At 38.0% G+C, this 72,089-nt stretch overlaps 3 protein-coding genes across 7 annotated transcripts; 1 reads left to right on the plus strand and 2 right to left on the minus strand.

Annotated features, from left to right (window-relative positions):
• Positions 1-3,729: 3,729 nt before the first annotated feature.
• Positions 3,730-9,213, plus strand: LOC104114955 (TOM1-like protein 6). 2 transcript variants are annotated; one of them, XM_070181668.1, is made up of 10 exons: positions 3,730-3,875; positions 3,970-4,102; positions 5,288-5,366; positions 5,594-5,696; positions 6,026-6,135; positions 6,486-6,649; positions 6,764-6,845; positions 6,927-7,012; positions 7,157-7,438; positions 7,915-9,213. In XM_070181668.1, exons 1-10 carry the CDS (start codon positions 3,872-3,874, stop codon positions 8,981-8,983), a joined length of 2,112 nt encoding a protein of 703 aa, XP_070037769.1. In that variant the 5' UTR covers positions 3,730-3,871; the 3' UTR covers positions 8,984-9,213. The 2 variants fall into 2 exon arrangements, with proteins under 2 accessions (XP_070037769.1, XP_070037770.1); XM_070181669.1 differs by having other exon boundaries at positions 3,750-4,102.
• Positions 9,214-11,271: 2,058 nt separating this feature from the next.
• LOC104114954 (regulatory-associated protein of TOR 1) lies at positions 11,272-36,003 on the minus strand. 4 transcript variants are annotated; one of them, XM_070181670.1, is made up of 24 exons: positions 35,747-36,002; positions 35,278-35,624; positions 31,763-31,865; positions 29,739-29,821; positions 29,501-29,659; positions 29,307-29,423; positions 29,005-29,165; positions 28,237-28,391; positions 28,005-28,149; positions 27,849-27,927; positions 27,639-27,740; positions 26,578-26,661; positions 26,377-26,487; positions 24,136-24,489; positions 23,854-24,043; positions 22,678-23,274; positions 22,135-22,464; positions 21,857-21,980; positions 21,005-21,129; positions 20,779-20,924; positions 20,255-20,356; positions 13,007-13,092; positions 12,149-12,233; positions 11,272-12,020 (listed from the first exon to the last, which is right to left on the minus strand). In XM_070181670.1, exons 2-24 carry the CDS (start codon positions 35,611-35,613, stop codon positions 11,682-11,684), a joined length of 4,113 nt encoding a protein of 1,370 aa, XP_070037771.1. In that variant the 5' UTR covers positions 35,614-35,624; positions 35,747-36,002; the 3' UTR covers positions 11,272-11,681. The 4 variants fall into 4 exon arrangements, 3 of the variants coding, with proteins under 3 accessions (XP_070037771.1, XP_070037772.1, XP_070037773.1); XM_070181671.1 differs by having other exon boundaries at positions 21,857-21,977; positions 35,278-36,002; XM_070181672.1 differs by lacking the exons at positions 31,763-31,865; positions 35,278-35,624; positions 35,747-36,002 and adding an exon at positions 30,415-31,756.
• A 34,852-nt stretch (positions 36,004-70,855) lies between these two features.
• Positions 70,856-71,526, minus strand: LOC138895811 (uncharacterized). The gene is made up of 2 exons (XM_070180548.1): positions 71,434-71,526; positions 70,856-71,350 (listed from the first exon to the last, which is right to left on the minus strand). The coding sequence occupies exons 1-2, from the start codon at positions 71,524-71,526 to the stop codon at positions 70,856-70,858; spliced, it is 588 nt and encodes a 195-aa protein (XP_070036649.1).
• Between the last annotated feature and the right edge of the window lie 563 nt (positions 71,527-72,089).

Here is a 72,089-nt window from a genome sequence, read left to right on the forward strand (position 1 = left end):
GAAAACAAAAATATATTAATTACCCATATTATATTAATTTTAAATATTTAAATATTAAGACTTCATACATACGGTAATATTTTGTGAATAATTACAGTTGTTATATTCAACTGTAATTATAATTTACATACAACCAAAAATACTATTATTATGATTTTTTTTGTTGATTCAGATTGTTAATATTAGCTCATTATAAGTTTTAAATAAAGAAATAATTTAATATGCAATATTTTAGTTGAATTACATTGAATCACTAATTATCGAGATTTGATCAGCAAAATAAATTACATCGAACCTCAATTTTACAATAAATTATTATAATCATGTTCAATCTTTCTTTTTTTCTTTCTCTCGTGACCAAATTTTCAAGGAAAGGATTTGTAATATATAAAATTTTGGTTGACTTATAATTCTAAATTAAGGACTTCCTACCTTGTTGAATAAAGAGATATTTAATAACTAAAATCTTAATTGATTTCAAAATCCTAAATATTAGAAAAGTAAATTTAAATTATAATTTTGTCCAATGTAATATTTATTTTTAAAGGGTAAAAAAAAAAACGAACGACATTTCACTAAGGGCTTTCGTACTTTTAATATAGCTAGTTTTAGAGTACGTGCGTTGCACGTGTAAGACGCGTATGTTAGTAAAATAATTGTATATGACGAGAACGAACTATGTATAATAGTAATTAATGTCCAAATAAATTCAACATGCAATTGAAATAAAAATTGAGTGTAATTACATTAATATAATAGGTGAATTCAAATATGTTGGATATCTTCTTAACCTGCAAAAGTCAACACTTTGATTAGTTAAGGTAGTGATATAACATTTGTGATTATAAATAATATATTTTATGATTTAATAACAGTTATATTGTTATATCTTACCTAATATCTCTTTATAGACAATATTCAAAAAATTCAAAAAATTTATTTAAAAGAAATACTTAAACCACTAATAAGGATTTAACATAATAAAAATACTTATTTGCTAATGCACTGACGCATGTTAATCGAACCAGAATGCACGTACTACTAAACTATTAATTTTTATACTTTTTACCTTGTCACCCCCTCTAACCTAGTTAGGATCCTCTAATGTTACAATTTTATTTTTATGGAGAATTACAATCCATCAACACTAATATTGCCGAACATAAATTATTTCTTGGTGAGATAGGACTTTAATTTTTGAGTTCCTATATTTATGAATTTATTTGGAGACCATACATTGAGCAAGATTGTATCAAATTGAGGATTAATATGCTTTTGTTCACATATACAAGAACACACCTTATTGCACAGTAAAATTAATTTTTAATAGTAGCATAAATATCAAATAAAGTTAAAGCAGTTAACTTAGCATATAGTTTAAATAAACTGATAATAAAAATACTTCAATCTCAAAGCTCAATTGGTAAAAGAAATATCATAGCTAAACTGCAACAAAGCCATATACTTTTCAGAACGTAATAAATTAGACATCACAATATTGCTAATAAAATAAAATATTATTTAAGAGATCGAATAAGAAAAATTATTTATCTGAACCAGTAAAAACTGACAAAATTTTGGGTATATGCAAGGACACCAATTGCCAAGAGCTATTCTTTAAGAACACAATTATAATATTGTGATATATATAATATAGTCAATTAAAAGAAGTAATTAAATTTAATTTTTTCTTACAAAATATGAGCAACTTGAGCTGGCATAACAATTAGTAATTAAAACTATCAAATACAAAGTGAAAATAATCTTAAATTAATAAAATATTCAATTTATATGAGTTAGAATGTCTAGCCAATTTTATGTGACAAATGGAATGATCCAAAGAACCTGTACAACATTCGTATATGAGTCAATTTTAAACCGATGATCATATATAAGACATTGTAAATAAAATCACAATTGACAAACTTTCTATATGCAATTGTTTACGAGTAATGCATTAAAGATCATTATTACGTAAGTTCAAGAATATAGAACAAGGTAGAAAATTTACCTCAATTCACAAGCAAATTTACTTATACGAACGTTGATACTATAAACGATTTATAATAAAGAATGCAGGTTAATGGCTTATTTTATAAAGTGGTTAGCTTCTCCTTATTTTAACTGTTTTGGTTCTAAAATTCTAGAAACCTAAATTGAATCCTAAATATAAATAAAGTGAAGATACAACGTTACCATAAACTATGGTCGGTAAACTAATATTAAATTGAATCCTAAACCTACACACAAAAAGAAAACAATGAAAATTGCATCTTAAACCGATACAAAAGAAACAATGGAAAAAGACATACCATAATTAAAAAGAAAGAATCCTAAAAGTAAAGGAAACAAAAACGCAAGAATTCTAAAACTAAAGGAAACAAAACCAAAGGAAAAGAAATTGTAAGGCAAGAATCCCAAGTAGTGTAAATTCTAAAGAATTCTAAACCTAAAAGGAAGTACACGGTATTTTTTGATTTTGGGAAGAAAAAAAGAAATTAATGATTATAATTATAAATATATCTAACATAAAATGCACTTACGAATGGTAAAAAAGGCGAACGGTATTTTGATAGATCTTTCGTACTTTTAGTATAATATAGTATAGTATAGATTATGTGGGAGTGAATGAAATCCTCCCATTCTTCTAGATGTTTCGGGTTTGAACTTTGCAAATAAAAAAATCTTGAAAAAAACGCTTCCCCTTCAATTAGCATTTTGAGATGCAAATCCCAATTAATTTATAACCAAAAACGATTTCTTTTTTGTCTTTAAGTTACAATCTAACACAAAAGAAAGAAAATTAATTTATAATGCAAAACCATACGTGGAAACATTTTGCTCCTACAAAGAACTATCCTACAACACTAAGAACGTTGTAAAGTGAAGATAACTTTGGAAAAATATTCTTGAAGAGAAGATAATCGCGTGAGGAAAAGCAAAAATAGTAAAGTTACTCATTATCCAGCAAAAAAGGGAAAAAGAATAAAAGGATTACTCAATATCGCAAAAGGAACAAATAAAGGAGATATCATATACTATGTATTTATCTTATCACCAAAGTGCAGAGTTACGATTGCAACTTGTGATCATATCAAAATTCCTCCTTTATTTTACGTTTTTTCTCCCACTATCACAAACTTCTATCATCTAAAAATAGAAAAAATATAAAGACAAACATATTACTATTGGAGATGCAGTCTAACAAGTATAACTTCGACATGATCTAAACAAGAAAAAATATCCAAATATACCCCGTTATTCCCAGTGGATCTAGGGAGGGTAGTATATACGCGCACCTTACCTTACCTTGTAAAGGTAGAGAGTCTATTTCCGGAAGACCATTCGCTCAATAAAACATACTTTTTTTAACGATATTTCAGGATTATTATATTTGTGTCATCAGTAAATCATTTGCCTTGTTGATCGAAAGAGTTTCACATATTAAAATACTTAAGACATAAAATCCAAGTTTATATATTTATTTTTTATTATGATTTAAAGTTAATATCCATTATACTCTTAGTTGGAACTTATTTTTTGTATTATGAATAAAAGTTAATACAAAATGATTTGTTAACAATAAAATTAGGAATTACCCTAAAACACGAGAAAGAGTTCATTGTTTAATAGGACTCACGGGATTCGAATTGGGTTTAGTCCTAAGCTAAAAGTCGGCCGAGTGGAAAAACCCGAAAAAAAAAAAGCGCGAGTGGAGAACACACATAAAGGATCACGCGTGACTCGTTCCAAGAAAAGAAGAGACACCAAAGAAGCTGAGAGAACAAGAAGGGAAAGAAGGAAAAGAAGACGAAATTCCCGCAAAGAGAAAAAGGCAAATAAACCAAGAGAAAACGAGTTTTTCTCAAAAATGGGTATATAGAGAATTCAAGAACTCTGAAAAGAGAGTTTTCTGTAATTCTTTTTTTCAAGAAAGATTTAAAAAAATGATTTCATCATTGGGTGCAGCTTCATCTTCATCATCTTCATCTTCATCTTCATCAGCAGCAGTTCGTGTTGAAAAGGCAACAAGCGAGTTCTTGATTGGTCCTGATTGGACTATCAATATTGATATTTGTGATACCATCAATTCTAACCATTGGTAATTTTTCCTCCTTTTTTTTTTCACATATTAGCATACCCTTTTTTGTATATTTTTTGCTTTTTCTGGGAAGGGAGAAAGTTGGCTTTTTTTTTTTCTTTTTTTTTTTTTTTTATATATATGGGGTTTGCTTTTTAAATTTTTTTCTTGTAATTTTATTCATGTGTTTTGTTTCTGTATTTGTTTGATGGTTAATTTTGTGTAAATTTTTGCTTTTTCTTTGTTGTTGGATGGTGGGAGGGGAAAAAGTTGACTTTTCTCATATGGGGTTTGCTCTCCTTTTTTTTTTTTTATAAAAAAAATCTGTGTTTCTCGTAAGCTTCCTTCATGTGGGATTTTGGTTTTGTATTTGTTTGATGGTTAATTTTGGGTGTGTGTGTTTTGAAGTTAATGAAAAAAGGGTACTTTGCATTTCTGAATTATGATTATCTGAAGTACTCATGTGGGTTTTCATTTTAGTATGGGTAATTTTGTGTCGGTTTCTTTTAAGTCAACGGAAAAAAGTGTTCTTTTCATCTTGCTGTTTCCTTTCCATGTGGGTTTGCATTTTAGTTTGGGTAATTCTGATTTCTGAAAATTTGAAGTTTTGTTTGGGCTTTATACAGCCAAGAACTGAACTTTATGTTAGTAAATTTATACAGTATTCTTATTTGCCCTGTCGGAGCTTTTGATAGTTAGAGAACATGGATGAAGAAAGTAACTTTTTTCCAATAGTTGTTGAATTATCCAGCTTCACCTGTGTGTACCCAAGAATTTTTAAGGGGAGCATTTTCTTAATTGTTTCTTGTTGGTCTTGAATTATTATCTAAGAAAGGTGAATCGTCTGTATCTTGTCTTTAAGAAAGTCCTAAACTAGTTGGGATCGTCTATATGAAGAGTCTGTATCCATTCTGCTCGACTCGTGCCCATTTTATTAGTACTAAAATAAATTGCTTCTTCAAGGAAAATAGGAATTCTCAATAATTAGTTTTTTGAACATCAAACTTATCCCCCATATGGGTATACAAGTCTCTAACCGGAATTAAAGGACTCTGTCAAACACGGAACCCAATTATGTGTCGTATTATCATCCTTATTTCGTGCAATATTCTCCATTGCTTGAAGTTGATGTAAACTATATGCATATAGCTAGAATAAGTGAAGAACAAATTAAGGTCTGATTTAACTCTCGCTACACTATACCAGGTTAGCAAAAGATGTTGCCAAAGCCGTGAAGAAGAGGTTGCAGCACAAGAACCCCAAAGTTCAGCTACTTGCTTTAACGGTAAGTCTGTTGGAACCTCCCCCTTTATATAATTTACAGTCAGTTAAACTACGTTAGGGCCATATAAATAGAGCTCAGCAGAATAGTATTTCTTTTTCTTGCTATTTACATTCAATCTCTTTTAAGGCTGTTTAGCTGCGCTTAAATTTTGATGGTTTTTTAATGACTTTTTTTTTTTGGGGGGGGGATAAGGATTAATGACTATTCTTCTTGCACTTCCCTTACAGCTTTTGGAGACAATGGTGAAGAACTGTGGCGATAATGTGCACTTTCAAATAGCTGAAAGAAGCATATTGCAAGACATGGTCAAAATTGTAAAGAAGAAGGCAAGTTTCTGTTCAAAGTACTCGGGTTCTTTCTGATTAGATGCACAGAATGTCTCAAGCTGAATTTTCATATGGTATAGTAATATATGGATTATGGGATACTTTCTTGTTGTACTTTAGTTATCACATTTTTATAACGGAATTAGAATTATTACCAATGTAATACCTGTTTAAGCTAGAAATGTGTTCTCGTGCTGCTTGGGACCATTATTGAAGAATATTAGCTTTTTGGTCATTGTGATTTGTGCATTACTTGATCTCAGTTTTGAGTGTCCGCTTGACCCTTGCATTTTAACTTTTTTCCTGCCACTCTTTGTATGGTTTTGCAGACAGATATGCATGTTAGAGATAAAGTACTAGTACTACTGGACTCTTGGCAAGAGGCATTTGGTGGCCCTGGAGGAAAGTATCCCCAGTACTATTGGGCTTACGAAGAATTGAGGGTTAGTAACTCGATATAAAGTTTTAGTTCAAAATCTTCTTTTATGAGTTATAGGCTTGTAATTCCACTGAGATACTCGTATGACATTGATTTGTTGGCTTGAAACATTACTTTTGATATGTATAGTCTCTTTTTCCAATGATCAGTTGGGAAAGGGATTTATGCAATTCATTTCTGTGTTTTGATATTTTTAATGGAATTGTTGAGATGTTTTTGCCTTTGGTTCTTTCATTTGTTTTTCTTTCCTATGGGGAGGGGTGGAAAATTTGGCGAACAAGTGAATGTCATACTTAAACGCTTATTGGAGAAGTTCCTTTTCTAGTAACCATCTTTGTGTCACGATCATTGCAGCGTGCTGGCGTTGAATTTCCCAAGCGTTCATTTGATACAGCTCCAATTTTTACTCCACCTGTTACTCATCCTGCACCAAGACAACCTCAACCTGGTTATGGAATGCCAAGCAATTCCTCAACAAGACTTGATGAGGCCATGGCAGCAGAGATGGCAAACTTAAGGTAAGTTGACGTACGCCTTGTCAGACCTATTGATCCTATGTTGTTGCACTCTATAAATTGGTTTGTTATGATTTACTTTATCATATCCTTTGTCCTAACTGTTTTACCTTGCAGCTTGTCCAGCATAAATTCTATGAAGGAAGTTGCTGATCTGTTGGCTGATATGCTACAAGCCGTGATTCCAGGTGATCGCTTGGTAAGTAACTTCTCTCACTCTTCCTTCATTCACCTCATTAATGGAACTTCTTTAATCCTTTTCTATCTTTGTTTTGTATAGGCTGTACAAGATGAAGTTATAGTTGATCTTGTCGACCAGTGTCGCTCTAACCAGAAGAAGTTGATGCAAATGTTGACCACCACCGGGTAATTCTCCATCTTTTGTTTCTTATGGTGTTCATGGGAAAGATATTGACGCAAGTGTTAACTAGACTGGTATTTGCTATTTCTTTTCTTTCTTTTTCAGCATATTTTCATCACCTCTTAAAAGTTGCTCTGGTTTGTGATTAGGGATGAAGAACTTCTGGCTCAGGGTCTTGAATTAAATGATAACCTCCAAATGGTGCTGGCTAAACATGACGCAATAGCTTCTGGTTCTCCACTTCCAACTGAAGTCCCAAACAACAACATCTCAGCTAGAGAAATGCATGATCCAAGCCTCAAACCTGCTGAAGTTAAACCACCTACTCCAGCAGCAGATGCAAAACCTTCTGCACCAGTTCTTGCACCAACAGCTGGTCAAATTGATGAAGAGGAAGATGAAGAAGATGACTTTGCCCAGTTAGCTCGAAGGTAAATATCGAAATTACAAAACCTGCATTTACTTCCAATATAAAACAATTCATTGCTCTTATGCAGAGCTGTGGATGCATGACGGAGATCAAGATTTTCAGGCTAATACTTTCATAGGAAGGAAATTTTTTATATAGTCGTGACCGTTATTGTACTTCTTAATTGTCGTTTTGGTTTTCCAAAAGGTTCAGATGGTTGAAGAAAGGAAAGGGGGTGGGTGGTTCTCAATATAAAGGCTAGTGACTTTTATTTGGATTTAATCACGGCAATAGCCTCTTGCAGAAATGCATGGTAAGGCTGCATACATAAGATCCAATGTGGTCCGGTCCTTCCCTGGACCCCGCACATAGCGGGAGCTTAGTGCACTATGTCTCCCTTAAATGTTATTGGAAGTCAAAAGTACTTTCTGTGATTTATGATGTATTTATAGCTTTGGTCTGTCCTCTCTAATGAAGTTGTCGCTTGTGCTGATGCAGACATTCAAAAACAAGTCCAGCAGCGCAAACAAGTGAAGGTATGGTCTCTGCCAATAATAGCAATTCTACGGGAGAATCACTGGATCCTGTCACAAGCAATGCATTGATTCTTCGAGATCCACCTCCAACTGCTATGCCCACGAAAGAACAAGATATAATTGATCTCTTGAGCCTGACCTTGTCATCAAGTATATATCCCGAGACCCCACAAAATTCTGCTTCAGCCAATCATAGCACGCATCAGGAGCCTGTTGCCTCAACCACGCAAGGGAATCCATATGCATCTCAAGCTTATCTTGGATATCAAGATCAGAGCTTTAACAGTTATGTAGCTCCTTGGGCTCAGGCTCAGCCCCAACCCCAACCTCAATCTCAGTCACAACCTCAGTTTCGTCCTCAATTTCAATCCGCAGCCCAACCTCAATATCATCACCAATTTCAAACCCCAACCCAAGCCCAGTTCCAGGCCCAGGCCCAGGCCCAACCTCAGGCCCAGTCTCTGCATCAACCTCAATCGCAACCTCATCCTCGGCCTCAACCACAGTATCCCCAAGAATCATCATTACAATCTCAGCATACCTCGCAACAGCTTCCACAATCTCCTTTACAACCTGAACTGAACCAACAACCTAGAACTCAGCTAGAACTTCATTCTCAGCCTCAACAATTACCGCCACGTGCTCAGACTCAATTCCCACAGTACTCTGCTTATCCGCCTCCACCTTGGGCATCAACTCCCGGATATTTTAGCAATCCGAATCATTCAACTAGACCTTCCTACATGTACTCAACTCCACAAAACACATCCATGCCTTTGCAAGGTCCTAGACCTGTACAGAATGTTAACTCAATTCCTACTATGGGAAGCAATGGTGTAGCTATCAATGGGGATGCACAGATTCGGTCTAGCCCCAAGACGACATCCTCTGCTGCTGGACAAAAACCCTTCATTCCATCTTATAGGTTATTTGAAGATCTTAATGTTTTTGGTAACGGGGATCAAAGACACAACTCATCTTCTGGTGTATCAGGAACTAGCAGCCAAAGTATGGTTGGCGGACGAAAATGACAAGTATTTGTGGCACATCTTCTATACCATGCTGCCAATATGATGTACATGAGTGGACCTTCCCTCCCCCGCCCCTCACTTCTTTTCGGTTTTTTTGAAGTTTGCAGATGGAATAGTTTATAAGATTGATTTGATTCTAGCCATTGGCATTTTACATATTTGATGCTTATGTTATGCCACAGTTATTTTAACCCCTTTAGGGTGATGAGGTTTGATATTTGTTTCTGCAATTTCCATGGAGTTATGTTTTCCCCTTCCTTCATTGTGGATTAACTTGTGTTGGTTTTACTTGAATTCACAAGGGGGAACACGAAAGAAGGGCTATTCCGGGGCATCAAGTGTATGTAGGCCTATCAGCCGAAAATAGTCTAAAAGGGACGGTTATAAGGCATCATCTAGGGGGCCTGTTTTCGGCTGGTCATAACTAGAACTCTTAGGGTTTGTTTGGAAAGTCGTGTTACCTACCCGTGTAATTACTAGGGTAGTAATTACACACCCTGTAATTACATAGTATAATAATTATAATGACTTTTTTGTTTACCAAAGCGTAATTACAGTATAATTTTCACCATTATGTTTGGTTGAACAAGTTTAATTACATAGCTAAATAAATTTTTGTTCAGATTAACTTATCAAATATATTAAGAGCATGTTTGGAAAGTAACATAAGAATTGAATTTGGGTGTAAATGGATGTAATTACACAGTTTGACATGTTTGTCTGGCCAAGTAATTATTTGGTCAGCATGGAATTTGGAGTAATTTAGAGGGTATAATTGCACTTTCCAATTCTCAAGGAGGAGGTAAAAATTGGTGGTAACTACACTGTGCAATTACAAGGTATTGTAAATTTTCTAATTTCTTTTATTTTTCTTTTTCATTTTCAAATATAGTAAGTACTATTCTTTTTCCAAAATTTCTTTTGTATCTCTTATTCTCATTTTTACCCTTCCAACATGTTGCTTATGATATGCTTCCATATAATTTTGCAACTTCTCACATTTTGCTTCTTCTTTTTCTATTTTCTTCATTTTTCTTTGTTATTAAATACAATTTCGTGTTTCACTAGCTTCATTTTCTATTCTTTACTATAAAATAATTATCAAGAAAAAAATACCTTTTAAACTCCTATTTATCTTTTTGTTATTTAAAAAGTACAACAAATCATAAATTTCATTTTACTCATATGAGTTGGTAAAATTTTTAATTTATAATTTTATTAATTATTTTAAGTTAAAATATTATTTATTTGAAAGATAGTCAAGATACCGATAATTTTTTCTGATATAAGTTACCAATTTATAATTATTTAATTTTTCTTAAATATAGTTGAAATACCTGATTATAAATAATATCCAACATTTATTATATAAACATGTATTTATCACACATTAATGAGTTAGTAAAGACATTAAATTGTTATTGCAATTTTGATTAATTCATCTAAGTAATGATTTATTTATTTGGAAGCTACTTACTACTTTAAAGATATTATTTATCAATTTATAATTATTTAATATATTTCGATTGGTTAATTTGAAAAAAATATTTATTTAATTATGTAATTACACTTGTCCAACCAAATATGATAGTGAGAATTATAATATAATTACGTTTGGCAAACAAACAAGTCATTGTGATTACTATATAATTACCAATTTTGTGTAATTAACAAGCTTGGTAATTACACTTGGCTTTCCAAACTGACCTAAGTCACAGTGGTAGTTTATTCTAATAGTGTGAAAACTGTCGTATTTTTGTACCTGAGCAACAAAAACCAGCTGATTCGAGGAACAGATTTCAACTATTCTTAGGAAAATATAAGGAAATATTGTCATTAACTTGGGAATCTTCTTAGTAAGTTGTACTTCAAGGTGTGTGATAGCTGAAGGGCAAGTTTGACTTCTCAATTTCATTTTGTATCTTTCTAGCATCTATTTTCAGTATCTCAATTATGTATGCTTCCAAAGATGATTTTCCACTGCCAAACATTTGATTTGCTTTTGGATAAGATTACTATGAGAGTATGCATATTATTTTCTAAGGATTAGGAATTCTCATCGTCAAATGCCTATTATTTTCTAAGGATTAGGAATTCTCATCGTCAGCTCCCTCATCAAAGTTAAGTGCAATCAGTAGACAATCTGTTTGACCAAAGTGATATTTTTGTCCTGCAATCTTTGCTTTAATGTTATCCATTATTATCCAATTTCCAACAAAATTTGCTCCATTAATACAATTAATTAGCAAGTCAGCTTCGTTTAAAGATTGTAACTGAAACCATGGAAGTCAAGGAATACTGCTTGCCAACATTATATAAATAAAGAGTAGTTCATCTGTACAAATTGAACCAAGGGATAAGATGAGGAAAAAAAAAAGTAGAGAGGGGATTGAACTAAAGAAGCACACCGAGAGAAAAAAAAAGGGAGAAAATTACAAAATAGAAAAAATGAATAACGGATATTTACACCTTTCTTTACCTATTTATCAAATTATTTGCTAAAGCCTCCTCCAATATGTTGAACTTTTCCAAACATGGCACCACTCGTTGCTGCAGAGGCTCAATGAATAAGTAGCACAAGACCTCAATGAGCTGATCAGTGTTTCACAGATGTTAACCGTCCCTTTTTTTTGCAGCTGACCACCTCAACTTAAGTCTGTAAGCACTTTGTTTCTCAATCTTGAATGTTATCATTGAATTATCTTGTCGGGGCGATTTCATCAGCATAGATTGAAACACAAGCATCTGCTGCTCCAGCAGCAAGCAGCACTTGATAGGGGTGGAAGGTAAGACATCTTACAGAACCTATCTTCTGAGCCATGAAGGTGGACAAATATCTTATGGTGCCTAATTGCTCACCTTCCAGGTTGAAGACTTTTATTAGCTGCTTAGCCGAACCACTTGCTATAAGGGGTGCATGACGATGAACAGCTAGAGCTGTTAGCGATCCCCTATGAGCATCAATTGTTAAGTATGCTTCCTTAAGATTTCTCATATCAAGGAACTGAATATCACCAGCTTGAGAGGCACTGACGATCTAAGAAAAAAGAAAAAACTATCACAAGGATAAAATATTTATCTTTTATTAAGAGTGATTAATGGTATGCCAAAAACAAAGAGAAAAGAAGTTGAAAGAGTAAATGTGACGAAGATAACAGTGATCACCTTTGCTGGTTCAAGTCCGGGTTGAAAGCCGATCCCCACAACTCTTTCCACTCTTTGGGTGTGAGGCCGTGATGCACAAACAAGCCTAAACAAATATAATTTTAGCATTAAATGGAAACTGAGACTGGTGTTTCACGCAAGGGTGGCAAAATGGTTAAAAAAACACAGTTAACCACCCATATTATCCACTAAAAAATGGGTTGGATAATGAACATTTTAAAAACGGGTCAAATATGGATAAGAACCATATTATCCATTTAGAAAATGAATAACCAATGGATAACTAATGGGTTTAACTTTTACATTTGTAAAGCCTCAAATTGAAGAACTGTAAAAGCCTCAAATTGAGGGTTACTAAAAATTCTCCTAAAAGTGTTCATATTCAAGAAGTCATGGATAATATGGTTACCTATATTATCCGTCGGTTAACCCGTTTTTTATCCGTATTAAATATGGATCGGGTCGGATAATTTATCCGTTTTTTCATTACCCGTTTTCGACCCAAACCATATCCAACTCGACCTGCCCGTTTGCCACTCCTAAATACATGCATGTAAATCCGCCTGCTAACATACAAAATGAAACTAGAATGGTTACCCATCTTGGAGTACTGAATTTGGACTTAGGACACACCGCCTAATAAAATTAATGAGAAGGTGGATATCTTCTAAAAAAACCCAAAAATCACACTCCAAAAGACATGGTTCTCCTACACTACCCACTCTCTCCAAATGAGACAAAACAAAGCTAAAATTTGGATAATACAATCTCCATGACATCGCATCAATTATCCGATAGAACCTGTGTAGCAAGAAAGCAGAAAAGAAAATCACACCATTTAGTAAGCTTCATACTTACAGTTCAGGCATTCGAATATCAAATAGTTTGACACATCCATCCATAAAGCCAGCAGCAAAGTGTCCCGTGTGAACTTGAGAAGCAGACTTCACAACATCAGAGAGATACAAAATGTAAGCATCCATCAGATTAGAATCTATACACTATTCAAATTCTAAGCAACATATGCCGTCTCTCGTCCAAAAGTGCAAAACACTCCCAAGCGCTGCGGAATAGAACCCGTGGATAACTGAAAAAGCGGAAAAAAGGAAAAGGCTAGAATAGAAGAAAAAGTTATGCGTGTATATAGTGCCACGGCCACCTCCTTTCAGGAGACTAGCCATGCCTATTTACCTAAATCAGGAGCATCCTAACCTCCCTTTCATTCAAGTCTAAGTATTACAAATTGTTAGATAGTTATGTACATAATATGAATTAGTCCTAGTCCCACATAAAATAGGAGTATGATATGTATTGTATAAATATGGTTCATTGTATTATATAATACAATTAAACAAAATATCAATAATAGATTTTTCTCCCGTGCATTCTCACATGGTATCAGTGCAATCGTGAGAAATTTATCGCTGTGCATAAATTCCAGCGACTCCGGGAAGAAAAAATCAGTCAACCGGAAGTCTTTTTCCGGCAGCCACTTTTCGTCAGTGTTGTGCAAAAACCAACACGAAGTAGATCGGCCTCCGGCGACCAACCCATAAAAAAATCTCTATCTGAAGACCCTCCACGCGCCGCCAGAAAACAAATTCCGGCGAAGTTCCGACGTCACGCGCTTTTTGGCGACGACTCTTCAGGACAGATTGTTCCTCTTGCAATTCCTAGCCTACCCATCCAATTTAAATCAAATTCCGACCACTTTCATATTTTTCCGGCGTGAACAGTAATTTTCAGAAAAAATCTCTGTTTTTTTTCCGGCGTAAACATTATAATGGCATTCGTATTAGAAGCCTTTGACTCACAATCCGTTAGATCCAATGCATTGAATCCAATCAAGATGGTTTCTTTACCGGATTATATTGAGTTCCTTCAGTACAAAACATGTAAACAGACATCTTCAGGGATAGCTTCCGTTGTTCAAATAGATAGTAGCGTGACTTGTGTCTCCCAATCTTCAACCTCTGAGTCTTGGGTCATTGATTCGGATGTATCTGATCATATTTCTGGTAACAAATCTCTTTTCACTACTATTTCATGTTCTCAATCTCTCCCAACAGTCACAATGACCAACGGGTCTCAAACCATGGCAACTGGAATAGGTCAAGCAAGCCCCCTTCCTTCCTTACCTTTAGATTCAGTTCTTTATGTTCCCGGTAGTCCTTTTAATCTCATAGCCGTTAGTCGCTTAGCCAAATCACTTAAATGCTCTGTTTTATTTCTTGATGACCTTGTTTTTATATAGGAATGCAGTACAGGACGGATCATCGATACCGGGCATGAATTAGATGGACTTTATTACCTTATCCTTGCAAAATCACATGGACTCACATCTTGTCTTCCTTCAACAACTTGTCCTGTCACTGATTCACCGGATTTATTACATAAACGGTTGGGACATCCCAGTTTGTCAAAACTTCAGAAAATGATACCTGGTTTATCTCACTTGTCCACTCTAGAGTGTGAGTCATGTCAGCTCGGTAAGCATACCCGCTCCCATTTCCCTCGGCGTCTTAATAATCGAGCAGAATCACCTTTTACTTTAGTCCATTCAGGTGTTTGGGGTCCTAGTCGGGTCAGTTCTACCTTGGGATTCCGCTACTTTGTCAGTTTCATCGTAGTGATAATGCCCTAGAGTATTTGTCTTCCCCATTTCAGCAGTTTATGAACTCTCATGGGATTATTCATCAAACATCTTGTCCGTACACATCCCAACAAAATGGGGTAGCTGAAAGAAAGAATAGACATCTTATTGAAACTCCTCGTACCCTACTCATACAATCTCATGTTCCGTTGCGTTTTTTGGGATGCAGTTCTTACACCTTGCTATCTTATTAATCGTATGCCTGCCATCTTTAGCTATCCAGAATCAAGTTCCATTCTCTGTCTTATTTCCCCACTTACCTTTGTTCTCTTCCACCCCATGTCTTTGGGAACACGTGTTTTGTTCATAACCTTACTCCAGGAAAAGATAAGTTAGCTCCTCGTGTGCTCTTAAGTGCGTATTTTTGGGTTACTCGAGAACGCAAAAGGGATATCGATGCTATTCTCCTGACCTCAGGCGGTACCTTATGTTTGCTGATGTTACCTTCTTTGAAACCCAATCATACTTCACATGTCCAGGTAATCACTTAAATATTTCTGAGGTGCTGCCAGTTCCATCTTTTGGAGATTCAGTCACTATCTCCCATTCATCTTCACCTACAGCTCCAGCTCCACCGCCTAATCCAGTTCCACCGCCTACAACTCCACTACTCCTGACTTACCATCGTCGTTCGCGCCCAGCATCAGGCCCAGTTGATTCACGTCCTGCACCTGACCCTGCTAATACTGCGGGCGTGTCTCCTTTTAGTCAACCGATTGCACTCAGGAAAGGTATACAGTCCACACTTAATCTTAATCCCCATTATGTCGGTTTAAGTTACCATCGTTTGTCATCACTCCATTATGCATTTGTATCATCTTTGTCCTCTATTTCTATCCTTAAGTCTACAGGTGAAGCATTGTCTCATCCGGGGTGGCGACAGGCTATAATTGACGAAATGTCTGCTTTACATACGAGTGGTACTTGGGAGCTTGTTCCTCTTCCTTCGAGTAAATCTACTGTTGGTCGTCGTTGGGTGTATGCAATCAAAGTTGGTCTAGATGGCCAAGTTGATCGACTTAAGACTCGTCTTGTTGCGAAAGGGTATACTCAGATATTTGGGCTCGATTACAGTGATACTTTCTCTCCTGTGGCTAAAATAGCATCAGTCCGCCTTTTTCTATCCATGGTTGTTGTTCGCCATTGGCCTCTCTATCAGTTGGACATTAAGAATGTCTTTCTTCACGATGACCTTAAGGATGAGGTTTACATGGAGAAGCTCAGGGGGAGTCTAGTGGCATTGTATGTCGGTTGCGTCGGTCCCTCTATGGTCTAAAGCAGTCTCCTCGAGCCTGATTTGGTAAGTTCAACATAGTTATTCAGGAGTTTGGCATGACTCGTAGTGAAGCCGATCACTCTGTGTTTTATCGGCATTCTAATTCAAATCTCAGTATTTATCTAGTGGTTTATGTTGATATTGTTATTACCGGCAATGCTCAGGATGGTATTGTGGGCCGCAGATCCCATCGCAGAATCAACATGAGAAATTTCGGAAGGAGGTTCTGCGATCCATTATGCGATCGTAGAATTGGTCTGCGGACCGCTCACGGAATGAGGCATAATCGCCCGGTTCCGGAGGGCAATTGTGCGGTCCATTTTGCGGACCGCAGAAGCATTATGCGGTCGCATATGCGACTGCAGATCTGCGCCAGGACTTCAATTTTTCTAATTTTTGACCCGACCCTATTTCGATATATTGAAGTAGAGGGACTCTTTTGAAGCAAAAATCTGATATGTAAGGGTGAAGTGAGCATTCTAGAGAGAGAGGAAACCCTAGGCTAATTGTTCATCAATCCTTGCTCAAGACTTGGAGAATTCACAAGTTAAACTCACAAGGTCTTCATCCAAGAGGTAAGGTTCAAACCCTAGTCTTCAATTTCGAGTTTGGGTATAAGATGGGTAATTTGGGAGTATGATTTTTGGGTATGGGAGTTGTAATTTATGCATGCATGTAGCTATGAGGATGGTGGGGAGGAAATTTAACTAGTATGAGTAAACTCTTGGGGTTGAATTAGTTGTAGAGTGAAGGAAATCTTGTGGAAGAACTTTGTAATCAAATTTTCACACCTAGTGTTTGATAAAATACTCCAATGAGCTGATACCATGAATATCTTCCTAATTTGTGTTCAATTTTGCTATGTCTCTAAATAGATCGAAGTTGCTAGGATTTTCGAAACTGTGTAGTGAATTAAGGGAGGCTCAAAGCGAGGTATGAAGGCTAAACTCTTTTTCTGGTATTGGAATTCCCGTGTTATTACAAAACTCCATCGTGTAAAGTTCGGACATGTCTATTGATGTGGAGTATTCAAACTAGTAGAATTGATGCCCGATTGACATAACTTGTTAGAACCCTCGTGTGTTAATGATTCTCTATTTTTGACTTAATCATGTTATACCCCTTTGGGAAGAAGATCTTGTATGAAATCAATGTGATTAAACACTTATTTCTCATATGATGAAACTTTATGAATTTACACTTGCTAAGGCCAAAGTTGCCAAACAGTTGATTAAAAGGGAACTCTTTTGTACATATTATTATCATTTTGGGAACTCGAGCTGGGTCATTGTGGTTACACCTCCACCCGCATACGTTGGGGTGAGGCGGCAAGGCCGCTTTGTGTAGAGCTGTGGTATTGTGATTACACCTCCACCCGCATACGTTGGGGTGAGGCGACGTGGCCGCTTTGTGTATAGTTGTGGTATTGTGAATACACCTCCACCCGCATATATTAGGGTGAGGCGGCGGGACCGCTTTGTGTAGAGTTTCTGGTATTGTGATTGCACCTCCACCCGCATACATTGGGGTGAGGCGGCAAGGCCGCTCTGTGTAAAGGTAGTTGTAGAGAATTCCCGACTTGAAATTTAGAGGTGTTATTGGAAGTTCTTAATAAATTTGTTGACTTTTATGGCTACATAAGCCCTATGATTGTTACCCTGATTCATCATATTCATGTTGTATTTCCAAGTCCTTGAATAGGTGTTTTGGTTTTCATACTAGTACTATTCGACATGTACTAACGTCCCTATTGCCGGGGACGCTGCATCTTTAATGGATGCAGGTGGTTCCACAGCGGGAGGCATTGATCGGTGATAGCGGTACACTTTTTCCCAACTGACTCGGTGAGCCCCACTTCATTCCGGGATTGTGCATCTTTTGTTCCGTGTGTATTATGTTTTGAGGTATAGCCGGAACCTTGTTGCCGACACCATCATTGTACTCTTGTATATCTATTAGAGGCTCCGTAGACATAGTGTGGGTTGTGTATTAGTGTGGAAAAGTTAAACTAAAGATGTCGTAATTGTATCTCATGCTTCCACTGTAAAACTATGGTTGTAAAATGTATTGTTTTGGAGACTTATAAATGAAGTAACTAATGGTGATGGAACTAGTGTTGTTCATGAACCCTCGTGGTATTAAATAATGAAGTTTATATTCTCTTTATTTATGGGTGAGTTGGGTAGAAGGAAATCCAACAGGCTTGCTCGGCCGGGTTATCTCGGTTGAGCGTCGATCGCTCTCCCCGAAGTCGGGACGTGACACTTAGTCTAGCTCGGGTATTGTTATCTCACAAAGGAAGTATGCCTTAAACTTTCTTGAGGAGACAGGAATGACAGGCTGTAGACCTGTTGACACTCCTATGGATCTGAATTCTAAACTTCTACCAGGACAGTGGGAGCCACTTAGCGATCTTGCAAGATATAAGCGGCTGATTGGCAAATTAAATTACCTCACAGTGACTAGACCTGACATTTCCTTTACAGTGAGTGTGGTAAGTCAGTTCCTGAATTCTCCCTGTGATAGTCATTGGGATGCAGTTGTCCACATTCTTCAATATATAAAATCAGCTCCAGGCAAAGTATTATTGTTTAAAGATCGAGGCCATGAGCAAATTGTTGGGTATTCAGATGCTGACTGGGCAGGATCACCTTCTAATAGACGTTCTACGTCTGGATATTGTGTATTAGTAGAAGGTAATTTGGTGTCTTGGAAGAGCAAGAAACAGAATGTGGTTGCTCGGTCTAGTGCAGAAGTAGAATATCGAGCAATGGTTGTGGCAACATGTGAGCTAGTTTGGATAAAACATTTGCTTGATAAGTTGAAATTTGGTGAGGTCAGCAAGATGGAACTTGTGTGTGATAACCAAGCTACCCTTCATATTGCATTAAATTCGGTGTTCCATGAGAGAACTAAACACATTGAGATTGATTGTCACTTCGTCAGAGAAAAGATACTCTCAGGAGATATTGCTACAAAGTTTGTGAAGTCGAATGATCAGCTTGCAGATATTTTCACCAAGTCCCTTACTGGTCCTCGTATTAGTTACATATGTAACAAGCTCGGTACATATGATTCGTATGCACCGGCTTGAGGGGGAGTGTTAGATAGTTATGTACATAATATGAATTAGTCCTAGTCCCACATAGAATAGGAGTATGATATGTATTGTATAAATAGGGTTCATTGTATTATAATTAAACAGAATATCAATAATAGATTTTTCTCCCATGCATTCTCACACAAATAAAGCTGGATGAGTTCTTCATTTCTAGCCTTATAAGTTTATTTATCTAACCATATTATAAGACAGTTCAAAATTCAAGAGACATACACCTCTGGCCAAAACTGAATCGCCGTGTATTCATGCTATGCCTTTTAGAGGCAGTATCACCTCTAGATGCTCATCTCTATCAAACTTAGCTGATAACATCAAACTAAATTAAGCATGAACTTAGAAGAAAAGTCAATGTCATTCCCTGGTCCAATGTATTGCCATGGATTAGACCACTCTTTTTTCCACATACCAGCTTCCAATACAACACAGACCTTCCTACATAGGTATACTGTTTATATTAACTATAATAGTTAATGATGTTATCATAACATCCTGCTTCAAAGTATTGTCCTTGGGCCCAAAATATTTCTGTTGAACACATAACACTAAATATCTTTGGGAAAAAGTTTCTGCAAAAAAATATATATACTGGAAAAAAAGTTTGTGCATAAAGAAAACATGTTGGATAGTCTATAGTTTTTTGAAGTCTGGAGTGCTTTGCGAGTGAGAAAAGAACCTTTGTTTGGAAACACCATCAAAATACTTCTTCAGATAACAGCTTTTTAAAAAAGTTTCCGGTATACTTCTTAACAAACTTAACCAAACACATTTGGAAAACATTCAGCAAGATTATCTTTATCCAGTACAGGTGTTGCATATCAAGTGGCACATACAACTTGCCGGAGACATTTGCGCCACCAAAAAAGTCTAAATAGCAATTGAAGAAACAAGGGTTTTTTGGTATCTCATGCTGCATCACTATGAGCAGATGCTGGGCAATCTATCCTAATGTTTTATCTATTACTTAAATTAGTGTGCACATAGAGCATTAGAATCCTAAAGGTAATTGATCATATATATTAGTTCCATAAAATCTTACGAGAAATGCCGAAAACTCACCAATGCTGAGATGCTGCAATCTGAGGATGTTGGAATTGTATTAACAAGCTGTTCTTTATCAAGATCCCAAGCCATGATTGACGAAACTTCACCAGAAGAAAACTGGTAACAAATTGAAAAGGTTGTATCAGAGCATAATAGCACAAATGTGCGAGCCAAGGATAGTGCAGAATAAGAATCAATATACATCGATGAACTATGATAAGTATGTTACATCCAAATATATGGGAAACAGAGCAATTGTAACACAAAAGAGTATGCTGCGCCCAAACAAATGGAAAAATTGCAATTACAAACAATAGGCCTTTTTAAGAAATATATCTTGTTCAGACTTTGAAGGGGATGTTTCTTTGAGTTTCTTGCTCAGGTCTTCTATACATGATTGTACAATGGACCCCCCTTGGATGTTATTTCTTCTAATAAACTATTTACCTATCAAAAGATCACATCTAACCAAATGGAACTGAAGGTACTTGTGCATTCATATATTAATATCTGAAATGGCTAATATTACATGGTATTACCAAATATCCAGACTGCTGCTGCCAATCCACAACAGCGTTCACACTACGCACACCAGGTCGGTGACCTTGAATGGAAGAGAATGCAGAAACTAGTCTTTGTCGCCCTCTTACAGTATAATCTTTCCAAATCCGTATGTTCCCATCACCTTTTATGAATGAAAGTTTGTTAAGATTTTAGGCATCAATGATAAATATAAATTAAATATCTGTCGCAGCAAATCATTACTTGAAGCAACAAGGAGCAGACTCTCATCTAGCTCATTCACAAGGCAAAGCTTTGAAATTCCTTTATCAGGGTAACCATGGTTGTCAAAGCTATTAAGAAGGGTAGCCTCCTCGTAATTCCATATCCTGTTCATAAAGACACAAGGAGCATGATATTTTATGCATCACAAATGCTCTTTTACCACATCAAAGCAACTTAACATCTCAAACTTAATGGTCAGAAACATTAAAAGATTTGAGACAACACAGTAAAAGATATAAGACTGACAAGACAACAATAAAATAAGCAACTGAAACAGAAAAGCCCATGAACTGATACAGGTACAGCGAAGCAATGAAACAGGAGTAATTTCCATTATCCACAAATTATCCTCCTTTATGTTAACCGCATTATTAAATTCATAACCCGAATGCCTCTGACGGAACAGATTGAAGCGTCATTAACTACCCTTTGATCTGTTAATTTGCTAAAACTGAACAAGAAAACCTAACTCAAAACCAACTTTAAGAGAAATTGGAAACATTTCAATGCGAACGCGCTCTTTTTTTCTTTTTCCTTTTTTTTTTTTTGGGGGGGGGGGGGGGGGGGGTCTGCTTCCAGTAGGTCTTGTGTTCTTTTACAAATTTACTTGCATTCAGGAGTTCCACTTGATATTGACTGTTTACTGACAGACTAGGTTGAAATTGCAGATTGTGCAGCTCCAACTAAGATAGCACCTGAACCAACCTATACCTTCCAGTATTTTCAAGAACATAGTAAACAAGATATTACAGCAATAATGGCTTTTCACCTTTTCATTTTTCATTTTTTTCGTTTTCATATTGAAAAAGTAATTCGATAAGATTCTTCTACCTGATTCTTTCACTCTCATCTGCTGCAATAACGATAGGTGAGAAGGGCTGCAGCAAAGCAGTTTTGGTGCCGGTCTCAAACTTAGTATCCCAACTAGCGATTTGATTGTGTAGTTTGCTTACTGCTGAGACAGAAAAAGCATTGCTCATATTAAAATTTAGACTTCATTCTATATCAAAAAAATTGGATAAGGATTACATGATAACAATTATGACAAACTCAAGCGAAAGAAGGGATGGATACAAAAGGGAAAGACACGTGAACCGAAGTACACTCACAAGAGTGTTGGCATTTTGCAATGAGGTCAATGGCCAACTTTTCCTTATCTTCCCTTCTAGCAATCATCTCTTCACTATCATCAGCTGCAGTAAGAAGTGGCTTTGAGAAATGGCCACAACTCCAGTTGTAGATGGTTGATTGGGGAAGAAAACTGTGTTCTGAAGCTCCAGAAGATCCAGCAGACCCCAACAATGGGTCAGCTAATCCTGAGTCTTGACAGTGCATTAGGTGGGGCCTGAACTCCAAAGAACAAACTCTTCGCATTCCTGTTAGGTAACTGGGCCGCGGGGGACTAACAGGAGGAGTTCTAAAAGTCAGAGGTAAATGCCCTGCAACAACAGCATATTAGGAAAAAGGGTATTAAATGAGGCCAGAGTCACTTCAAAAAGAATTATTAGAAAAGTTTATTAAATGAAGTGAGGTGTTAAATAGATGATATATTAGTGGTCCTGGGTGCAGATAAAACTTTAATAATATGGAACATAATCACATTCATCCAATAAAAAAATGGACAATAATTTCCAAGAAAACCCTAAAATTACCTCCATTCATGTCAAACCAAGATGAAGATCGAGCCAATCCAGCATAACCGGTGTTTGGAGCTATTGTCGATTCACCGGTTGACTTAACTGATTTGGCAACAACCTGTTCAATCCCAATAATGGAAAGGACTCTCCGGCCAAGACCTGCAATACGTGGTGACGGATCCTTTGCCAAGGCACACATAGCCAGTACACACTGAGAATAGAGTGCATTGTCTAGAGGCCTTGGTCTTGTATGATTTACAACACCATTGGTAACAGCATCATTCAAGATTCCAGAATCAGAATGTTGAGAGGAATCATCAGATAAAGGGGATCCATGTATGATGCCGGGTGTTGCAAGGGGGCTGCTAGTCGAGACTCTCCCATCGCGAGATATGGACTGACTGTCACCCCCCACCCTCAGTAAAGGAGCAATAGGAGACGGAACTCTACTTCCATGTGGAATACAGTGAGTTGGGGTTGTATACCCACTACCTGAACTCTTGACCACGAAAGAAGGCAAGGAAGTTAGCAAGGAATTAGACTGAGGCTTCCAATATGCAGCGGCGACTGACTTCAGGTGCTTGTTATGCCCAAAGGCAAAACGTGCCAAAGCTGCAAAGATGACAAGAACATGAACCCAACTCCTACCAATATTATAGGGTGTGTACACAAAATCAAGAAAGGACTAATGAGGGGAAATCAGAGAACTAGGCATGATTGTAAGGCAGCTGATACTCGCATTTCGCATCAAAGAATCAGAACTCATCAAGCATGATGAAGCAACTTTCACGCTGAACTACTTGCATTGCTAAGAATACAATTGAACCCCCAGAGAAAAGTTTCCGACATGGATATCACTTTTTTTCTTTTCCTTTCTCCTATTTTAAAGCAAATTAGAGATGAACAAAGAAGTGACATGATGATAAAGAATGATATTTTTGGCATCGGGTTCCACCATCAAAGTGAAAGATAAACAAAATTCATAATTGGGACTGATATCATGCATAAGGCACCTCATCATACAGAACTGTAAAGGCAGGTCTCTATAGGCAAATCTTTCCAAATAATACTGCAACCAAAAATATTTTTCCTTCTAGCAAATAAAGACCAAATATTGGGAAATGAAGGTGGAAACACGGTAAGTGTATCAAAATGAACAGTTTTCAGGTAGAACATTCAGCAACAGCATACCTACAGCAACCTCTGCTCGAACCAAAGGGCTTCCGTCAGAAGCAACACTTAGAAGGCTCTTTATTATACTGACTTCAGCCCTAACCTTCTCCTCATCATCACAGTCTTCATCCCCTCCAACACCATCCCTAGCTGAGTCAAATCCAACATTAAGTAAAGTTCCTAGAGCAAAAATAGCTGCAGCACGGACCTGAAATAATAAATTTTAAACTACTAGTCAAAATCCAAATATTTAATTGAGGACCCACTTGCATCCCCTCAACAGAAAATTAAACAACAAACCTCAGGTTGGGGCTCAGACAGCAGAGGAGCAAATATTGCTGGTGCATCTGCCTGCAAGCCCAGTACTTGTGCCTCTGCGAAATCCTCCCAAAGTTTTCCCAGACAAAGGCACAGCCATTGAAGAAAAAGTGGTTCAGTTTGTGCATCATTAGGGGTCGACCCCTGAAGATGCTTCAAGCAGACATGTATAAGATCCGCTTCAGTACAGGCCTCCTGACCCCGTCTGTGACCATCCACAATGACTGCCAAAACAAATGCAGCCATTGCCCTTTGCTCTGGATAAGCCTCCACACTGTCAAGAAATCTAATGAAATATGCATGTCCTCCATCCTTTACAAGGTCAACCTGGCAAGACTGTTGACTCAAAGGAAAACAATAATCTAATTAGTACAGAATTAGAAGATCAGAACAAATAACTAATACAGGATATATACAGGTAACAACCTAAGACAGAAAATTTAGTAAGGTAGCATGACAAAAGAAACCACTTTTACTAGCTGAAGACAGAGAGAGAAAATTTAGAGCCTGTTTGGATGGGCTTAAAAGCTGGTCAAACCAGCGTTTTTAACTTTTAGAAGTGTTTGGCAACCAAAAAATGGGCTTAAAAAAAGTTAAAATCTGCTTTAAAAAGCCAAAACCAATAAGTTGGAAAACCCAACTTTTTCTAAATTGGCTTAAAAGCCATATTGCTTTGACCAAAGATATTACATTCTTATCCCTTATAATTTTTCTTAATCCCGAAATTACCCCCAAGTAAAAACCCTACAACATACTATTTTTTTTCCTCCATTCTCCAATATTTGCCAATTTCTTGAAGTTCTTAACGTGAAGCAAACAATAGTTTTTTAAATAATGTTTGATACATTCCAATATTTTGTAAATATTGTTCTTTTGGCTTCTTTTTTTTTGGTTCCATAACATTTAATTTTTTTGGTCGTTGAATCCTTCCTTTTATTTTAATTGGTGTAACTATATTCTAAAATCAAATCATTCAATGAATTTACGTGTTACCCCTGAATTTGAAGCTATGAACGGAAAATATAATAATATAGTCATCATCTTCTTTATAATGTTAACAACTTTAAGGATATTTCAGTCATTTTAACAAGAAAAAGTGCTTACCAGCACTTGTTTACCAAACACTTCTTCAGCTTGTTTTAAGTTTCAGCACTTTTATCCAAATACGTAACTGCTTATTTATAAAATAAGTTCCAACACTTATAAAGTGCTTTTAAGCACTTAACTTAAAAGCCACTTTTTTTAAGCCAATCCAAACGGGTTAGAGTAAGGTAGCATGACAAAAGAAACCACTTTTACTTGCTGAAGAGCTTATGATATCATAACTTACAAAAAACAGAAAAGAATACTCCAGAGGTGTAACAGACTCCAAAATTAGAGTAGCTAAATTTGAGTAAAATTAGAATAAAGAATATAACCTATTCTAAGAGCCCGTTTGGACATAAGAAGTTTTTCCCTTTTTTCCAAAAAAAATTCACTTTTTTTCGAAATCAGCATTTGTTCATAAAATTTTCAATTTTCACTTGAAGATGCATTTTGAAAATTTTCGAAAATTTGAAAAACTCCAAAAAGCTGTTTTTCAAAATCTTCACTCAAATCACTCACAAAACTTCAAAAACAACCCAAAATTATATTCATGTCCAAACACAACTCTAAATTTCAAATACCATTTTCACTTGAAAAATTCTTTCCCCCTATTTTGAAATTTTACAATTCTTATGTCCAAACGCCCACTAAGTAGTTTGAAATATTGAAAAAAAGTAGCACACAAAACTATCGGAAATCAGCAGTAAGATCTCCACCTCTTGCTCTCCAATTAGAGCTTAGTTCAATGAAAGAGGCTGGAGATTTTAGGTCTATTTTCATCACAGAAAGCATCACTCCGTTCTTTCCAAATTCTGCTTTGTACACCAAAGAAAGCGCTTTAACAGTTTAAATAACACAAAAAGTTACAAACTCATGTCCTATTGGCCTCCAAAAACATGGCAAAGTGTCGCACCATAAAAAAAAATAATAATAATAAGACATGGATGGAGCCCACTGTCCAGCAGGTGTTTGTTTGTAAAGCCAAATTTTGGTTGTGAGCTTCTTAGATAATAATAACAACAACAAAAAAGAAAGAGAAGGAGAACTTCATATAAGAAAAAATAAACACAAAGATAGAATACGTAGGAAATGAATTATTAGACAACACAAGTGATGAGTTACAACCAAATCATGTACCTTATCTAGTGCAAGGATCTTCGTCCAGATGAAGACCAGAATTTGTCTAAGTTCAGGAGTGGTGGTTTGCAAAAGCTTGAGAACATAAGGAAATATTCCTACAGACAAGGCCTGGAAAGAAGCAAATTGTTGACTGAAATATTAGTCGCAAAGTAGATGCCACAACCAATTACAGAAAGAGGAAACACGCAGCCACCTTACCAGATCTACAGCCCAAGGTCCCATATCGAGAAATCTTCCAAGAAGTACAAGTGCACGGAACCTGTGGCATTGACTAAGTAACACCTAATAACAAAGCAGATTGGTTACAGAGGCATGCAAGAGGAAAAATGCACGAAGCTAGCAAAACCACTGAATGTAAAGAAAGCCTAATATAACCAGCCAAAATGGCAAAGACCACTAGCAGCTCATATTTGAGGAACTATAGTTATCGTGTGTCTGTACATATCTTTAGTGTCACAGGGACAAACATTAAGTTAATCAACACCTATTTCATAATTCAAATGAAAAGGCTCTGCTCAACCAGAAAATAACACCAACAGAAATACCTGCTCCGAAAGACATGATGCATTTCTTTAACCTCAACAATGACACTACAAAAAGCTTTGCTGCTAACCCAAAACTTTAGCAACTTGCATCAGGTTGATTTCATAGTAGATACAAAGTAAGATTCACCACAATCATTAAAAAAAAGTGCACTAATCTACTGGATATGGATAGATTACTTCCGCTTTTCAGGAGACATGGGAAGAAAGTTCAAATATTCACATAAAAAGAAGCCTATGAAAGAAATGAAAAACACATGTTGTGCCAAGAATATTAAACCAGCATTGGGTCGCCTTAGAAATGACAACAGGAAAAAATTAAATCATTCCCACATCTCAACGTAACACAGGGAGATGGTTCAAGCATTCCTCAGCATCATGCCAAAGCATTCTTTGATATTTTCTATCAAAGACGGAAGAGACAGCAGCCAACGTTTTATCAAGTCAATAAAAAAGAAAAACAATTTTTTGAATTTTTTGATAAATAGGGAACAACAAAAGCTATTGATCCAAATGGTTTATGAATTTGGCTACAGCATGGAGTATCCAATATTTTTATCCCACCTTTTCATCAAATTATTAAAGACATAGGAGTTGACAGAAGATGTGGGACGGATGGAACCTACATCCCAGAAAATATACTTAAAGTCACCACAAGATTGAAAGAAGAACCAAGGAGAGTTCCTCATTTGATTTGGACCATGAGAAATTTCCTACCTGTAGCACTATGGGCAACTGCTCGGGAGGCTTTTTATCCTTTGATCCATGGTCAAGCCATACTTCAAAAGCTGTCAACTGCTCCGTGAAAAATGGACTTGGCTGAAGACATACAAACACAGGCAATATGTAAGCCCTATATATAATATTCTTGTGGAAGTTGGAACTATGAATATACATATCAAACAGATGGTAAAGCAATACGCCCACCTGAAATTCTGCATTGGGATCCTCAACTAAAGTTGGAAGCTGTGAAAGACAGATTTCTGCTGCCATGTCCCATGCATCCCTATCATACATGTAGACCACAAGTGAGAGAAGGGTAAATATGAATTTTAGCAATGAGTAAATATATAATGTAGTTACCACATATGGTGCTGATGAGTAGGTGGTAGCATTGGGTATGAAACTGGTGAACAATTTGCCGAGCGCATGATTCTTTCAGCAAGCAAAAAGTTTCTGAACAAACTAGCAACTAATAGATCTTGCCTGAACAATCTCTGAAACAGCTCTGCATGTTTAGAACTCATACTTCAGAAAGAGATTAACATGCTTAAACCATGATATCTGCATCAATCTAAATAATCTATTCCATTACCATGCGGCAGAACATTCCAGGCAATTGTGTCAGTAACTGCAGTAAAAATCCAATTCAGTTCGCCTAGAAGTGTCTTCCGATCAGTTTGCCGGCCAGGAATTCTATCAATCAGAGAGTAATCAAGCGACTCTCGGAGCAATGAACGGGTGCAAAACCTAGAAGCCAAACACACAAGATAGTGGGATTTAAATGGCTAGCAATTTTTGCAAGAAAAAAGATGTAGCTATCACACTATAACAAATGCGAGGAAAAAGTAATTGACTTATTTAGCAGAAGCAAATGCATCAATGTAAAAAGAGAGAAGTAGCACATTAGGTTTAAGGACCTAACAACACAAACACACGAGCAAGTAAAAGATAGTTAAGCATTTACTTAAAACAAGTTACTTAAAACACTAACATTATGAAAATGCACTAAGATGGCATTATCTATTACCTATTAAACAGATTGGCCCAAGAGATAAACCGTTATTTTCGTGTTATTATTTTCTTTTCTTTTTCTTTTTTTCTTCGTTGCTACAGAGGCTATCACTAACTGTGAACATGTAGGCGAACCTATAAAAAAAATTCAAAAAAGGGAGAAAAGAAGTGAGAGGGAGAGGGAGAGGGAAAGAGAGGAACTATGTAACATCACAATGTTAAAATGAAAAGTGAAACTATACTAATTTTCCATCACCCAAGAATTACATAAACAATTGGACAAGTGTAGGAGAGAGGGGCAGAAAGAGGAAAAAGAAGAAATCATAAACAATTGTTGAGAGCATGTCACCATCTCAATGCCATTTTGATGGGTGTGGTGAGGCAGGAAGTAAATACATCGGCTGGAAACTCAGCACTCTGAGGAAGCGTCTCATGTGCTTCACAAGCAGCAAGCAGAATACAATCCCTTGCAGAAGTTCCAGAAGAACCAGAAGCAGTCCAGTCCTGAAGCTGATCAAACAAATTGCATTGAAACTAATTAGAGGGCCAGTAGGAACGGATAGATCAGCACCACATCATGAATATAGTACAATTTTTCTTTTTCTATGAAGACACAAAATACATGACGTAAACTGGCAATTAAGAGTAAACCTCTATGAAGGCATTAACAATCATCCCAGCAGCAGAGCAGTCAAACACATAGATCGATGGTGTCTTCAACCAGGAATCCAGGTCGCTGATTGGCAAAGGGATATACTGCGTATAACTCTAAAACAAACACCCAAATAAGAAAAGACAAATATCACCCACAGCCCTGAGAAAGCAATCTGGGTAAGAAAGTAAACCTTATTAAATAGCCAAATTTCACCATTGGCTGTAGGTTTAGGTACACCATGTCCGTTATAATGGAAAAGAACTCGTTCTGACTTGGCATACTTTCGACAAGTTGTGCAAAGTTTCTTGACTTCGTCCACAGTAGGATCCAAGGAAATCTTATACTTAGCCTGCATATGGTTACATACAATGTTTTGTCATTATAACTACTCATTCACCAGCAAATCGATGGCAAAAACATTTTCTTACCCGAGGTTGCCACCTCTCGTATTGTTGGTTCAAAGTTCTCCCAATTGTTTCAAGTGCTTTTTGAGGTGCCATCGAAAATGGATCTGTAAAATAAGCAGTAATAAATATCATTAGTAATTACTAGTCCATTGAAGAATTTCAAGCACTAACCTTTGAAAATTAAGCTGGAAAGCCAAAAAAGACAGCCTAGTTATCAAATTATATCTTATAACCCCTCAGAGAATATGATACCTGCACAATGAAATTTTGCCGAGATAAAAACATCCACATTCCTTCAAGTAAAACAGACTCCGCCAAGAAGAACCGACATCAATTATTTTTATTTAATTTGTAGTTCTGGAAAAAAAGGGCAGCCTGGGCCGCACCCCTAGGGGTGTGATGTAAACAACCTAGCCATTAAGCAAGCATTAATGGCTGCTTCACTTACTTACCAAAAACAGATCCTTCATTTACCCCTACCATGAGACATGAAGCTGATGCCAATAAGAGATTCTTACTGGATCCAGTTAAAGTCCGCAAATGCTTTGAACAAAGCGAAGAAGACAGAAGGACGGAGACACATTGAGAAGACGAGGAAGACAAACTAAAGCAGAAGATGTAGGAAAACAAAGGAAAAGGCAGAAAGTTACAAGACTAGGAACGAAAATCCAGGTACTCTGTTCTCTTTCTTCCTTACCTTTTACTCCGAGCGAAATCGACCAGCGACTCAGCTCGAGGTCTTCATCTCTGTTCGACTCTGAATGCTAACAATGCCCGAAATCTACTCGATCAAAGTATGTCATAGGGATAAAGCACATTTTAAGATAGACTAACGTTGAATTATGTCAGCCAGGGGAAGCAAAACCTTGCTAGGACAAGCCTAGATTAGGTAGTTTTGAAATTTCCCAATGTAAGTGGAGCTTCTTGAGGGACTGTTCCTATGGATCTTACTTATCAAAATGGTACTTCTCTGAATCACTGATACGACATCTTCATCTGAAATTATGGTGGTGTATTTTTTTTTAATAACTGTGGTGTCCGGGCCAGCTTACAAGCACCTCGACTAATTCCACGGGTACCTGCTACCTCCCACCAACACGGGAGGTTTCTGCTTATCTTTCAAAGCCAAATGTCACAAAACAGTTCTAAAGCATGGATAAATATCAAAGAAAGATGAGGTTTCAGAAGGATCTATAAATTGGTAGCATCCATGACATATTCTACTATTGCTGACAGAAAAGGTCGCAGAATGTGACCAGTCTCTACTGGAAAAGCAGACATTCTTGATGGCATGTCACATCCTTTATGCAGACTCCCTCCCCCTCTTTGGTATTAATAGAATTAGCCAGATTTTAAAGAAGTTTAACTGAGGTTCTTTTTTTTTTTTGGATAAGGAGTGCTTTAACTGAGGTTCTAGATGAGTTAAATATTGCCCTTATGAATTTAAAGTTTCTACGAGAGTGGAGATCCTACCATAGTACCATGAAGTTTAATACGGTTTGTTATCAAGGAACAAAAGGAAACTTTGAGGAATGAAACTTCCTTGGCCTCATGAGAAGTCTATCCTGAAAGTCCAGGTTGCTTTCCTAACAAATCCTCCTGGAACATATCAAATTCAAGTCGCCTTTGTACACTTTACCAATAGCTAATTCTTGAGAAGTTGTATCTATAGTCTAAGTCCTTTCAGCAAATATCTCTATCACAATGCAAGTAAGAAGATTGAAAAGCTATAATCCTTTAGAAGAGCATGGTCTCACTTTAAAACAAATTTATCACTGAGATTATTTTTCTTAGGGGAAAAGGGGATATTATGGTCAATCATCATGGACAATCATCCTTCAGAATATAAAAGGTATTGCTGAAAATTACAAAATGTAAATAGAATGAAATAAAGTATATTCATTAAAACAAAATACTAGCAAAAAGAACAGTAGCTGGTTATATTACAAGCAGCAGCAGCAGCAGCAGCAGCAGCAGCAGCAGAAGAAGAAGAAGAAGAAGAAGAAGAAGAAGAAGAAGAAGAAGAAGAAAGAGAAGAAACATACCAACCCAACACTCCATTCGAGCACAAGGAGATATCTTTATTACATCAGGTGGATCAACGCTGATGTTTAAACACAAAACAAGGGCAACACATCCCGTCTTCATCTGCAGAAAATTTTGCATGCTAAGATGGACAACAAGGTAAAACATTGGGTGTGTTTACTGCGTGGAGGGTAAGTTCCAAATGCAAGTTATATTAGTGAGCTTGTAAAATACAGTTGAAGCACGTTGGTCATCAAGCATTACATTTGTCAAGGAATACTTTAAAGATTAAGTAACAAGCAACAAGTGGAAAAAAAGCAATTGATGAATCCAAACTCATTTTCGGACTTTTTTGCAAAGCTGCTGTTTCAATCTGCCAGCACTAAGCTGTCTCTTTCTGCAAAGAAGAAAACAATCTCATATGGATACCAATAACGCTAGAGCACCATGGTACACCATTCAGAAAAGATTATTGAAGGGAACACACTTCATCATAGTGCCTGGACATAGTCTAAAGATACATATTCTAAACATTTTTAAAAAATGAAATTTGGTCCGTAATAGCCTCCGCTTCTCGTGTAGCTAATCTCTATTCAGATTCGAGGAGAGGTAATACCTTTCAAAAATTAAAGAATATTGTGGATGACTGTAGTGCAGTCCTATACTCATATGTACATATTTTTTATGCCAACATGGTATTTATTTACCGTACTCACTTTTCTTTATCCAAACAATTAATGAAATGTTTTAGTTGTTTAAGAAAAGGCAATGTTAGTTCAGAATGTAGGTTATGGCACCTTTTATTGTAAACTCAAGTATACCCAAAATTTATAGATTTCATCCTAGTGCTTGTATTATCTCTATGCTATTATGCATTTTATTGTAGTTATTTTCTTTTGATAATGCATTTTATTTTAGTTATTGAAGGAGCATAAAGGGATAATTACATCTTCAAACTACAGTTCATTGCATCTTAAATATCTAGATTAACACTAAAAAAGGACTTCACAAAGTCATTTTAATTTGGTTATGGGAGGGGCATAACTGAATAATTACATCTTCAAACTATAGTTCATTGCATTTTAAAAATCTAGATTAACACTTAAAAAGGACCTCACAAAGTCAATTGTGTGAGGACTTCGACAGCAATTTTTGCTTATGATACAACTACTAATAATACTATTGAGGAGTCATACTAGTAGTTGTTCTTCTCAAAACAACTATTACCACAATTACGCCTCAGTCCCGAGTTAGTTTGTTTCGGCTATATGAATCCTCGCTATCTGTGTCACTCAATATAGCAATTTAACACTTGCTTTTTTTTATGATGTTGATGTTTTTAAAAGCGAAAAGCGCAAAAGAAGCGATAAGATCCTAGCCCTAGGAGCTTGAAGCGAAAGCAAGAAGTGAAGCGTACACTCCCTTAAAGTAAAGGGCACAATTGCAGAGTTGATATTCAAAGAACCGACCCCTTTTCATTTGATGGATCACTTTGCCGATCCTTGTTTGAAGCGCACATTTCTCTGAAGCGATAGCTTCACCTATGAAGCGATAACCCCTCACGTGACGTTGCTTCATTGCTTTTACGCGACGAAGTGATTAGCTTTTAATAACACAAGATAATGTTACTGTCCCAGCAAGCTTGCATACACTTAAACGATATTACTAGGTACCTGCTACCTACCATCAACAGATGACAAGTAACTCTGTCAATCAAGGCTTAGACATATAGAAAGAAATCACTCGGTTTTTTTTGTCTCTGCTTGGATTCGAACCGTGTTTTTCCATGATTTTCACTCACTTCACGCTAAGCGACAGCCTTGGGTGCTTACATCCAATATTTGCTTATGATATTAAATATATTAAGTCCAATGAGTTTTTCCTTGTGTTGTTTTCTTTCGGGCTATTTCCAGTAAAATCCATGATCCATTTTGTCCCAAATTGAAGGATAGCATTTCTTTATTAATCCCTCAAAAGACTATTTATATAGCAAGAAAGTAGTGTTCTACCACATACTGTACTCTAAACAAATTATACACGCTCTACTTTCAGTCTTTCCAGAAGAACTTCCCACTAAATCCCTCCCATTAAATCAACAAGTGCCTTCATTGACACATCAAGTCCAAATGATTACCCACAAGGGGAATCACTCTTGGGAAGGAGGCTGGTAGAGTGGTAATCAGCAATTAATAAGCCTCTTGAAGTCTAATGTTCTAAAGCTTAAAAATTGTGATAACTGTGCAAAAGCTAGCTCGTGAGGGGAAGATTGCCCTATATAAGGAGACCACAACTCATTCCTTTCTGGGACATAACACCTTTCCACACACCTAGGATTGGAATGAAGCTTGGATCACGTGAGATGGGGGCCTAACATTGAGAAACACAACAACAGAGAGCGATGTGTCTAGCTCTCATACCGTGTGAAAGAAATAGACCTTGGCCCTAACTAAACCTCAAAAGCTAGCTCATGAGGGGAGGATTACCCAAGCCCAGATAAGAAGACCACAACTCATTCCTCAACCAATGTGAGACTCACGAAAAATAAAAAGCACATAATAACCCAATAAGTTTACCCACTTAGTATTCTAGCCTCATTGACTCTTTGTTATCCTACTATGTTAGAAGTCAAAACATGACATTTCAACCGGAAGCGAGGACAATTTTTAACAGACCGACATAAGAATTTAGTCTCATAACAATCCTCCTAATCTTTAAGGAATTATATGTTTAATGTCTTAGTCAGAACGACCTTGATTCTTGATTCTGATGTTCCTGCAATTTTGGGAGACACTATCCACATGTTCCAAGTGCTCTAAATTGAGGTAAGAAAAAAGTAATTTTCCACATTAGTTCATGCCAAAGGCATCAAAAAAAAGAGCACAATCAGTAACTAGTTTTATGGAAACTCATGTCTAGCTCCCCAACTTAACATCCAAGATGAAAACAAGCTTCAGTTTTACTTGGATACACAAAGGTAGATACTCCTGCAATGATGACAGATGATCACTCATGCTCCCACCCAGTACTAATCTTCACCGTCAACCACGAAACATTAAATTAAATCTAATATCCGGCAATTGCTTGCAGATCACAGAGTAGTCATGCCAAAATCACTAACTGCAAAAGCTGGAATCTCTCGTTCGAACCTCCATCTCCAACTGGCTGTTAGAAACAAACTTCTTTTATTATTAGATTAAATCTCAGGGCACCCAATTTAAAATGACATCGACGTTTTTCCAATTTTTTTGAATTATAAGGCTATGTTGTAGCATAAGGTTCACTCTAGAGAAACAAAGCAAGCACATCTTATCATCTTACAATTGCATAGTAGCATTCAACTTTCAGAAGAAAACCAGCTAACAAATCAAGGAACAGCAAACAAGTATGATGCTTTACTGCAACACTAACCACCTTATGTACACTCCTTGTTACATTAACCAAACAATCAATCAACTGCGCATTAATTCAACAATATAAATGCTCCACTCTATTCATGCTACATTGAGATTAAAAAATGAAAAGAGGCACAACTTACACGGTCCCTAGGCCGCCATTTAGAGACCAAACCGGTATCAGAAGGACCAGAAGGAACACAATCCTCAAAACCATCATGCCTAAGCTCACACAACACAATAGTCTGCGGCAAATAAGCCATACTCGTTGTCGTCGTCATCGCATTATTATCACCACCCACAACTCCCCCCCCACCAACAACAACATAGCTGCTACTACTACTAGCAGTAGCAGTAGTATCCAAATCCCTAACATTGTTACTACTCCTTTCTGCTTCATCCTCATGATGATTGCCAAATTCATCCAAAGCTGCTGATGATTGTGATAACCTCGACGCCATTAAATCCCCCAATGCCATTCAAAATCACACTATCAACAATCAAAAACCTTTAAATCATTAAATTTTGCCCTAACCTTGCCCTAATCGAACAGATTTAGGAGTAAAACTCATAACACAGATCGATTCAGATAACCAGAAAGTATAAAGTTACCGTTTCTATCCGGTAAATGATAATTCGCAAGAAAAATGAGGGTATTTTGGGGATTAATCGAACCGGTTAAGAAGCGACGGAGAGAGAAGGGGACAAGGAAGAAAGGAGAATCCAGCTTCGAGAAGCTTCTGGAAAACCCTAGAAAAAAACCTAGAAGAAGATGGTGGTGATTTTGTAGAAGAAGAAGAAGAACGAAGAACGAAGGAGGACAGTGCGGCTGTTGAAGCAACAAAACGAGAAAAGAGAGAGAGAGAGAATAGAGTTGTAGTTTTGTATAATAATAATAATAATAATAATAATAATAATAATATAAAAAATAAAGTAAGCAATTTGACAAAATATACGAAAAGGGAAAATTTAAAGAGTCGAGTACAAACGTATATACACAAGGTACCATTTCACATAATCTTTTTCTTTTCCATACCCACTTGGGAGCTGGGACTCGATTTGTTTTGTTTAGATTAAGACTTTTGAATATTAAGATTTGTATTAAGATTAACACATCTAAATCTGAATACATATCTGAATATTACTATGTGTTTTAAGATCTGAATACTAAATGTTTAAAACTGTTTATTTTTTAAACATCTAAATACAAAATTTATCTTTATTTAAAATTTAATAAATATAAATTTAAATAAAATATTAATTAATTATTAAGATTAACACTTCTAAATCTGAATACATATCTGAAGATTAATATGTGTTTTAAGATCTGAATACTGAATGCTTAAGAATATTTGTTTTTTAAACATCTAAATACATAATTTATCTTTATTTAATAATCTAATATATATATATATATATATATATATATATATATATATATATATATATATATATATATATATTAGATTAATTAATATTTTATTTAAATCTACATTTGATATATATATATAGTTGGTGGTGGTGATGGCTAACAGAGGTGTTTGTGAGTACCGACTAGAGGCGGTGATTGGTTGTGATTTTGGTTGATAATGGTGGTTCTGGGTAGTAGTTAGTGGTGATTGGTAGCGATAGTGATTATGGTGGAGGCCTGAGGATGGTGGTGGTGGGTGGTGATAGTTAATAATGGTGGGTGGTGGTGGTAGTTGTGGTTGTGATTAAAAAGGTGATGGTGGATGGCGGTACTTTATAATGGTGGGCGGTGCCGGTTATGGTTATTGATGGTGATGGGGTGGTTGGTGGTGGTAGTTTAGGTGGGTAAGTGTGATTATGGTTGAGGATGATGGTGGTGGAGGTGATGGGTGGTGGTAGTGGTGGCGACTATGGTAATGGTAGGTGGTGGCGGTGGCGGTGGTGACAGTTAGTAATGAATGTGGATGATAACATCCTAATGAAAATTAAGTCTTTGTTATAGATCTTAATCATATAGGCATATTCAAACTCATTAAGTGGTTGTGAATCAAAAAAACAAACACACTTATGATTTTGAATGATTAAGATTCGGACTTTAAAAACAATTGACTTAATATATGAGATCTGAATGATTAATATTCAGACCTCCATTAAGTGCCGAAAGCCTCATTTTAATTAAAAATAAAAGGTATTTATCATTCCATCCCAAACTAGTATGAATTCGTGATAATAAAACTAATCTGAACTGCAATTTTTCAATTATCAACTTAATATAGTCGTCTTTGTAGGATTTGAATTTTCTTTTTAAGATTTTCAATATTTTTCTTTGCTTGGGAATGTGGGAAACTGGGAATTTCCTTATTTTAAGGTCAGCTCTAAGCAGTTGTAGCTGTTTTTTGTTAAACCTATATAGGAGTATGTTTTATGGACTCATTTGTTTTCCTCCATTCTCCTATTCGCTTTCTTTTCTTTCTCTTTCTCTTTAAAAAAAAGTTTAAACAGTCTTCGATTTTTTTAATTAAATGGATCATGAAGTATTGGTTACTTGCAGAGTATAAAAAAACCTTAGCATTAATTGGCTGGCATAGATGACTTGTTTCTGGCTAAATTGATAAATAACTTGGTCTTGGTTTGATATTGAAAATTGATTAAAAAACACCACTAATTGTTAAAGAAAAGCATTGTTTACCCGAAAAATAGATAGAGTTGAATTTATACGTAGTTCTAAGGACACGTGGTATAACTTGGTATAAATTAGAAAAGTAAGTAGAAATATATCGAATACTGATTGTATAAAGGAATTAATACCAACCGGAATTAAGTGGAGAATAATATTTATATGAACAAGATGAACTAATATACCAAGCCCAAAAAAGGATAATCTTTACTATATGTGTGTAAATCTCAATAATTTCTGAATATGAGCGTGTATCAATGTATGCTTCTCTGGATATTTTATATACCGCTTATAAAAATGATACACACGGTTAATATAGTAGAAAATCCTACCTTGGATATAATAAAAATGCATAGTAGAGATCTCATAATAGATTAGTTAATTATCTTTTCCTTAATTCCCGCCGAGATTTTCTCCTTTAGTGCGGCTACAACAGCTCTTTGTCTCTTAGCTCGATCTTGATCGGTCTTGGTATTGGTCGATCTCCGGATCTCGAGCTCGATATTGACTCGAGCTTGGTATTGATCGGTCTCTGGCTCTTGAGCTCGATAACACTACTTCATATCATAGCTCGATATTGACTCGAGCTCGATATTAATCGGTCCCTAAATCTTGAGTTCGATAACCTGGTTTTACTTCTTATCTCAATGTTACAATGACGACCCTCGATTCATAACGTACCAATCTCGACTAATTACACGAAGAACAAACTCGGATTTGACCGTATACAGATAGTTCCCTCGTTTCTTGGAAAGAATGTGGCGAGAAATGATATGAGTTTTCAACGATATGACTAGATATACCGTCTGCATCAAGCCCGGTTATGACGTATGTGCCAAATGTCCCGTCGGTTCAGTTACCAAGGCACTAAATGTGCGTCAGACGATGGTCGGCCACTACAGATTTTGAATCGTCATTGTCAAATCTATAAATAGCCCCATTCCTTTATCATTTTAAACTTTTAGTTTCAACTATTCTCATTCTATCCTTCACAGTTCTTCGTCTTCTCCAAAATTATCTATTTTCAGGTTCTGAAAAGTTCTTTGTTTGTTCTCTATCAAATACCAAAATATTTCAATTTCTCGTCTTCTTTGTTCTTTGAAAATCTAGATGGCCAATATATCTAAAACCGTTCCTCAGAAAGAGGCTACGTCCTCATCTCGGTCGGCCGATGAGAAAATCGTGGTGGAGCCACGCCTTGAAGAACTCGTTCCCGGGGGATGTGTTATTGATTATGATTTTAAAGTTGACAAACCATCTTTGGTTGCCGGTCAATGCGAGCCGGTATCGAGATACATATGCTCGATACCAGTAAGTTTCCTTGATGTGGTGAAGAAAGATTATAATTGGGTAAACAAAGAGGCTGTGATACCGACACGGGAGGAGTCGATCACTACCCATGTGGAAGGGTATCTGAGTGTTTATACTTACCATTTCACGCTGGGTCCCCTCGATCCAGTCATCATCGATTTTTGCAAGAAATACCAGGTGGCCCTCGGCCAAATTCATCCTTCTTTCTGGAGGATCGTGATCTTGATCTGTTTCTTTGTGAGCAAAATCGATGGGCTTCCCTTTACCCTCGACCACCTTATAAGATTGTATAGTCCTCGACTTTACCGAGGCAGGCTGATAAAGCTTCAACGTCGTGCCGCCAAGGTGTTCACGTCAAGCATGGATGAAGATAAGGATCGGGGCTGGATGGGCCGGTTCATTCGAGTGAAGACCTCGGATCTGATCTCGGCCGAGAGCATGCCATTTCCTGAGAAGTGGAATATGAAACGTAAGTATGATCCCGTTTTAAATTTCTGTTTGTCTTACTTTTTCATCCTTTCTTATTAGTGTCTTTCTCAATGCAACTGTTGCTTGGATGCCAGGTGTGATTCCCCACCTTGAGAACTGAGTCAAAAACCTAGTCTTGACGTCATCATTTGCCGAGCGCTCATGGCGTGATTTGTCGAAAGGTCGATGGGAAGCTCGTACTCATGGCAAGATTTCATCTTGGTCTACCGATTCGTTTGTCATTCGAGGTGACATGTTTATTCGAAGCATGCTTTTACTTATATTTTCCCTTCGCAGGTCTAGGAAAAGATGCAGTCATGAGGCCCCCGTCTGGTGGTGAAGAAGTTTCACCGCCTGTTTCAAAGCCGTTGAAGGAAAGTAAGAGAAAAAGGACCTCGGATTCCGAGGGTCTAAAGCCTAAGAAGAGGACAGTCCGTAAGCCCAAGGGAACCATAATCCCATTGACTATGGAATCGGTCCTGCGTCTTAGGGATGAAGAAGAAGAAGAAGAAGAAGAAGAAGAAGAAGAAGGAGGTAGCTCTGGACTGGTGGCCCATGCACGGGCTGGCACAAATGTTTGTAAAGCTTTGGGATCGGTGGGGACTGATTCTGCTTCACCCAGGTCCGACAAGGTCGAGGAGAAGACTTCGAACCGAGTTCTCGAGCAAACGGGAATCGAGGATATTTTACCTCGGGGCAACGAATCCATCGAAGAAGCGACTGATGATGGTGCAGGAGCTGAGTTTGAGGTTCCCCGAGATGGAGGTGGCGCCTCAAAAGACATAATTGAGGCAATAGAGGTCGGCGATTCCCCTTCTTTTCCTTCATTTTCCCAGTCTATGATACATGACGCCCAAGTTGTGGAGGTTTATCATGGGGAGGGAGCTCATGGAGAGGAAGATCTTTTCCATGGTTATTTTGTTGGAGTAGAAGATGCTACCGGTCCGAGCGATTTAGAGGCTTCGAAGAAGGGCTCGGGCAAAGCAGAGATTCCTCGTATATTCAACGAAGCTCAGCAGGCCCTAAATCGGGTAAGTTCGCTTTCTCTTTGTCAACTTTCATACTTGTATTTTTCTTCTTTTGTATAACTCCATTTTATTTTTTGTAGGCTTTTGCGCTCTATCACGAGGCATTTTTCCGATCCCGATGGGAGCTAAGCCGATTCGCAGTCGAAATTCGAGGGCTTACTGAGGAGAGAGATACCTTCAAGCTTCTTAGTAGGCAGAGGGAAGGAGAAGCAAGAGGACTTCGAGCCGAGATAGAAGCAACTCGGAAAGAACAAATCAATTTGTCCGAGCAGGTAAAAAGAGTCTTTGAAGTTAATGACACTGATTTGGGTGTGAAAGCTAATAGTTCGGTCTTGCAGGTTCAGCAAAAGCTCGATATGGTTGGGCAGCTTTGTGCTGAGGTGGATGCAGTGAAAGCGGGGGCCGAGGAGTGGAAAAAGAACATGGACTGCCTTGCTTCTAAAAAGGAGGTTGCCCGGGCTCAACTGGCCTCAGTCGAGGACCAACTCCGAAGCTCGAAAGAGAGAGCCTTGGTGCAAGCCAAGGATATCGAGGAGTTCTAGTCTCGGTTGGGCTCAGTGACTTCTGATCGAGAGAGATTGGCCTCGGAACTGTCAGCGGCCAAATCGGAGGCCGAAATAGCCATGGCTAATGCTGATGCAATGATGGCTGTTTACCGGTCTGATGCTGAAGCCGCTCAGGTTCGAGCAAAAGAGGCTGCTGAGGCTGCTCAAGTTCGAGCAAATTAGGTTGCCGAGTATGCTAAATGCCAATCTCAGAGGGAGACTCTAGAGGAGATCCACGCTCGTGGCTTCGATCTTTCAGCCGAGATCGAGAATGCAAAGGAGCTCGAAGCCGAAGCCAGAGTGTTGACCTTTCCCGATGATGATGATACCGGGAGTACGAGCGGTTCTGAGAGCAAAGGAGGCCTCGAGGGCGAAGTTGCTCCTGGAGAGGACTAAGTCCTTTTAGTATCTTTTGTGTTTGTTATAAGACAGTTTCGGTCTTCCGTAAAGAAATTTTGATCGGGTCGTCTTGCCTTTGTAAATGATTTTAACATGAATATAAAAACTTTCTTCCTTTCATAGCTTTTGAATCTTTCGCCCGTTGTAAACTTGTTCGAAAGTGCCTTAGCATTGAATATTTATTCGAAGGTCCAAGATTGAGATAGTAAGGACCGATAGTAGGTACTGCACTCGACCGTTTCTTATATGTAGTCCCCGAGTGAATGCTCAAACTCGAACTGAGGTGGCCCTTAGGCTTGATAGATAAATGCCCAATGAAATGGTTTGCTCAAACTTGAGGCAGAGTAGCCTTTTTTAAGCTTGACACGTAGTTCCCGGTTCAGGGTAATAATTCGAACTTGAATCAATGTGGCCTTAGGCTTTGTGGTTGGGTGAGAATGATTTCTCAGATTCAAAGTGAAAAACAAAAATAACCCTTAGGCTTAATGGTCGAGTGAGTGTTTGCTCGAACTCGAAATAAGTGTAGCTCTTTGGCCTTATGATCGAGTGAGTGTTTGCACGAATTTGAAGTAAGAGTAGCCCTTAGGCTTAATGGTCTAGTGAGTATTTGCTCGAACTCGAAGTAAGAGTAGCCTTTTGGCTTAATGGTCGAGTGAGTGTTTGCTCGAATTCGAAATGAAAACAGCCTTTAGGCTTTTATGGTCGAGTGAGTGTTTGCTCGAACTCGAAGTAAGTGTAGCCCTTAGGCTTTATGATCGAGTGAGTGTTTGCTCGAACTCGAAATGAAAACAGCCCTTAGGTTTTTATGGTCGAGTGAGTGTTTGCTTGAACTCGAAGTAAGTGTAGCCCTTAGGCTTTATGATCGAGTGAGTGTTTGCTCGAACTCGAAATGAAAAAATCCCTTAGGCTTTTATAGTCAAGTGAGTGTTTGCTCGAACTCGAAATAAGAGTAGCCCTTAGGCTTAATGGTCGAGTGAGTGTTTGCTTGAACTCGAAGTAAGAGTATCCCTTAGGCTTAATGGTCGAGTGAGTGTTTGCTCGAACTCAAAGTAAGAGTAACCCTTAGGCTAAATGATCGAGTGAGTGTTTGCTCGAACTCGAAATGAAAACAACCCTTAGGATTTTATGGTCAAGTGAGTGTTTGCTCGAACTCGAAGTAAGTGTAGCCCTTAGGCTTTATGATCGAGTGAGTGTTTGCTCGAACTCGAAATGAAAACAACCCTTAGGCTTTTATGGTCGAGTGAGTGTTTGCTCGAACTCGAAATAAGAGTAGCCCTTAGGCTTAATGGTCGAGTGAGTGTTTGCTCGAACTCGAAGTAAGAGTAGCCCTTAGGCTTAATGATCGAGTGAGTGTTTGCTCGAACTCAAAATGAAAACAGCCCTTAGGCTTTTATGATCGAGTGAGTATTTGCTCGAACTCAAAGTAAGTGTAGCCCTTAGGCTTTATGATCGAGTGAGTGTTTGCTCGAACTCGAAATGAAAACAGCCCTTAGGCTTTTATGGTCGAGTGAGTATTTGCTCGAACTCGAAGTAATATAGGAGCTTGGTGTTACACCCCATGTTTTCGTACATGAAAGTATGCCATAAATAAATTAATGGAAGCTCGAAAATGAGATGTTACATCCCGCATTTTCGAACGTTAAAGTTTCGTTGTAGGTTAATCGACGCAAGTTCGGGAATGAAATTATTTTGTGATTATAAGCATTATGCTATTTTAAACAAGTGATGAGTAAATTGGTGAAGGTGAGAGGGTAAGCAAATCGAAGAAAATAAATTTCGTCAAAGTTTGACATTTTGGGATAAAATATGGTCCGAGCTAAAATACTCGGTATTTATGGACTAGTACCATACAAGGTACCACATGGCCATAATAGTGAGATGTATAAGGTATACTAAAAATGAGCAATATTTTAAGTAATTTAGAATAATTCTTAATTATGTGGATAATTGATTAATTATTGGGTAATGGGACATTATGTAGTAAATTAAGGAGTTGTGGGTGATTAATTAAAGAATGTGGTTGAGATAAAATATCCCCCACGTGGCAGCAAACTAACTCAAAAATTGTGACTCATAAGTCACTATAGGTGGCAAGTCTTAAAGAAGTAAGTCATTTCCATTTTAATAAAGGAATGACACATGTACGTGAGTCATAACCATCCCTTAAGAAACATAAGTCAAAATACCCATTTCTTACATACATTTAAACATAAGTATTTGTATATTACAAACATAAGTCACGAACCTAAGTCACCTATGTAAAATCAAATCTTCAACAATTCAAATCAAAGTGAGATTTTGCAATTATAATGGAGTATGGTGCAATTTTTCTTAAGAATATCATACGGATTTTTTCCTACTCCGATCTTGCCGTTACATGTTGTCGCAATTAATGTGTGTTAGAGGGATTATCAAGAGAATCGACTCAGGTATGTTAAGGCTATCCCTTCTTTCTTTTGGCATGATCTATATGACACAAACGAAACGAGCACATACACAATTCCCATAAATGACTCTATTCATATAAGTATTAGAGATGCCTATGTTCTTGAATTCCCATATGTCTCATTGTTCTATCGTCTGTTCATGGGTCTCAGAAAAATACGTATTTGATATAGTTTGTCCGAAAGGCATATTAATTTTTATGACATTCCAAGAAATCTTATTAATGTATTTCTTATGCATTTCATGCATTTATACATGTACATTGACCCATGACCAGATGGCGTTATATACACGTATATATGTATATGGGATATGGGAAAAGGTTACGACGTTATATACGTACCACCACCTGATCAGCTGGTAAACGTTGATGATTTTGCCCACAGTGGCCGAGATAATATGACGGGATGCCCTCAGAAGCTTGATGATGTTATGAACACATGTACCTATGCAAGACATGACGTTCATACGCATATGCATGACACTATGAGTATTTCATGATTTACAGAGTTATTCAGACTTACATGTCGAGTCTTTTACTCCATGTTTCTCTCATGTCTATTATTTACTGATTTTCATTCCTTACATACTCGGTACATTGTTTGTACTGCCGTTCTTTTTGCTGGGGATGCTGCGTTTCATGCCCGCAGGTCCCGATAGACCGGTCGAGAGTCCTCCAATAGGCTATCAGCTTAGCGGAAGATGTTGGTGCGCTCCATTTGCTCCGGAGTTGCTTATTTGATCAGTATAATTAGAACATGTATGGATTGGTATGGCAAGGCTCAGTCCCGACTTTTATGATACTTATGTACTCTTAGAGGCTTGTAGACAGATGTCATGTATACGAATACTTGTATGGCCTTGTCGGCCTATGTTTTGAGTTTATAAATGATAATGTTGGCCTATTAGGCCCGTATGTCATGCGTGTATGATGATGTAATAAGAAAGATACATTACGTTGGTACTCGGTTGAGTAAGGTACCGGGTGCCCGTCGCGGCCCATCGGTTTGGGTCGTGACAAAAGTGGTATCAGAGCAGTTCTGTCCTAGGGAGTCTACAAGTCGTGTCTAGTAGAGTCTTGTTTATGGGTGTGTCGTGCACCACACTTATAAGCGGGAGGCTACAGGGTATTTAGGACTGTCACTCTTTCTTCTTACTCTAGATCGTGTGGTAGAGCTCAGTTGTAAGAACTCAATTTCCTTAACTCTATCTTATTCGTAAGACAACGATGCCTACATTCAGAAAGATGGTCGGTAGGAGATATAGCCGTGGAAGTGTTGAGTCAGAGGAACTCAATTTTTGCATTATGCTTATGATGAGTAAATGTGAGATCTTCAGCAGACCATGCGTGTACTAAAAGGTATAAGGTTCTTGACAAGGAGTTTTAAGGCAAGAATACTTATCCACTCTTACGGTAAAAAGGAATAACAGAATCGGAAGGTAGACACAAGTTTCAGCAAGTAAAAGAAGCAAGGTGAAGGAGGGTACGAAGTACCCAGTTAATAAAGATTATCATTATTTACCATTCAGGAAGGGAGATATAAGCATTTTGAGTTACCTTCAACAGTGACAGATGTACGTACAATCGGCCACACCGATCTCAGTTATACCCTATGGGAGCTAATAGATATAGTTTAAGAGAAGGACGAGTTATCAGGATCCGGCTGGGGTTAGAGTAACCCAAAATAGGGGATGGATTGGTAGAATTAGTTGACATTTTCGAAGGATAGTGCAAACGTGGTAATGGATCTCCTTGTGAGACACCTAGATGGTGCACTCTAAAATAGTACAACTAGATATGAGTGCTACAAAGATAGGCACTGGAAGCCTGGAAAGGATAAATATTATCTTAGTATGACTCACGTCCCTAGTAGAGAGATAATGCTAGGCAACCCGAAGAGCCAGTGGATGGAGCAAAGGGAGCTAAAAGCAAAAGAATATCTTGTTGAAGTTTTCAGAATAAAGTGATAGACAGAAATGTTAGCAGGAAATAAGAAGAGAGCTAATGAAGCATTAAGAGTAAGATGTGATACATGGATGACAACGGTAGGTCAAAAAGATGACAGTATTACAGAATCGATAGTCAAGTGAAGGAAAAGACGAGAGGTGACAATCCTTGAGACAACAAAAGAATATAGGCCATAAAGTCATATCCTCACTTCGAGAAATAAGTTTGTGACTCCAATGCAACTACCAGAAGGAAAAGTTAGACTCTAGAGTAATAGAAATCAGTATGGGCTGGTGAACAAGATAAACTAAACGTGAATTAGGGACTGAGTGATTGGATAATACTCGGCATCATGAGAGTTTTAGATTTCGTTCCGGCGATAATAGAATGGACAACAGAAGAAGATTCATGAGAAATTCAGAGAATGGTCATTCAGAAAGACGCTTCCCTAACGCAAGCAATGTGAGCAAAGTTAAGCTTAAAGGACTATGTGTGCCAGTTACACTAAGTGCCACTCTCGCGAGTAAGGAATTTCATTATCCTTGTTATAGAAGGATTATCACAATTCGAGTAAGGGTCATCGATAATGCGAGAAGATGCCAATGATGAAGAGGTAAAACATCTATAGGTAGATCATTGTAGTGCTAATAGATTAGTGCTTCCCTAAAGGGGGGAATGTGGAGTGAGGTGGTATTAAGTCAGAATTAAGTGATTCTAGTAATTATGGAATGGTAAAGGAAGAATGCGATAAAATGAAAAAGGGATGAGATTGCACTTATTCAAAGCCTACAGATATGCTACGATACCAGAGCATTATGCAAACACGACATCAAGGAGAGGAAGTAAGGGTTCCTGCCCGAGATGTTAGTGATTAATAAGGAGCGATTGCGAGAGGTAAGTTAAGACAAAGGAAATAACCCAAAAAAGATTACGCGAAATATTGATATGAGAATGGGCCAACGAGTAGTCAGTAATTGATTTAGGAAGAGCCTAGTTATGGCTAAATAGGAGGTTACAGACAAGTTAGCAGATCGTGCAAGATAAACATAGTAAAACCCAATATGGTGAATTCAGTCTCGCAGATATGACATCGTGATCCTTGAGAAATATTCAGATAGGAGTTGGGGTAGTTAAAGGTACCATATGAGTGTTACTGAAATAAAAGAGAAAGCCACTAAGAAGACAATCAAAATATTAGTTTAGAAGCAACCCTACAAGCACAAGGGCATGAAGGCAAGCAACTACGAATAATTATAGGCAAGGAAGGACATCAAAAGGTCCGTAATAAGCTCACAGCTTTACAAGAGTCAAAGGGTTCTCCCTAAGTACTACAACGAAAGACTAGCTGAGGAAATAAGGAAGAAGGCTTCAACCTAAGCTGGGTGACCTAAGGAGGAAATGGTCTTATAACAACAGTCTCACAACAACATTGTATGCACTCCATAAGAAAATGGCACCTACTGTGGCTAATGAACGGGGAGTAAAATTAGAAGTGATATTCAAGATCATATGAGCTGTATGGAATTCCAATATGCATGGGCACCAAGACAAGCTTAGTATGCACGCAAAAGGGGGCAGAAAGATCAAAAAAAGTAATTGCTTACGTTTGAAGAAAGCTGAGATGGAACAAAAAGAATTATTCGATTCATGATCCAGAGTTAGTAACGTTATGAGTGCACTTAAGAGTTTGGAGTTTTATACATACAACATATACAACCGTAGAAGATTCCGGTATAAGTTAAAAGAAAAAATTGAGCACAGGTCATAGACAAAGGATTGAATTGTTAGAAGATTATATCATGGATATTCCATAGCATCCATGAAGGGCTAAAGTAATAACTAATACCATGAGCCGCAGATCGAAAGATAGCTTAAGTCTACATAAAGGTTGATCAGAAGGAGGAGGAAACTAAAGAGTTACATCAACGAAGTAAACTAGGAGTCTGAAAATTGGACCCAAAATATTATAGAAATCGTGGTTGAGAATATTGCAGAATCGCTATTAATATCATAGGTACAAGACAGATAGTACAACAACCATATTCTATAACGGCTCTACGATAAAGACAGTTAGAAGAGTACCAGCCTCATCAGAAGTCAGTATGAAGCTTCTACCAGATTGTATAGGCACCAGAGGTGCAAGTGTTATAATAGAGCTTCAAGTTATGGACGTGAATTATACCTATGTGGAAGGGAGGTCATGAAAGATATAAAAGATACGATGCAAGATTTTAAGGTAAGTAAGGTAAAGGTGAACAACGTACAAGATACTCAAAAGCAGAAGGTTGAGAATAGTCCATGCTTCGGATAGAAGGCTAGAAGCCCTAGGATTCAGTATCCAAGAATGATAGCGGCATTGTCAGTGGCATATCTTCCAAACTATGATTTTTAAATATCGAGAGGTCTAGCTAAAAAAAGTAAAGAAGAGTTTGAGACAATGTGATGTCTCACTTGATGTTCCGGAATAACATAAGGAAATCTATGGTGCAAGCAAGTTGAAAGAAGGTTGCGAATAGTATAAATAGATACGTAGATGTCGCAAGCTAAAGTATAGTAAAGCGGCAAAATTTTATGACAGGAGTAAGGATGAGAAAGGATAAGTAAGAAGGTGACGAGAATGGATAAGTCCTCGAGATTAAGCTCATGAAAATAAGAGAGCTGATGGTTTCTCTAAGTTATAGAAAGCCCAGTATAGCCTGAATGAACTCAAATGAGTCTAAGACTAATAATATCTAGAGTGGGATGAGGGTGTGATTGTGATAGATAAAAGATGACGTTTGGTCCTTCAATAGAGTAATGACTTGAAGAGGATTTCATGAATTGTACAGGATTAAAATACCTATGTAAGGTGAGTCATATTGGGATGCTATAAAATACGGTTATGGAAGTATAGTATCACCCCTAGGTGGATCAATCTAATTACTCTAGATGTCCCTGATGAGACGTGAGCCCTAGCGGCAGTGTTACATAAGAGATCAAGTTATCAGTGGTAGATGATAGATCAACATTAAGGTGAATCAATAGTCGATGGATAAAAGTCACAAAGTATGAGGTGAGATTAGGCCATCATTCTTAAGATGATCAAGTAATGAGGAAGCATTAAAGGACTTAGATTTATACATATGGGATAAGTAACGAAAGTAGCTTAGAGTTTGGTAGCAGACCTCCGTAACGATAAAACGAAGTAAGAGTTATAGTATAATATGACCTACCTTGATGCAGTAAAGTCATACAGATGGATAACCAGGTCTATGAAATAAGATATAACAATAATCGTAAGTTCGACAAAGTACCGAGCAAAGAACTTTAGTATACCTATAGATGCCCAAAGGGACATCATATTAATCTCTGTATACCTTTGCGAAATAAGGCCAATAGATTGACTAAAAGCTGGAGGAAAGAAGAGAAAGAGTCGCATAGGCGCGCATACAAGGAAAAAGTCGTACATGCTGCGTGATAGAAGGTAGCAACAGTTACGAGATTGGAAGGATTACGACAACAAGTCATAGTGTGAGAAAGAGGCCTAAAGGGGGGAATACCCTGGCTTTTGGAATTATTTACAGAATAGTTGCCTAAATGGCAAGAACGATATTAAAGTATTCGCAAGAGCTAGGGATTATGAGAATGATAAATGCATCAGTCAACATTCGAGGACGAATGTTCCAAAGGGGATAATGATGTTACGCCTCATGTTTTTGTACATGAAAGTATGCCATAAATAAATTAATGGAAGCTCGAAAATGAGATGTTACATCCCGCATTTTCGAACGTTAAATTTTTGTCGTAGGTTAATTGACGCAAGTTCGGGAATAAAATTATTTTGTGATTATAAGCATTATGCTATTTTAAACAAGTGATGAGTAAATTGGTGAAGGTGAGAGGGTAAGCAAATCGAAAAAATTAATTTCGTCGAAGTTTGACATTTTGGGATAAAATATGGCCCGAGCTAAAATACTCGATATTTATGGACCAGTATCATACAAGGTACCACATGACCATGATAGTGAGATGTATAAGGTATGCTAAAAATGAGCAATATTTTAAGTAATTTGGGATAATTCTTAATTATGTGGATAATTGATTAATTATTGGATAATAGGACATTACCTAGTTAATTTAGGAGTTATGAGTGATTAATTAAAGAATGTGGTTGAGATAAAATATCCACCACGTGGCAGCAAACTAACTCAAAAATTGTGATTCATAAGTCTCTATAGGTGGCAAGTCTTAAAGAAGTAAGTCATTTCTATTTTAATAAAGAAATGACACATGTACGTGAGTTATAACCATCCCTTAAGAAACATAAGTCAAAATACCCATTCTTACATACATTTAAACATAAGTATTTGTATATTACAAACATAAGTCACGAACCTAAGTCACCTATGTAAGATCAGATCTTCAACAATTCAAATCAAAGTGAGATTTTGCAATTATAATGGAGTACGGTATAATTTTTCTCAAGAATATCATACGGATTTTTTTCTACTCCGATCTTGCCCTTACATGTTGTCGCAATTAACGTGTATTAGAGGGATTGTCAAGAGAATCGACTCAGGTATGTTAAGGCTATCCCTTCTTTCTTTTGGCATGATCTATACGACACAAACGAAACGAGCAAATGCACAATTCCCAAAAATGACTCTATTCATAGAAATATTAGAGATGCCTATGTTCTTGAATTTCCATATGTCTCATTGTTCTATCGTCTGTTCATGGGTCTCAAAAAAATACGTATTTGATAATGTTTATCCGAAAGGCATATTGATTTTTATGACATTCCGAGAAATCTTATTAACGTATTTCTTATGCATTTCATGCATTTATACATGTACATTGACCCATGACCAGATGGCGTTATATACTCGTATCTATGTATATTATATGTAATGGGATATGGGAAAAGGTTACAGCGTTATATACGCACCACCATCTGATCAACTGGTAGACGTTGATGATTTTGCCCACAATGGCCGAGATGATATGACGAGATGCCCTTAGAGGCTTGATGATGTTATGAACACATGTACCTATGCACGACATGATGTTCATATGCATATGCATGACACTATAAGTATTTCATGATTTACAGAGTTATTCAGACTTACATGTCGAGTCTTTTACTTCATGTTTTTCTCATGTCTATTATTTACTGATTTTCATTCCTTACATACTCGGTACATTGTTTGTACTAACATCCGTTTTGCCTGGGGACGCTGCATTTCATGCCCGCAGGTCCCAATAGACAGGTCGAGAGTCCTCCAAGTAGGTTATCAGCTGAGTGGAAGATGTTGGTGCGCTCCATTTGCTCCGGAGTTGCTTATTTGATCAGTATAATTAGGACATGTATGGATTGGTATGGCGGGACTTAGTCCCGACCTTTATGATACTTATGTACTCTTAGAGGCTTGTAGACTGATGTCATGTATACGAATACTTGTATGGCCTTGTCGGCCTATGTTTTGAGTTTATAAATGATAATGTTGGCCTATTAGGCCCGTATGTCATGCGTATATGATGATGTATTAAGAAAGATATGTTTTGTTGGTACTCGGTTAAGTAAGGTATCGGGTTCCCGTCGCGGCCCATCGGTTTGGGCTGTGACACTTGGTCTCGTTGATTTTTCGGTTTGCACTCCCCGATTTATGGGGTAATTTTTCAAACTCCGGGCATGGTCATCCCTTAAGCCTATTTGCATAATAGATCAAGAAATAAAAGAATCTTTCCGGATATGAGATATCAAAAAAGAAGAAATTTCTCTTTATAAGTCATTATACATGTGTTCATATTTTGTGCCAGGGCTCGAACTCGAAATAAGAGTAGCCCTTAAACTTAATGGTCGAGTGAGTGTTTGCTCGAACTCGAAGTAAGAGTAGCCCTTATGATTAATGATCGAGTGAGTGTTTGCTCGAACTCGAAATGAAAACAGCCCTTAGGCTTTTGTGGTCGAGTAAGTGTTTGCTCGAACTTGAAGTAAATGTAGCCCTTAGGCTTTATGATCGAGTGAGTGTTTGCTCGAACTCGAAATGAAAACAACCCTTAGGCTTTTATGGTCGAGTGAGTGTTTGCTCTAACTCGAAGTAATGTAAGAGCTTGGTCTCGTTGATTTTTCGGTTGGAATGCGCCCGATTTATGGGGTAATTTTTCAAACTCCGGTCATGGTCGGCCCTTAAGCCTGTTTGCATAATAGATCACGAAATAAAAGAGTCTTTTCGAGATATGAGATATCGGAAAAGAAGAAATTTCTCTTTATAAGTCATTATACACGTGTTCATGTTTTGTGCGAGGGCTCGAGCAAACTACACGGGCATGGTTCGTTTGACCATTTGGCCCTTACAATATTTCCTATCGAGACCATGTTGCCATGAAGTAACTTTCTTGGATCGAACTTGATATATTCGAGGTTGATTGTAAAGAGGCCTCGGATACTGTTGAATTGTTCTAGGTTAGCACGATCAATGGTTGCCTCATTATAAACCTCGTCGAAAAACCCATTTGGGACAAAACGGTCTAAGGGAAAAAGAGTACAACGCGTGCTTTCAGACCTAAAGGCTTCGAGTTGAATAATCCATCCATGTTTCTGATCGAACAGCTGCAAGGGTTAATTTCAAAATACAAATGAACATGGGAGGGTCATACCTTAGCAGTAGTATCGTTTTAGGTGTGACACATTCCAATTGCTCGGTAGTTGTTTGCCGTTTATCATGCCGAGCTTGTAGGAACCTTTTCCGACGATTTTGAGAACTTGATATGGTCCTTCCAAGTTCGGACCTAGTTTCCCTTCATTTGGATTTCAGGTGTTGAGGGTGACTTTCCTTAGCACCAAGTCCCCGACTTTAAAATGTCGAAGATTGGTTCTTCGATTGTAGTATCTTTCAATCCGCTATTTTTGGCAGCCAATTGGATGAGAGCGGCCTCTCATTTTTCGTCCAATAATTCTAGGCTCGTGTTCATGGTTTCTTTATTCAACTCCTTTGTTGCATATCGAAACCTGATGCTAGGTTCTCCGACCTCCACTAGGATCAGAGCGTTGGTGCCATAGACCAATGAGAATGACGTTGCTCTGGTATTGGATTTCGATGTTGTGCGATATGCCCATAGGACCTCGGGTAGTATTTATCTCCATTTTCCTTTGGCTTCGGTCAATCTCTTCTTAAGATTTTGGATGATGGTTTTGTTGGCCGATTCAGCTTGTCCGTTCCCGCTGGGGTGATACAGTGTTGATAAGATCCTTTTGATATTGTGATCCTCGAGAAATTTAGTTACTTTGCTGCCAATGAATTGTTTTCCTTTATAACATACAATCTCGACTGGCATCCCGAATCGATATATGATGTGGTCCCAAATAAAGTCTATCACTTCTTTTTCTCTGACTTTCTCGAAAGCCTGTGCTTTAACCCATTTAGAGAAATAATCACTCATAAACAAAATAAACTGAGTTTTACCTGGGTCCGATGGAAGGGGGCTGACGATGTCCATCCCCCATTTCATGAAAGGCCATGGAGATAGGACCGAGTGGAGTAGCTCTCCGGGTTGATGAATCATGAGCTCATGTCTTTGGCATTTGTCGCATTTTTGAATGAACTCCTTCGCATCTTTGCTCATATCGATCCAATAATACCCTGCTCTGATCGCTTTGTGGACTATCGAATCGGCACCTGAATGGTTTCCACAAGTGCCCTTGTGAATTTCCCGTAGTATGTAATCGGTATCTCTTGGTCCCAAACATATTGCCAATGGTCCATCAAAAGTCTTTCTAAATAGCGTTCCGTCTTCGGATATGGTGAACCGTGATGCCCTCGTGCGCAAGGCTCTCGATTCCTTTAGATCTGATGGAAGCTTCCCATTCTTGAAGTAATCTATATATTTGTTTCTCCAATCCCAGGTTAGACTTATGGAATTTATCTCGGCGTGACCTTCTTCGATCACCGATTTTATGAGTTGTATGACAGTCCCCGAGTTGAGTTCGTCATCTTCGACCGATGAACCTAAGTTCGCAAGAGCGTTAGCCTCGTTTTTCTGTTCTTGGGGTACATGTTGCAAAGTCCATTCTTTTAATTGATGTAGAGTCACCTGTAACTGCTGAATTCCCTCTCTCAATCTTACTAAGGTAGGATCTTCATATTGCCGTGCTTTTACCTCGGCTACCAAAGATGATTCTGCTGTATTCTGTACAGTAACACCTCCGTCATCAGAGTCCAACAATCTGATTCTCATATTGGCCAGCTGGTGAAGCTCTTTGGTCAACCCTTGTCTACCTGCCTCAATATGTATTAAGCTTCCCATTGACTTACGGCTGAGAGCATCTGCCACAACATTAGCTTTACCGGGATGGTACAATATCTCGACATCGTAGTCTTTCAGTAATTCAAGCCACCTACGCTGCCTCAAATTCAACTCCTTCTGCTTGAAGATGTATTGTAAACTCTTGTGATCTGTGTAGATGTCAACATGGACGCCGTATAAGTAGTGCCGCCATATCTTCAAAGCATATATTACTGCAGCCAATTCCAAATCATGAGTCGGGTAATTCTTTTCATGCTTCTTCAATTGTCTTGATGCATAAGCAATCACCTTCCCACGTTGCATCAATACGCACCCCAAACCTATACCTGAGGCATCACAATATACCACATAACCTTCTGTTCCTTCTGGGAGAGTGAGCACTGGCGCGGATGTCAATCGATTCTTTAGCTCCTGAAAACTATATTCACAAGAATCAGACCACTGGAACTTGGTAGCTTTCTGTGTTAACTTAGTCAATGGTGCTGATATAGAGGAAAACCCTTCTACAAACCGCCTATAATATCCTGCTAGCCCCAGGAAGCTGCGGACTTCTGATGGTGTTGTAGGTCTCGGCCAATTCTTCACTGCATCGATCTTCTGAGTGTCGACACTAATACCCTCATCAGATATCACATGGCCAAGGAATGCTACTGAGTTCAGCCAGAATTCACATTTAGAGAGCTTAGCATATAACTTATGATCCTGAAGGGTCTGTAATACTATCCGCAAGTGGCCCGCATGTTCCGCCTCCGAACGAGAATACACCAGAATGTCATCAATGAATACGATCACGAACACATCAAGATAGGGCCTGAATACACTATTCATGAGATCCATAAAAGCTGCTGGGGCATTTGTTAGCCTGAACGACATCACCAAGAACTCAAAATGCCCATATCTTTTCCGGAAGGCCGCCTTTGGAATATCCTTCTCCTTAACCCTCACCTGATGATACCCTGAATGCAAGTCAATCTTGGAGAAATACTTGGCACCCTGGAGTTGGTCAAACAGGTCATCAATTCTTGGAAGTGGATACTTGTTCTTTATTGTAAAATTATTCAACTATCGATAATCGATACACATCCTTAACGACCCATCTTTCTTCCGCACGAACAAGACTGGTGCACCCCAAGGTGAAGTGCTAGGCCTAATGAAACCCTTATCCAGCAAGTCCTTCAACTGCGCCTTCAACTCTCGCAACTCTGCCGGGGCCATCCTGTATGGAGGGATAGGAGATCGGTTGAGTGTCAGGCAATGCATCAATGCTAAACTCAATCTCCCTTTCAGGAGGAAGGCCTGGGAGTTCATCTGGGAAAACATCTGGAAATTCATTGACCACGGGGATTAATTGTAGAGTAGGCGGCTTCGCCTCCACATCCCTAACACGAACAAGATGATAAATGTAACCTTTTGAGATCATCTTCCTTGCCTTAAGATAGGAAATAAACCTACCTTTCGGCGTAGCAATGTTCCCCTTCTATTCAATGGCGGGTTCACAAGGAAACTGAAACCTAACCATCTTCGTACGACAGTCAACATTTGCATAGCATGAGGCCAACCAGTCCATTCCCATTATCACATCAAAATCAACCATTTCTAACTCAAATAAATTTGCCGAGGTTTGACGACTACAAATCATCACAGTGCAACCTTTATAAACCCTTCTAGCAATCACAGAATCTCCTATCGGAGTGGATACCGCAAGTGGTTTACTTATCAATTCAGGTTCAATGCCAAACTTATTAGCCACAAAGGGTGTAACATATGATAAGGTAGATCCTGGATCAATTAGCGCATATACATCATAAGAAAACACAGACAATATACCTGTAACAACATCCGGAGATGACTCGAGATCTTGTCGACCTATTAGAGCATAGGTTCGATTTTGAGCACCACTCGAACTCGGCACTGAACCTCTACCTCTACCACGACCTGTCGACTGTTGAAAACCTTGTGCTGGAGGTCGAACTAATGAGGAAGAACCAGACACAGATCCAGTCGGCTGAGCCATACCACCACCTCCTTTATTAGGACAATCCCGCATCATATGGCCAGGCTGTCCGCAAGAATAACACGTATCGGAACCTCGACGGCATAGTCCAAAGTGGGCCTTGCCGCACTGATCACAACGCGGTGTTGGGGGTCTCGTCTGACTAGTATCTCTATGAAATTGTGAGCCTGATGCCCTCGAACTCTGACCTGAACCAGAATAGGTAAATTGATCATATCGAGGCCTCTGAAACTGTGGAGGAGCACTAGATACAGGTGGCGCCGAACTCCTCAAAGACTGGGGCCTGATACTGCCTCTAAACTCATCAGAATACCCTGCAAATCTCGCCCTCTTATGCTGGCCCCTATCCTGCTCCCTATCTGCCCTTTGCTGGCGCTTACGATCCTCTAGGGTCTGGGCATAAGCCTGAATACGGGAAATATCCATGCCCTCTACCAAGGAGGCTGTTGTGCACTCATTTATCAGATGTGGTCCCAACCCGTTCACGAACAGATGCACCCTATCACTCATCTCGGACACCATATGGGGAGCATACCTTGCTAAAGAATCAAACTGTATACTATACTCTCGTACACTCATATTACCCTGTCGAAGGTTCAAGAACTTATCAGCTCTAGCTCGTCGTATCTCAACTGGCAAGTAGTGACGAAGAAAGGCCTCAGAAAATTCCTTCCACACGGCTGGAGGAGCGTTCGGACCCCTAGATCTCTCCCAACTATCATACCAGAAAATCGCTAAATCCCGTAACCGATAAGAAGCCAACTCTACTGCCTCCGTATCACTAGCATGCATAACCCGCAATGTACGATGAACCTGATCAATAAATGTTTGTGGGTCCTCCTTGGGGTCTGATCCGGTAAACACTGGAGGGTCTAGATTAATAAAATCACGAACTCTCGCACTAACCGGTTTATCAGCAGCACCGGTATTCTGCCTCTGAGCCTGAGCAGCTACCAAGCTAGTCAACAATTGCACCGCACTGCGCATATCATGGTCTGTAGTGCCAGACGGAGGAACTGGATGTACTGGGTGCCTCCTAATATCCTCTGGAGGAGACGGAGAGGTATGAGACGACATCTCACTCTGAGCCTCACTTTGGCCTGCTCTGGCTGGAGGCACCTGAATGTTACCCTCTCCCACAACTGTATCAAGCCGTTTACTAATCGCTTGCTTCCTAGTCGAAGGCATCGTTGAAAGAAAATAAGGTGAATATTAGATATGAACACTTACAACTCAACTCTACGCACGATCTAGATTCAGGAAGAAGGTAACAACCCTAGATGTCACGTAGCCTCCTGATTATAAATGTGGCGTGCTACACATCCATAATCAAAACTCTACTAGACATGGCTCATAGACAACCCCTAGGACAGACTTGCTCTGATACCAAGTTTGTCACGACCCAACTGGAGGGTCATGACTAGCACCCGGGCCATACTTGCCGAGCACCAACGTACATTTTATCTAACCTTCCTTATTATCTTTAAGGGCCGACAAGATCAATATAAATGGTAGACATGGATCATGAACATCCAACAATGAAAGATAATGTCCTGAACATACATAACATGGGACGACAAGACTGTCAAGAAACTATATATAAGGTAGGAGCTACCATGAAAGACTATACAACAAAAATCAGCCGACAAGGCATTCCAAACCATACATGAGTCGACACCTGTCTATGAGCCTCTAAAAGAACATAAGTGCTACAACATTGCCGGAACAGGGCCCCGACATACACCCATAATGTCTATAACAAAAAATGCATACCAAGACCACGACAAGTCCGGAGAAGGGATCTCGCCAATAACCGCTGAACCGGATAGCCTACTGTGATGGGGGAGCTGTGTCTACCCGTCTATCAGGACCTGCAGCACGACATGCAGCGTACACAAATAAAAAAGATGTCAGTACGAATAAAGTACTGAGTATGTAAGGCAGGAAAGCATAAGTGAGAACAGTAATGTAAACAATGATAGAGAATATACAACCTGTGACATCTGGGTACCTCTGAGGGCTACTAACATGAAATACATGATACATACATATATATACACAAACTTTTAAAACATACGCCTTTGTGGGCATCACCATCATCATATCGTACCCGGCCGTAATAGGCTCGGTAAAACGTACCCGGCCATCATAGGGCTTGGTAGAATCGTACCCGGCCACGTGGAGCTCGGTAAAACCCAACTGATCAGTGGTTGCACAATAGGTGCCGTACCCAGCTGACTATAGCGCGGCTCGGTAGAGTAAAATAGATACATATATATGATGCATGCTGGACTCATTGGAATCACATTTTGAACCTTTCGGAGTGATGTAAGGTCGGTATCCTTCGTACATGTTATTAGGATTAACTCTTCATCAAGAATTTTATAAGAATCAGGAACTACCAACAACATTGATAATATAAGAATAAGAGAAGTAACATCAATATCAATCGTTTCATAAGAAGGGCAGCAATGTAAGTACTGCTAGCTTCTAAGAGTAGAGTATCTTTGGGAGCTCATTCATTAAATTATGTACAATCGGAGTCGTGCAAAAGAATGAAGGGGATAGCCTCACATACCTTGTATATACTGCCCAACCTCAAGCTATGCAAATGTCATGACTCCTTAGTCTACAATAAGACAAATGACACTATAATTATCGTTTAAGCGTCGTAACTATTATGTCGACCGCAACCTATTTTACGATGAAACGGACATCACTTCCCCTATTTATATGACTTCCCACAAGTCAATACAATCACCAAACAGCCCAAACAACATCATTAATAATCATATTGAGCCTCCAAAACAGTCCACCAACCTACAATATTACTACCAAGCCTTTCGATATATATTTCACAAGTTCTAGCTTCAACGACTTAGCTGCAACTTGGATAATCTTAAATATATATAGAGTAAGAGGTTCCTTACCTTTAAACAGAAAGAAAAACTCCAATTTGACCTTAATTTTCCACGAAATATCCCTTCAATTCTGCCACAAGAACAAGGAAGCGAAACTAGCAATTAATTCGGGTTTTTCGGCACTAGAATTACTTTAGAAGACTTGAAATCACCTAGGGTTGATATTAAAAACTTGAAGGTGTATTTACAGAACATAAAACACTTAAAACAACCTCCCACACGATCTGGAACAACACTAAAATCAGCAACAACAAGAAGAACAAGAAACTTACTAGCGCCACGGGATTCCCGACATTTGATTTGTGTTGTTTGCCCTTTGTTTGGGTCTTGGATCATGAGAGAACCTTGAGAGACTGTTTTTAGGGTTATAAGGTCTGAATATACTGAAAAATAATGACTTAAAACGGGGTTGAGGTATCTTATATATGTCCATATGTCTTAAACCGCCTTTGTGGGCCCCATAGAGAGCAGCTTGGCGCACTCTCGCGAAAACGCGAATATCTCTCTATTCCGAGATCGTATCGATGAACGGTTTAATGCGTTGGAAACTAGACTCATAGATCTTCAATTTGATAGGTAGATCACCCCATAATTCCAAGCATATTGGGAGAAAAATGCAGTAACATTTGACCTAAAGTTTAAGTAAAATTATAAACCTAAGTTGCGACAACTTTTATCGACTTTTGTTTCATAACTCGCTTGACTTCAAGACTTATGATGCAGATATTATATGATTCAAATACATTAAAACAAGACCTCTTGGGACAGTTAATCACCTCTAGTGTTACCCGAAAATACGGGTTACAACATCCTTGATTCGTTTAACTTCTAATACTTGTTAACCACTCTTATACACCCTTGTATCATTTAAGACCAATAGGATTAACTTCTTATCATCTCAAAGATAATCTCTTCTTAGATTTACGTCGACTAACTTACGGCGTGATCTATGGTATGCGAATTTGGGTTGTAACACCTACAATTATGGCCTCATACTCGGCCTCATTGTTAGTCAATTTCGTAGTTCCGATAGACTGTCTAATTACATTACCTGTTTGTGATTTTAGTACAATGCCTAATCCGGACCCCTTCGCGTTCGAGGCACCGTCCGTGAAAAGGGTCCAGACTCCCGAAGAGGTACCTGATTTTATAAGTAGCTTTCTTTCAATCTCGGGCAGGAGGGTTGGCGAAAAGTCAGCCACGAAGTCCACCAAGATTTGAGATTTGATGGCAGTTTGGGGTCGATACTCAATATCGTATCCACCAATTTCTATGGCCCATTTGGCCAATCAACCTGAAAGCTCGGGTTTGCACAAAATGTTTTGAAGAGGATAAGTTGTTACGACATGTATCAAATGAGATTGGAAATATGGTTTTAATTTCCTAGAGGCGCTTATTAAAGCAAGCGCTAATTTTTTCAAGTGTGGATATCTAGTTTCGGCCTCGCCTAAGATCCGACTGACATAATAAATAGGGAATTACGTACCTCGTTATTCTCGAACCATGACTCCACTTACCGCTATCTACGAGATAGCTAAGTACAAGTAAAACTGTTCGTCCACTTTCGGGGTATGAAGCAGAGGCGGGATCGATAAATACCGCTTTAGTTCTTCCAAAGCCTGCTGGCATTCTGGAGTCCATGAAAAGTTGCTTTTCTTCTTAAGCAATGAGAAAAATCGGTGGCTCCTATCTGAGGATCTCGAAATGAATCGTCCCAGGGCGGCTATACTCCCCGTTAACCTTTGCACGACCTTTACATTATCTACTACCGTGATGTTCTCGATAGCTTTGATTTTATCGGGGTTGATTTCGATTCCTCGGTTGGACACCATGAAACCAAGAAACTTGCCCGAGCCAACTCCGAATGCACTTTTTTTGGGGTTGAGCTTCATATTGTACTTCTTTAGTACGTTGAAAGTTTCCTACAAATGCTTTAAATTGTCCTCTGCTCAGAGGGACTTAACTAATATATCATTAATATAAACTTCCATTGATTTTCCTATCTGTTTTTCGAACATTCGATTTACTAGGCGTTGATAAGTTGCACCAGCATTTTTTAGACCGAATGGCATTACGTTATAACAATAGGTACCGTACTTAGTGACAAACGAGGTCTTTTCTTGATCCCTCGGGTTCATTTGTATCTGGTTGTACCCAGAGTAGGCATCGAGAAAACTGAGAGTCTCGTGGCCGACCATGGCATCGATCATACGATCGATGCTAGGCAAATGAAAGAAATCCTTAGGGCATGCTTTGTTCAAGTCTTTATAATCTATACACATTCTAAGTTTGTTTCCTTTCTTAGGGACCACCACCACATTTGCTAGCCATTCGGGGTATTAAACTTCTCGAATGAATCCTATTTTAAGAAGTTTGGTTACCTCATCCTTGATGAAGGCATGTTTGACCTCGGACTGGGGCCTTCTTTTTTGCTTTATCGGATGGAATTTTGGATCCAAGCTCAGTCTATGAGTGGCTATCTCCGGTGGGATCCCTGTTATGTCAAGATGGGACCAAGCGAAATAATTCATGTTAGCTATAAGAAATTGAATAAGCTTTTTCCTAAGCTCGGGATCTAACCCCGTACCCAGGTATACCTTTCGCTCGGGTAGATATTCGATTAGTGTGATTTGCTCCAGTTCTTTGACCGTTGACTGGGTAGCGTCGGTATCATCGGGGACCACATAGGATCGAGGGATCCCATAGTCACCGTCTTCGCCAGTCTTCTGATTCTCTAGTTAGGTTGAGACTGACGTTTGTGATTGCTATTTGGTATCCTGTTCCTCCTTTGAATCTGATCCCTTTGTCGATGATAGTGAAGATATCAGAATCACTTCATCGATGGCAAATATTTCTTTAGTGGCTGGTTGTTCCCCATAGACCGTTTTGATTCCCTCTGACATTGGGAATTTCAGAACCTGGTGAAGAGTCGAGCGTACTACTCTCATGTTGTGGATCCATGGCCTCCCGAACAGGGCGTTATATCTCATATCGCCCTCGATTACGTGGAACTTCATTTCCTGGATGGTCCCGACCATGTTTACCGAAAAAACTATCTCGCCCTTAGTAGTTTCACATGCCATATTAAATCCGTTCAGTACCAGGGCAGCGGGTACGACCTAGTCCTGTAGACCGAGTTGCTCTACGACCCTTGATCGAATGATATTGGCCGAACTACCTGGGTCAATTAACACACGTTTAACTTGAGTTTTATTCATAAGTACAGATATTACCAGTGCATCGTTATGGGGTTGCATGATTCCTTCCGCGTCTTCGTCACTAAAGGACAAGGTTCCTTTGGGTGTGTAATCATGAGTCCAAGATCACTTCTCATTTACAATAGACATCTTAGTGCGTTTAAGCACTGGCCCCTGGGAGACATCGATCCCTCCGATGATCATATGGATGATGTGTTGTGGTTCTTCTTGTTCGTTCTGTCTATTGAAATCTCTATTTTTCAAATGATTTTTGGCCCGGTCACTTAAAAATTCTCGAAGGTTCCCTTCATTGAATAACCTAGCTACCTCCTCTCTCAATTGCCTACAGTCTTCGGTTTTGTGCCCATGGGTGTCATGATACTTGCACATTTGATTGGGATTTCTCTAGGCTGGATCGGATTGTAGAGGTCGAGGCCACTTAGTATCTTTGATGCATCCGATAGCCGACATGATGGCGGATGCATCGATGTTGAAGTTATATTTTGATAACCGTGGTGCTTCCTTAGGTCCGGTATGCCTGTCGAACCGATTTCTGTTCATCAGCCCCCGAGACCCTTGGCCTCGATCACTTCTCCTTTCGCCTCGTACGGAGTTGCGTGTAGGTTCGCTACCCCTACGATCTCCATTATACAGTCGATATCGATCCTTGTTTGATCTTGGTTCTCGGTCGATGTCCCTTTTAATAACGGACCTAGACCCCAACTGGTCGTCTTCAACTCTGATCTTCGATTGATATCGATTGTGTACATCGGCCCAAGTAATAGCCGGGTACTCGATCAAATTCTGCTTTAACTGCCGTGAAGCCATCGAGCTCCGCTCGTTCAGTCCTTGAGTGAAAGCTTATACAGCCCAATCGTCAGTGACCGGTGGTAGATCCATTCGTTCCGTTTGGAAATGAGATATGAACTCTCTTAGCATCTCGTTGTCCTTTTGCCTTACCTTGAAAAGCTCCGACTTCCTAGTTTCGACCTTTATGGCTCCGTCGTGTGCTTTTACGAAAGAATCTGCAAGCATAGCAAAAGAATCGATAGAGTTGGACGGTAAATTATGATACCATATCATTTCCCCCTTTGACAGGGTTTCCCCGAACTTCTTCTGTAGTACGGATTCGATCTCGTCGTCTTCTAGATTGTTCCCTTTAATGGCACATGTGTAAGAGGTAACATGTTCTTTGGGGTCGGTCATTCAATTATATTTAGGAATTTCGGGCATGCAAAACTTCTTTAGGATCGGTTTAGGATCCGCGCTCGGGGGGAAAGACCTTTATACGAATTTTTTGGAATCCAAACCCTTCAATATCGGTGGTGCCCCCGGGATCTGATCAACCCTGGAGTTATAAGTTTCTACTTTCTTGTCATTTGCTTCAATCCTCTTTTCTCCTAACTCAATTCGTTTTGTCAGTTCCTCTAACACCTTAATAATTTCAGGATTAGTCCCCGATTCTTGTTCATTTGATCTTACTACAGCTGGCCCTATTTCGTGGGTGACTTCTCGGGGTGGACCGGGCTCGGCCCTACTTGGTGCCTAGATTTGGCTCTGCAACTGAGCTATCGCTACATGTTGAGCTTGCAATATTTCGAAAATCATACGCAGGCTGATCCTGTCTTCTCCAACATTTCGGGTATTTCGAACTGAATATTGAATTCCACCATGAATGCTGTTTTCGGGGTCGGAACGCTGGTTCACCTCGATGGCCACATGCGAATTATCGTCAATTGGATCTATGGCCCGAGCTCTAATGGGATCGACTGTTGGCCTTTCATCCCCGGTCGTCAGGTTGTTATTCTCATCTTGAAGGCCATCTTCGTTGTCGATAAGTAAGGCCATTAATTGAGAGTTCGTTGTTTTTAACCTATAATCAAAGATACTTCAAATAGCAAGTGTAAAATGGTGTGTTTTGCAGAGATTTGTACCAAATAACCACTATTATCCTTAGCCCCACAGTGTGCGCCAAACTGTTTACCCGAAAAATGGATAGAGTTGAATTTATACGTAGTTCTAAGGACACGTGGTATAACTTAGTACAAATTGGAAAAGTAAGTAAAAATATATCAAATACTGACTGTATAAAGGAATTAATACCAACCGGAATTAAGTGGGGAATGATATTTATATGAACAAGATGAACCAATGTACCAAGCCCAAAAAAGGATAATCTTTACTATATATGTGTATATCTCAATAATTTCTGAATATGAGCGTGTATCAATGTATGCTTCTCTGGGTGTTTTATATACCGCTTATAGAAATGATACCCACGCTTAATATAGTAGAAAAATCCTACTTTGGATATAATAAAAATACATAGTGGAGATCTCATGATAGATTAGTTAATTATCTTTTCCTTAATTCTCGCCGAGATTCTCTCCCTTAGTGCGGCTACAACAGCTCTTTGTCTTTTAGCTCGATCTTGGTCGGTCTTGGTATTGGTCGATCTCCGGATTTCGAGCTCGATATTGATCGGTCCCTGAATCTTGAGCTCGATAACCTGCCTTTACTTCTTATCTCGATGTTATAATGACGACCCTCGGTTCATCACGTTTCAATCTCGACTAATTACATGAAAGGCAAACTCGGATTTGACCGTATACAAGCATATTAACTAATAGATTAGTCCCTAATACTAGCATTTAGATAGAGAATTGCGAGCACCTTTATATTTAATTTTTATTATCCCACTTTATTCATGTTTTTAAAATGCATTTAAACTTTTCTATGGTTTTTATGCACTGTGGATTTTACCAAACTAGATTTATAGCCTGTTTGGCCAAGCTTCTCCAAGCAAAAAATACTTCTTTTTTTTTTTTCAAAGTTGAAGTGTTTGGCCAAGCTTTTAGAAGAAGAAAAAGTACGTTTGAGGAGAAACAGAAGCAGTTTTGGAGAAGTATAAAAAAGTAATTTCTCTCCAAAAGCACTTTTGAGTAAAATACACTTAAAAATAGTTTTTAAAAGCTTGGCCAAACACTAATTGCTGCTTAGAAGTATTTTTCAAATAAATTAGCCAAACACAAATTGCTTCTCGCCAAAAATACTTTTGAAGCTGATTTTTGCAACTTGGCCAAACACACTATTAGACGTCTCTTCAATTTGTTGGTCAAAAGCCACTGTAAAGCCAGTTGTCCACTGAAATAATACTAACTTTCCCATTTTGGTGCCTATATTCTGTTTAATGTGCTCTCAATTATTTGGGGTGATTTATTTGGAACAACCTTTTCATAAAATATATATATATATGTGTTTTATTTGATGTATTGTATTTATATATATATATAATGAAATAAATGTCATGTAAATGAATTGATTTGGCAATTTTGCGGTTATGCCTTATATATTGATCTTTAAGCTAGCACGTTTAATCATCTTATTGTGTTTTATTTGATGTATTGTATTTATATATATATATAATGAAATAAATGTCATGTAAATGAATTGATTTGGCAATTTTGCGGTTATGCCTTATATATTGATCTTTAAGCTAGCACGTTTAATCATCTTATTGTGTTTTATTTGATGTATTGTATTTTGTTATGAGAAGAAATACTAACATAAATTGCATGTCTAGCTTTTAATTTATCTGAAGGAGTACTAACACAAGTAAATTGCTTCATGAAATAACGACACATATGACTAAGGCCTAAGGGTAGACATTGGTGGAGTTATGGATTTGTCCGAACTCAATTGCTTAAAAAATTTATTAAATAAGTATAACTAATAGATTCTAAATTCAGTATATCAAACAAAGGGTCTGATAAATTTTTTAACTTGGATTATAAAGTTTAAATTATAAATTCGCCTTTGTATATAACAACTCTTTTTGCTTTTAGATTGATGTATGTATTTATTATTTAGATCTTATTTAGAAGTGGAAAAATTTCTCTTGAAAATGAGATTATGCTTTTTCGAAAAGCACATACAGACAAGCAAATCGTGGGTAATGGAGTAGCTAAAGTGATTTATGTTTATATCTCATTAGATGAAATCTGCAAAGTCTAATAAATAGAAAGTTAAATGTGTAATATTGAATTATAGAGAACCAAAAGTGGGAAATAGAGTATATACCAAAACTGCATTATTTTATACAAATTGCTTGTACTCTAGCAGCCCCAAAAGTTCATCAACGTTTTCATTTCTTACGTACTCTGTATGTAGTCATATGCTTTGTTTCAAGGTCATTCATGCATATATCCACCTCTCATCTTCTATCATTATCATTTGTTATCCATTTTTATGCTAAATCAAACACACACGCACACACAAAGACTAAATATAAATCTCAAAGGCTCAAGACATAATTTCTTTTTCTTTTATAACGGTGGATACTGTCATGGTGTCGGATCAGTTTGCGCGCACCTCAACTAACTATATATGGTAATTGTTATTTCCCACCAATACAAATATCGAATAATTCTTTTTTACCAATATATTTTGATCTAGGAGGTTGAAATCGACCTTTTCCCCACCTTAAGTGAAAAGATTGCATCCCTTACATTTATAGTAGTATGCCATTTCAGCCTCAAGGCTTACATTATCAAAGAGATAGCAGAAACAACACAAAACATAGTATTACATTGGAAATTGAAAAAATTAAAATAATGGGAGCTAGAGTTCTATAGCTGAAGCCAGCTAATGAACCAAGCATTCTGAGCTCACAAAATTGTCATCTATGCTCAGAAAAGATGCTTATTTCCGAAGCAGGCAGTAAAATTTTCTATATATATGTAATGTTATACATATAATGTAAACTTATACCAAGTAAAAGTATGTGAAATACTTCTATGAAAATCTAAGGCGAATACAAAATTTAATAAAAAATTCAAAGTAAATACAATATGTGCTCGCGCGCAATACAAAGCTTAAAGCATGAGTGTATTACACCTGCTATGTGGAGCCTAAACCCTGTCCCATGACTGAAAGAAGAAATGATTTCTTATAATTAGTTATAATTCTAGTAGGAAAAAATGATCCTACAAAGAGACCAAAATAATTAAAAGAATATTTATAATGAAATATAAAATTGATCTACATCGACTGAAAGCAATATTTAATCACATGTATAACGCGTCTTAAAGTATCTACTAACTTATTTCCTTTTGAATATTGCCCCCACCCCCCCCCCCCCCCAAAAAAAAAGGTAAACAGTTACAGTAACTAAAAATTGACACATACAAATAAGTCACTACATGAGCAAGTCTTAATCATTTTGATTACACAGTTGAAACTCTCTATGATTAGTCATTTTATTCCACAACAGCTACCTTTGATTAATCATAGATTCTTCAACCCACACATATCCACGTGTTTAAACCTGTCTTCATCTCCTTTCTTCTTAATATTGTGATTGGTTGATCTCGTATTGGAAAACTGTAACCACTACTTTAATTGATTAAGTTATGTGAGAATTTGACGTTAACTGACACAATTATTATATACAGAAAAAGTAGTAAACAACTTTAAGTGAAATTCTTTCTAATGAAATCCAAACATACCACCAAATGTTGCGATAGAATGGTAAATATTCCTCCATATTTAGTCAGAGATATCATATTAAAGCCCTAGGAATGAAACTGTTGTAAGCATACAATTTTTATTGAATTTAAATTCATAAAATAATTTAGACTATATATCATTTTCAAGACATATTAGTTCAAATAAATATTAGGGACTATATATATATATATATATATATATTGTGCTAACCCATTTAACTTGCTACAAATGATGAGCCCACTTTATTAATTTCAAGATATCATCTTCCTAGAGGCCTAGTTTTGATGCTACGTGTGAAATGACGTGGCATGCCAAGTCAAACAGAAAAGCCAATAAGATCATGTCACATGTCAGAATGACATAGCATACCAATTAATATTAAAAGAACAATAAAATTGCACTATGTGTACAAATTATTTGTTCTGGCCAATCAAATACGTCCTTATCACTGCTTCAATCGGATTGGTCGACGATTCAAGTCAACCACTCAAATCAAAGGAAATAGTTTGTCCTCATCACAATTCTTTTATCCCACAACTAAAATATGGATCTTCATAACTCAGAAAAAATACTAGAACTCAAACAAGAAGCAAGAGAGAGCCCGTGGATTAAATACTGTAACTATTTGTATAGGATGCAAGCATTTAAGCGTTCTAAGGATTCGAAGATGATGTTTTATACTTCAATACCACACAAGAGGGGGGAGGGGAGGTGATTTGTGTGGTGTCCATTTTTTCGCGTGTGCTGATTATAGAAAGACCTGGTTCTTCTACGAGTTCCTTACACTACAGTTGCGAAATAAGAAATGCAGAAAGTAAAGGACACAAGTATTTTTACGTGAAAAATACCCGGCTCAAAAGGTGAAAAAATCACGGCCTACTTCCCAGTAGGATGTTTTCCAAAATTTCACTACAACTCTGAGCCAAAACAACAATATTTACAAATCTTGTAAGCCTAAGGATTACCTCTAACCCTTGTAGCAACCAGCCATAGGCTGTTGCGACAACTTAAAATTTACTCTAACTTGAACAATACAACTCAAAGTACCTAGTACAAATGCTTCTAAAGAAAGCTGAAAGGTACAACTCAAAAGTCCTACTATAATTGAACTAGAATAAAAGACAAGACACATGTTTATCTGGTTCATGTAGCTTCAGGTTCGCACACTTGAAACACACAAAAATTGCTTGCAAAATGCCTTACTATTTTACTCTCAATTCTTGCTTAACTTCAGCGTTTGTGCATCACATGTAAAAGAGAACACACCTGAAACATATATAGTTATTAGGATTAGGGTTAACTAGAGTTCTAATGCTTTACTCCTCCTTGGTGGAAGAGTTATAGTTAACTTCAATCTCTAACTCTTTCTTTATCTAGGATAGAGTTCTCTTCAAGTAAGGAGTCCTGCTCCTTATTAGTTATGCAACCTTTTTGTTCAAGGAATATCTGATATAACCACTTATACTTATCCCCTTCACGTGTATGCCTTGTGCTTGAATCTGCCCGTGCCCTGTATACACTGTCCATGGACCTGGTTCATACATGCATTCCTTTGTCAATCATCAAAACAAAAACTACTTAGGCTAACAAATTCCCCCTTTTTGATGATGACAAACTCTGTTCTTTTCATAAGCATGGAACCTGTTTCAACTCATCTCAACATTAAAAAATGTTAGAACACTTTTTATTTTCAAGTCACAAATCATCAAGGACCAGGTTCATTAGGTTATAAATATCACAGTCCAAAGCAAAAGCACAACCTAATCTTCCCCCTTTTCGCATCATCGAAAAGTTGCATAATTTAGTTAAGTAACCAGATTTTAGCAGATCTTACTCATGGCCTCTAAGGCTACTTCAAATCAATCATGGATTCAATTTTCTCTTATCAATCTAAGGATATTTAGCCATCTAAGAAATATTAACAAACGATTAGAGCAAAGGCAGTGATTATTATTGATAAGATTCTTTCACAAAACATAAAAATAAATAAAAGTACTGAACCATGAGCAAAAAGTAACAAAAACATCCTACTTGGGTCACTAGTTACAAACTAGGCTAGGAAGGGTTTAAGACTGGGAAGGACTAGGTTCTTGGTTTCTGTCCTGAGGCAGCTTCAACATGACTTGAAGAATGCCCTCATTCTTCTCTTTCTCCTTTACAAGCTTATATCTGAGAGAGTCCCTCTCAGTTTCTACTTCAGCCAGCCTCTTCTTCAGCCTCTCAATTTTAGCATCCTTTGCCCTACTCTCCTATTCTAATGCTCTCACTTTGCTGTTCTTGGGCACCCTCTTGGATGAACCAAGTTCTTTGGTAGCAGTAAGGACTTCATAGTCCTAGTCATTCAAAGTGTTGGCCCCAAAGTAATCTTTACTTGTGCTAACATCCTATTCCTTGAGGGGAACCTTAAAGTGAGCAAGCACATCAGTGAGTATGAACCCATATGGGATGGCATGAGTTTTAGTGCCACAAGCCACCCTATTAAGGAGATGGATAATGAACCCCGACCAATTTATCTGCTTCCCACTATCCAAGCACTCCATAAGGACCATGTCCATAAAGGTAGCAATGTACCTTCTCTCCTGCCTGGGCAGAACTACTTTGTTGACAAATTTAAAGAGCACTTTGTGGGCAGGTGTCATTTCACTCTTATAAATAACCCTGGGTTGTAGCTCTAAGTCCCTATCGGCAAATTTCTTGGTGATGGCAAGTGAGGTAGGTAGATTCTCTAGACTAGGCCATTTCAACTTTTTGTAGTCATTGTAACCTTCAGCAGATACCCCTAGGATCTCCCCTAGCTCTTTATCATCAAAACTCACCTTCACTCCTTTCACTACACTGTTGACCCTTCCATTTGTGATCTCACAATTAGCAAAGAACTCCATAATTTCAGCTCGGGCTAACCTCCTTTCCAACTGAAGGACTATGTCCTTCTAACCATGAATCTCCAATTTCTCCAGTAACAACACCATTCCTTCCTCTTCTAAATCAGTGAGGAGCCTCCCCTTCAGAATTGTTCTTTTCTGAAACTTGACCACCTTGTCCATTTCTTCATCAATCTCCTCTTCTTCACTCTCTTCCTCCACAATTTGCACTTTTCTTGATTTCCTTCAGACCTGGTTCTTTTTGCCAAGGCAGAGCTCTCTGTATCAACAAACTTTTCAAGAGACTTCTTCTTAGAAGTTTTTCTCTTTTTGGCATTTGGAGTCATAACCTCCACTTTCTCTGACTCATCCTCAACATGAAGGACCAGATCTATCTCATCTATCTTAATGGTTTTACTTGGTTCACCCATATTTTTCTTTCTTTTAGCAGTAGGTTTCTTTTTACTCTCAGCTAAGACCTTTTCTAGGTTAGCCTCACTCTGCTTCCTGTGACTCATTGTAGTTCTTCCTCTTGTAGGAGGAGTCTTTACAGGGATAGAAGAGGCATCCTTTCTCTTCTTGCCACCCATAGCAGTTCTAGGGATTTTACTGAACTTTTCTTCTTCTTTGGGTTGTATCTATCAGACACTTTCTTCAGTAGGTCATGTAGGGGTTCATTTTTAGATGGAACAAGTTCTTGTAACCTTTTCCTCAGCCTAACCTGCCCCTCCGTTGCACTAGCATCTCCAGACCCACTTCCTCCTTCTTCTCTTAGACTCTCTTCTTCCTCAACAGCCTCCTCACTCCACAACATCATTGATCATGCTTCTTCAGTCAAACCAATGAGAGTGGGTGAAGAAGATTCAACCACTCTTCCTTCTCCCATTCCCCTTACATCTACCTCAATACTCTCACTCACATTTTCTTTTCCCTTTCTATTTTTATCACCAATTTTATTAGATTTAGATTCTACATCAGCAATTGTATCAACTAAAACAAACCTTTTCTAAAGATTTTCAACAACCTTAGAAGCAACATCAGAGAATTTAAACCTAGAGGTTACCTGTTCAGTGTCAGATGAAATTAGTTCTTCCCCCTCAGTTGCAGACTTGAAAGATTCTTCTGACTTTTGGGGTTCCTCTACCTGACTAGCCTGTAACTTCTCATTTATTTCTTGGCCTGTTCACTACCAGCCACAGTTTTACGAGCAAGCATCTTGACACCCCCTTTTTTGGGGGTTTGTGTGGTTGAAAGTATGGGTGAAGGTTCTTTGGGTGGTAATGATGGGTTTTCAGTAGTCTTGGGGTTTTTAGTGTTCTTGATGTTTTTGGGTAAAGAAGCCATCAGATCACTGTAGATAGACGAACAAAGTTGAGA

The sequence above is a fragment of the Nicotiana tomentosiformis genome, chromosome 7 (genome assembly GCF_000390325.3).
Source record: "Nicotiana tomentosiformis chromosome 7, ASM39032v3, whole genome shotgun sequence".
In the NCBI taxonomy this organism is placed as follows: Eukaryota; Viridiplantae; Streptophyta; class Magnoliopsida; order Solanales; family Solanaceae; genus Nicotiana; species Nicotiana tomentosiformis.

What these genes read in the sequence shown, in the direction of transcription:
- LOC104114955 (XM_070181669.1), top strand. Translation starts at nt 3,948, where the DNA reads ATGATTTCATCATTGGGTGCAGCTTCATCTTCATCATCTTCATCTTCA. An exon ending in GCAGAGATGGCAAACTTAAG is followed by an intron (nt 6,650 to 6,763) that starts GTAAGTTGACGT and finishes TTTACCTTGCAG; the next exon opens with CTTGTCCAGCATAAATTCTA. An exon ending in TGATTCCAGGTGATCGCTTG is followed by an intron (nt 6,846 to 6,926) that starts GTAAGTAACTTC and finishes TGTTTTGTATAG; the next exon opens with GCTGTACAAGATGAAGTTAT.
- LOC104114954 (XM_070181670.1), bottom strand. Translation starts at nt 35,613, where the DNA reads ATGGCATTGGGGGATTTAATGGCGTCGAGGTTATCACAATCATCAGCA. An exon ending in ATCAAAATGGCATTGAGATG is followed by an intron (nt 28,392 to 29,004) that starts GTGACATGCTCT and finishes TTTGGCTTCTAG; the next exon opens with GTTTTGCACCCGTTCATTGC. An exon ending in ACTCATCAGCACCATATGTG is followed by an intron (nt 27,928 to 28,004) that starts GTAACTACATTA and finishes CATGTATGATAG; the next exon opens with GGATGCATGGGACATGGCAG.
- LOC138895811 (XM_070180548.1), bottom strand. Translation starts at nt 71,526, where the DNA reads ATGTTGTGGAGTGAGGAGGCTGTTGAGGAAGAAGAGAGTCTAAGAGAA. An exon ending in CTAGTGCAACGGAGGGGCAG is followed by an intron (nt 71,351 to 71,433) that starts GTTAGGCTGAGG and finishes AGTGTCTGATAG; the next exon opens with ATACAACCCAAAGAAGAAGA.